Source organism: Rutidosis leptorrhynchoides, chromosome 11, assembly GCF_046630445.1.
Source record: "Rutidosis leptorrhynchoides isolate AG116_Rl617_1_P2 chromosome 11, CSIRO_AGI_Rlap_v1, whole genome shotgun sequence".
Classification (NCBI taxonomy): Eukaryota; Viridiplantae; Streptophyta; class Magnoliopsida; order Asterales; family Asteraceae; genus Rutidosis; species Rutidosis leptorrhynchoides.
Window position 1 is genome coordinate 348,947,674 of NC_092343.1, and position 72,089 is coordinate 349,019,762.

Genomic DNA, 72,089 nt, shown 5'->3' on the forward strand with positions numbered 1-72,089 from the left:
TTCTTTTATTTCATATTTAATTTCCTTTATTTTATATTTAATTGCACTTTTAATTATCGTACTTTTTAATTATTGTATTTTATTTCATCGCACTTTTATTTATCGCAATTTCATTATTGTTATTTACTTTACGCTTTAAATTAAGTCTTGTATTTATTTTTATTATTTAACATCAGGTTTTAACTGCGACTAAAGTTTTAAAAATCGGCAAACCGGTCATTAAACGGTAAAAACCCCCGCTTATAATAATAATATTACTTATATATATATTTGCATTTTTATAAAATAAAGCTAATATACCGTTAAGCTTTGTTTAAAGATTTTTTCCCTGTGGAACGAACCGGACTTACTAAAAACTACACTACTGTACGATTAGGTACACTGCCTATAAGTGTTGTAGCAAGGTTTAAGTATATCCATTCTCTAAATAAATAAATATCTTGTGAAAAATTGTATCGTATTTAATAGTATTTTCTTGTAAAATTTAATAGTATTTTATACCCCTTAGCTATACCATCAATAATGATTTACTAAAATAATAATAATAACTTTATTAATAATGATAATACTAATAATAAAGATGATATTGTTAATAATGATACTTATCTTAATAATAATAATAATAACAATAATATTAATACTAGTAATAATAACAATAATGAGAATAATAATAATAATAAAAATAAAAATAATAAAAAATACTACCTTAATGAAAGGAGCTTTAAAAAAAATAAACACCCTTGCCCAGACTCGAACCCACGACCTCTCGTAATCACCCAACACGCCTAACCGCTTGTCTGTCCCTTACATTTCTGATTATCCCCCCAAAAAAAATATAAATAATCCGTAATTAACCGTGTCTCCTTCTTCTTCATTAAGATCGGCCCAACAGATGATTATAGTTTCGGCCCAACTGATTAATACAACCTTGGCCCAAGATGTAACACCCTTGTAGTCCAATAATAAAAGAAATCTAGTTCCAGTATTTGGTTTTTGTCTGTCTCAATCGAAAAATACAATAAAGCAGCCTCCCATTGTGATGTTCTACTTGTCATCAGGTAATTAGGGAAATAAAAAAAACCAACAACGATGGGATTAGAATCCAATGATACGTGACCCCTCCATTAAACAAGCAAGTCCACATTAATCCTTATTATATTACTGCTCAGGAACCAAGTCTAATTTGTTTTAAGTTTATTATATGTCTCGTGATTACAGTTGGAAAGTTGGTGTTGACAGACAAAATACATGAATGAAAGAAATAGAGAAACTGTTTGGGTGATGTGTGATGCGAATTAGAAAAAAACAGAAATTAATCGTGGAGCCGTCTATTAATTTGTAGTGTTCTTTGTGTCGACAGAAAATAATAAGAAACGGGTATATACAGCAGCCATTCAGATACGAGGAAGGTGAGTTTGTCGATTGTTTTGAGTGGTGGTGGTGTTAACACAAAAACAGAAAGAAGGAGAGAATAACAAGGAAGAAGGTGATTGTTCTAGGGTATTTTACGGCTGCAAAATCAGAAAAAAGTAAACAGATGCAGTAGCATGTTCATTAATAAGTGGGTTTTGGTTCTATTGGATTTTTTTGAAAAACTGTAAACATGTAGCATTTGGTTTTCGATGGTGTTCTTTTGTGATTTCACAGTAGCAGAAAAGAAGAAGAAATAGCATACCAGAGGGTTTCATGATGGTTTGTTCCTTATTGAAGTGGATGGTGGCAAAATAGGAGTAATTAACCATTAGTATGACGGGTTTGTGATAATTGTTGGTGTGGTGCATGCAAAGAAAAGAAAGAATTAAGAAGAAACATAAAACACCAATGGTTAAATTCTTGGCCGTGAATTTGAGAGAGATAGATGGTTGTCAAGGTGATTTAGGGTGACGGTTGTATGGTTGTAGATGGAATGAAATCAGAAAATAGAAATGGTTTTTGAAGATAATATTGAAATGGGTTTGGTTGTGGAAGATGGTGGGTTTTGTTCGAACAGCAGAAAAACCCATATGGGTTTCGGGTCTAGGTTGCACAGAATACCAAAACGAAATAGAATTGTTCGAAGATAGTTAATTGGTGGTTTGAACAGAAGTAAAAAGTAAGCGGCAACAATCGTTTTCATGGTGGTGTGTATGTAACAAAAACAGTTCCAAAGGTGATGAGTGGCGGTGGAGGTATAAGGAAGAAGATTAGAAAACAATAAGTTGTTGGAGTAGGTGATCGAATCATGAGCAAATTGTATATCTATATGTCTATGCATAATATATACATAAATATGAGATAGAGATATTGGAGTAAAAGAACAAAAGTAGTTACATGATGTCAATTAGTTATAGTAGTATGAATCGATTGATTGTGTTAGTGGTTTGACATAATTTCACAGGTAAACAGGAAGACGAATAAAAAAATTAAAAGGTGATTTTAATTTATAACCGAATCCGTGAAATTAATTGTCTTTTTATTTATATTCAAATAATATCATTAATTAATAACTATATTAGTAATAATAATACTACTATTAATATTATTAATAATAATAATAAAAATACGAATATAGAAATAATAATAATATAACAATTAATACATATCAAATTTCATATTCATGTTATATGTAATATTTTTATTAATACTGATTTTACTATTAATATTTATTTCAATAACAACCTTATTACTCTAGGTATTATTTTATATGTTAATTCAATTGATTAAAATATTTTAAATGTACTTATTTTTATATTTGTATATATGTATTGATTTTCAGATAGTGGTTCGTGAATCGTCGGGAATAGTCAAAGTCAAACGCATTCATGAAAAATAGTTCAAACATTTTGAGACTTAACTTTACAAACTTTGCTTATCGTATTGAAATTATATAAAGATTAGGTTTAAATTTGGTCGAAAATTTCCGGGTCGTCACAACAGAGTTGTGCCTATTGTGTCCGGGAGTGTTCGAAGATGAAGAAGAGAAGATCGACGCGTTTGTAAAAGGGTTACCAGTAAGGATTCAAGAAGATGTGAGTTCACACGAGCTCGCTTCCATACAGAAGGCAAGTCGAATGGCTCATAAACTCATAAATCAGATTGAGGGGAGAATTAAAGAGCAGGCGGCCGAAGAAGCCAACACGAAACAACTCAAGAGGAAGTGGGAGGAAAACAGTGACAAGAGTCACCAGTACAACAACAATAACAATTACAACCACAACCGTAACAACAATCGCAAAAATAACCGCAATCCTAACAATAACTACAACAAACATCCCAACAACAGCAACAACTACAACAACCGTTTCAACAACAATAACAATCCCAATAACAACCTCAATAACAACAAACAACAGAAACAACCATGCTTCAGGTGTGCAGAGTACCATCCGAATGCGTTTTGCACAACATTTTGCACCAAGTGTAAGAGAAGTGGATATGGCGTGGCAAAATGTGAGGTTTACGGACCAAAGAACAACAAAAATAAAGAAACAAATAATGTCGGAACAAATAATGCCGACGTAGTTTGTTATAAATGTGGAAAACCGGGCCACATTATTAGAAATTGCCCAAACCAAGGGAATACTAATGGGCAAGGCCGCGGAAGAGTTTTCAATATTAATACGGCAGAAGTTCAGGAAGACCCGGAGCTTGTTACGGGTACGTTTCTTATTGACAATACATCTGCTTATGTTTTATTTGATTCGGGTGCGGATAGAAGCTATATGAGTAGAGATTTTTGTGCTAAATTAAGTTGTGCACTGACGCCTTTGGATAATAAATTTTTACTAGAATTAGCAAACGGTAAGTTAATTTCAGTAGATAATATATGTCGGGATAGAGAAATTAAACTGGAGGATGAAACGTTTAAAATTGATTTAATACCAGTCGAGTTAGGGAGTTTTGATGTAATAATTGGCATGGACTAGTTGAAAAAGGTGAGAGAAGAGGTCGTTTGTTACAAAAATGCGATTCGCATTATGCGTGAAAAAGGAAAACCTTTAATGGTGTACGGAGAAAAGAACAACGCGAAATTAAATCTTATTAGTTTGAAGGTGCAAAAACTAATAAGAAAAGGTTGTTACGTCATTCTAGCACACATCGAGGAAGTTAAACCTGAAGAAAAGAACATCAGTGATGTTCCCATCGCAAAAGAATTTCCCGATGTATTTCCGAAAGAATTACCGGGATTACCCCCACATCGATCTGTTGAATTTCAAATAGACCTTGTACCAGGAGCTACACCAATAGCTCCTGTTTTGTTTGTCAAGAAGAAGGATGGTACATTTAGGTTGTGTATCGACTACCGAGAGTTGAACAAACTTACCATCAAGAACCGCTACCAACTACCGAGAATCGGTGACTTATTTGATCAACTACAAGGCTCGTCGGTTTATTCAAAGATTGATTTACGTTCTGGGTATCATCAAATGCGGTTGAAGGGGGATGACATTCCGAAGAGTTCGAAAGAAGGCTTTTCGAGCCTCGGGGTAATGGTAAGAAGGAGTTTAGTTACAAGGAGTTTCGAGCGACTAAACCTCCTATGTATCATGGGGAACCGGATCCGTTAGTGAGTACTCGCTGGATCTCGGCGATCGAATGATGTTTTCGTACAAGTGAGTGTCCTCCGGACAAGAAGACGAGAATCACTACTAGTTTGTTGCGAGATGGTGCGAAGGATTGGTTGGATGGTAAGATTGATACGGTCGACGAAGAACCGTTCATGAGTTTGTCATGGGGCGATTTTAAGAAGGAATTCTTTGAAGAATTCCGAACGCAAGCCGACTTGACAAGAATGCGTGAGGAGATACGCGTGTTGAGACAAGGGTCTATGGACCTAAATACTCTACGGGCTATTTTTATGTCTAAGGAGGGATGTTTCCCCAAGTAAGTGAATAACGAAAGGTTGTTGATGCAAGACTTCCGTAAGGCTTTAAATGATGAGTTACGTGGGAAGATAAGCCTTGGGCAAGTGAACTCGTTTGCCGAGCTATTTGCTGTGGCTAATGGTTTTGAGCCATATCCTTGGGAGATAATTGATAATGCTCTGAGTAAGAGAAGGGTTAATTCGTACGGCACCCCAAGTAAGAAAAATAAGGGTGCAAGTGCGAGTACGGGTAATGTGGGTAAAGAACCGCTACCTAATGTATCATATATTCAACACTTTGTTACGTTTTCAAGTTATAGTATATGTATCTATTTATATATAATTATTCGTGCATCATCGTGAATAAACGAAGGGTAACTGAATAGTTCAAAAGTTTTGAGATTCAATTTTACAGACTTTGCTTATCGTGTCGTAAAACGTTAAAGATTAAGTTTAAATTTGGTCAGAATTTTCTGGGTCATCACATATCTACTTGCAATTTGTTATTTGAAGGTATAAAACCACTAACCCTAATCTTATTATATCTGATTTTAATCAATTACATAGTATACAAGAGTCTAGTGCTCAATTGATTACGTTTAGAGTTGTCGTTAATCGTTAATTTGCTCGATTGTTGACTTTGTTATGAAAACCGAATTTGATTGTTATGAATCTGATTATGTGAGTTTATGTACTGATCATATAATGTATCTAGATGTATACATCTCGAAAAATTAATAAATTTGGACTTTGGATTTGCATGATTTCGTTACCGGATACTTAAGTTATGATTAATCGAAGTTTCGTTAGGGTTTCACATGTAATCCGAACTTTTTGAGTTGTATGCTTTGTGTTTTAGTTTATATAAAGTGTACTACTATATTCCTTGTGAAAAGTTATGCAATTTAGACTTAAGATTTGCGTCAAAGGGTTATGTAATGCTCCCGTTATGTCAAAACGAAGATTTGGTTTTTAAAGTGAGCTGAATCGTTTTCAAAAGTTACATAAAAATTTCTAGAGTGAACTAGGAATTGATTTAGACTTTTATATTCTGGAATATGTTAGATTAAGTGTTCCTTGACATGTTTCATTTGTATACGAACTTGCTAGAATATGATTTTCCATGAGATATATGCTCGTCTATGTGATGTGTCCGGTTGATGACTGAAAACTGATGAGTCTGTAAAGATTTATGAAACTGTACAAATTGGCTAAAGCAATGTTTCTAATTATTTTATCACTAAAATTTTGTGATGTTTTGAGATGACTCCAATTTTCCGTTCATAAAAATCTATTTTCTATATTTTATGAAAAATGTTTAAAAACTGGTACGCGGGCAGAAATTTCTGTAATGAACTATGAATAGACCCTTTCTGATATTGGACTTTTATTTATCATATGAGGCTTTGTCTAGAATTTTTAGAATTGATTTTAAGTGTAGTTAAGATCTGGAGTTGTTCATGATTTAATGATTTATGTGCTATGAGCTATAGTTGGATGTTTCTACGACGTACGAATTTCTAAGACATGCTTTAAAGTGCAAAAGTGCAATATGCTTAATTATGACTTGTAAAGTGATACTGGACCTAGGTTTGACATGTTGACCATGTTTGCATGACCTACTAAGATGTTTGATTTTAGTTGACCACTTTGACCGAGTTGACTTCAGGGTTGACTTTGGTTGACTTTTGTTGACTTGCTTGGATTAGTTGACTTTTACTTGTTCGTTGAGTCAGTCTAAGCACTAGGACTTTGCGTACACTATGGGTTGACATAGTATGACCTATATGTGTATACTTAAGATGACTTACATGATTAGGTTGCGTTATTCGGTCGAGAGTGTTCGACTACAGTACGTTTTGCTAAGATATTTCAGGTGCTTTTGCTAAGGTGAGTCTACAGTCCCTTTTTCATCAACATTTTTGGGATGAGAGACATGCTGCTTTTGAAATTATTTCTTAACCTATTTTTACAACTATTACATATTAGGCACGAGTAACTTATCAAGAATATACATATGAGTTCAGATCAAAAATTCCTTAGCTTGATTATATTAGTTACTTTGTAAGCTCGACTTATAAGGACGGTACCGTTAGGTTTGACAAACCTCACCGCAACGTTAAACAGTTGCTTATATAGTTGTAACACGTACACTTGATCGGTGTATCGCCAGTATAGGGTAAACTAAAGACGTGTGCTCGGCTAACGCAAAGGCTAAAGCTTTATAATCAAGTGCTCATGATAAGTGTATATTATTACGAAGCTTTTCAGAAATCTCGTGGCCTAACTTACGATGAGTGTTACTTAAAGATGATGTTTACAAACTTGAAACTGGACATGGTAATGTCTACAAACAGATGAAACGAAAAAAACTTTTTGATATCACTCACAGTTGAAACTTGACATCTTACAAACAGTTAATTACTTAGCATTTGCTATATGCAAACTTTTGAGATTAAACCTTAGCGGTTTATTCAGATAAACGATTTTGAGAAATGATTTTCGATAAACGATTTATGGAAACTGTTTTATGAAACATACGAGAACTATTTACTCAAACCTGTAGATTCACTCAACTTTATGTTGATCCGTTTTGCATGTTTTATCTCAGGTATTAGTTGCTTCCGCTATAGAACATTGCTGTTATGTAGAAGTCAAGCCAAGCATTGGGACCAGAGTTAATACGTCGTTAGTAGATTCTGAAGGTGTATAACATTTGGTATCAGAGCTTTAGCTATAGGGAACTAGGCTACATTAGTGTGCTAACCGTAGGGTGCATTAGTGGGTCTAGTCTATAGCCGTGCACTTAGAATGACTGTTATACGCCATGCTTGCACTGTTTGCTCTACTATGCTACCCGTAGGGCTACATATTAGACATCACATGCATATACGCATCTATACCCATAATGATATGGACTTGGACTAGATATATGATGTCAAGAATCACATACGTACACACGATGCGACACTTAAGAGCATTAAGTTGACTACGCTATCTTGAACTTATGGAGTGATGTCGAATGGCTATGTGAGATAGCGTAATGTAATGACCGAGATTACATTATGGTAACTCATATAGAAGTTTCAACATCACAAAATAGGGAATTGGGAGCGATTCAATTAGGTTACTAGGATAAACACCGGTTAGAACATGAATCGTATAATCTCATATATGTGTAGAAATTTACACTGTGCGAATTAATTGCTATTATAACCTATGAGAAACATGTAATCACGTCACAACTCGTCACTACTTGACACTCTCCGTCACCGCCAAACACTACTTGGAACTACAAAGACACTACTAGAACATACTCATCATCTCATACCACTACTTATCGTTACTAACTACTACACAACGTCGCCTCTCACTGCTAGACACGACTGATCACTACTTTCTCACTGCTTGTCATTACTAGTTACTACTTGATGCCACCCATTGCTACTTACCATACTAAATACTACTCAACACTACTAGCACTTCCACGATTTTCTACTAGCTACTATGAATCACGACTCATTTCTGATATATCTTTAGAGGATGAATTCCTTGTAGCAGCTTGCGCAATCCGTAGAAGATACTATCTACTTGACTTTCGACTTTCCTATCATTCAGCTACCTACGACTTCACGATTATGCTTTCCAATACGAGAGTACCGGAAGAGGTATTCACACCTTTCTTCATAAAGGGTATTTCATTCTTCTCCCCTACTGATGTGGGACAAGTCTGATAATTCACCTTGCAATCAACATCAACTTCGGTGAAGTTCCTCACGAGTCTGTTCTTACTCAGCAATCATAATGTTTATATATACTATCAACATCGGTGCCGATAGAAACTTTATCGCTAGAGAATTCTGTCACAACATTTGGAATCTAATATCTGCCTTGGACAACGTGAACCCTATGGAACTATCAACTGGGAATGAAATGCGTCATGATTGATGTCATTTTAGTTTAAGGAGGTCCTGCTTTAAGAAGTTTGATCGTACACTTCCATCGTAAACATCTCTCACTCGAAACTCACCCTAAACTTTAATCGACGATTGCTCCCAATCCTTTGCAAATTATAAGCTAAGACCCATACCGTTAAGCTCATAACAACCTTCCGTACTGAACAGTACTTTTTCTGACGATTGACGAGCCATTACAATAGAAATCCACATGAGTGATGCTTGGAGTTAAATTATTATACTTGGACTACCATATCTCTTTATTTAACATTGTGGTTCGAATGTATTGGTTATTTAGACGACACAACCAAGGCTGTTGTGACCAGAAGGCCATTCGAATTCCTTTTACTGAAGACGAATCAATGATGGTGTACGGAGAGAAGATCAGTACACCGTTGCGTTACATTAATTGCTCGAAGGTTCAGAAGTACATGAGAAAGGATGTCTCGCAATTCTAGCACATGTGAGCAAAGTTGAATCAGCAGTTAAGAGACCCGAAGATGTCCCAACCGTTAGAAATTTTCCTTATGGTCCTTCCGAGAGAATTACCATGTCTTCCACCGCATAGAGACGTAGAATTTCAGATTGACTTAATGATGGGAGTGGTACTTGTAGCACATGCACCGAATAGATTTACACCCTCAGAATTTCAAGATTGTTGAGTCAGTTACGAGAGCCTTTAGATAAAGGATTCATTCGACTGAGTTCTTCACCATGAAGAGAACCCGTGCTCTTTGTTAGGAAGAAGAATGGATCTACGAAACCTTGTATTAAGAATAGATACCCGCTACCGAGAATCAATGATCTGTTAGATTAGTTGCAAGGATCTGGATGTTACTCTAAGATGATCTGAGGTCAGGTTACCGTCAGATGAGAGTAAAAGAGATAGATATACCGAAGATAGCGTTTATAACACGCTACAGACATCATGAATGTACCATAATGCCATTTGGATTGATGAACACACCAGCTGTGTTCATGGATTTCATGAACCGTGTGTGTAAGTCATATCCAGACAAGTTTGTTATTGTGTTTATCGATGATATTCTGGTATACTCTAAGAATGAGAAGGAACATGAGCAACATCTTCGTTTACTACTAGAGATGCTCAGGAAGGAGCATTGGTACGCTAAATTTTCAAAGTATGATTTTTGGCTGCAAGAAGTGCAACTTTTGGGTCATATCGTAGGAACCAATGGTATTAACGTGGATACTATGAAGATAGAAACGGTCAAGAAATGAGAGACTCCTAAGTCGCCAACGCAGGTTCAGAAATTCTTAGGTCTCGCCGGTGATTATAGGAGATTTCATGGAGGAATTTTTTTACTGTTGCCCGACCGTTAACAACAATGACTCACAAGGCTAAGAAGTATGAATGGACTGAGCTGCACGAGTCCACATTTCAGTTATTAAAAGGGAAATTAACTACTGCCCTGATTTTGTCTTTGCCCAAAGGAACCGAGGACTTCGTGATTTATTCTGATGCTTCACGACAGGATTTTGGTTGCGTGTTGTTGCAACGAAAGAAAATGATTGCTTACGGATCACGACAACTGAAGATACACGAACAGACTATACGACTCATGATTTAGAACTTGGTGTGCTGTGGTCTTTGCACTGAAGATGTGGAGACATTACTTGTATGGTACTAAGTTTACTGTTTTCACGGATCACAAGAGTTTGCAACATATCTTTGAGCAGAAACAACTTAATATGAGGTAGAGACGTTGGATAGAGCTATTGAATGACTACAACTACGACATTTGCTATCATCCTGGCAAGGCTAATGTAGTTGGAGATGCCTTAAGTAGGAAGGATAAGGTTAAACCTATCCGAGTTATAACATTGAACATGACTGTCCGAACGAATCTTACTTATCGGATACACGATGCACAACTAGAGGAATTGGAAGAAGGGAACGTTGCTACAGAATCACTTAGAGGAATGGACAAGAAGTTTGTCATTCGAGGAGATGGAACTCGGTACTTCACAGATAGAATTTGGGTACCGGAATTTGGCGGATTAAGGGAACTAGTGCTAGATGAAGCACACAAGACAAGGTATTCTATTCACCCTAGATCTGACAAAATGTATCAAGAACTTAAGGAACTGTACTTGTGGCCTAATAGGAAAGCAAATATAGCAACCTATGTTAGTAAGTGCTCAACGTATGCTTAGGTAGAAGCAGAGCATCAGAAGCCATCAGGACTGTTGACACAGTCAGAGATTCTCCAGTGGAAATGGGAACGTATTACCATGGATTTTATTACAAGTTGCCCAAGACTGTGTGTAACAACCCAGAATTTTCCAACGTTTACTTATTAATATTTATTATTAATACTTGTGATTTAATAAATGTATTTATATACGTTTACTTGTTACCGTACTTGACTTTACATGGCCCTACTCGTCTTTGTGACACGCGTACTTTTCACGAATAATATTTAAAATATTATTTACATTCAAGATTATTTATTAGTAATCATTTTTAATTAACTAAGATTAGTAGTTAATTACTTGGGCTTTATTTGATTAATTGTGCTTACTTGCTTAAGACTTGGGCTTTTGTTAATGGATACATGCTAATAGACTTGGAAGCCCACCCTACTCCTCTTAATGGATTACTAGGAGTCCATATTATGCTAATGGCTAATTAATAATAAACTTGGAATAATTAGTAAGTGGAAGACAAATTATTACAAGCATGCTAGTAATCCTTTCCCCCATACATTTAACTTTAACCATTTGGCACCTACACCTTCTCCCCATACATGGAAAAATGAATTTTGACCCTCCCATTGTGGCCTTAAAACCGTCCACTTAGGTGGTCTAGGAGGGTGGTTTTATTTTCAAATTTTGACTACTTATTTACTAGTATACTCTCACATTTACACACACTTCACTTTGCTACTTCTCTTTCTCTCATTTTTCTCTCAACTTGTAAGTAACATGTTCTAGTTTTCTCTCCTTTTTCTCTCTTAAGAACCACCACATTCATCATCATATTACTAGTTTCATTACTTGTTCTTGTTTAATGTTTACTTACTAGTTGTTTATTGATATTAAAGATAATGTTTTCTAACTTGTATCTTCATCTAATCTTGGTTACTTTCACCTTTTGTTGTAAAGAACCAAGAACAAAGAATCTAAACTTTCTAGTTTATGGTTCTACAATTAATGTTACAAAAGATTTGAAGTTCATGAGTGTTAAAGCCATACTTGTATTCATGTTGGTAAACTTAAAGTTTACTTTCCTAAAGATCAAAGCCTTGGCTTGAATCTTTGAAGTATGAATAACCATGAACTTATTACTTGTAAATTTAGTTTACTTCTTCATTTCATACACTTTTATTTTCGTGATTCTTGTTATAATGGTCAAAGTGTTACTAGTTAACCTTGATCTCATTTATCTTGAACTAAAGTTAACTTTACAAGTTCAAGAACATGCAAATGAAACTTTTAATTATAACTTTGTACACTTATGTTTGATCTATACTTTTGGGTCTAGGATCTTCAAGATCTAACTAAGAACTATGTTCTACAATATAAGATCTTGATTTTATAAGTTTACTCTCAAGTTTATAGCTTAGTATTACCTTTATAATTCATGCATGTGTTAAATCTATGATCTTGATGCAACTTTGGTTCATCAAACTTCATACAACTCTTAAGTGAGTTGTGCTTCATATCATAGACTTACACTAGTGTTATGATGGTCAAACCTTGGTTAAGATGATGTAAACACATCAACGAGTTGTACGCTATATGCATCAAGGATGAGAACCGTGATAAGCATCGAACACCAAGAACCAACCAGAACCCTACTGTTTTACTGTTTCTGGGTCTGATCAGTACCACCTGGGCTGCTTTAATGTTGATATTCAGTTAGCTCTGTTCGAGTAGATAACTTTTCATTTAGGACTCCTCTTAATCCGAGTTACGTTTTAGGATTTATGGCCCTCCGATCGTCACTATGTCCTTTTAACGTTGTGCTGAAAATTCTGACCTACTCGCACTTAGACCGTCGCCACAGTCAAACGAAGACAATTTTGCTTCTATAATTTTTACCACAACTAAAGGACTCATATACGGAGCCATGACCACTATTCTGACCTTATATCAGTAGGTATAGAGGCCGTAGTGACTGACCGAAGTCAGCCTTTGTTTTAAATTCTTTTCATGAACGAAACTTACTTTACCCTTTCGACTTAATGATGAATGATGATGATACTTAAGACCTAACTTACATAAATTTAAATTTTTGGGAACAACCTACTGACTTAGTACCTTTTGACTTTGGTTGAGGACTTTCGGACCAAAAACTTTGCTTACTATACCACGTAACGACTTTTACTACTTTATCATTGTGAGTTATATCATCCCTTTTTACTTTAACTATTTGGGACTGAGAATACATGCGCGTTTTATATTTTACATACCAGGCATGAGTACTTAAAACTTATATATGTGTGGGTTATACAACGGCATAAACATTCCCTTTAGCTCGGTAATGTTTAGTCATTGGTTTTTGAACCGGTGAACGCGAATCTTAGATATGGATCCATAAGGTTTGACATCCTCACTCGGGCTAGTCGCACTAGCATTTAACGAGTGATTAATAATTCGTAATCATACGCACTTGCCAAGTGTACTTTCAGGGGGTATAAACGTTAAGTTAGTTACCAAGTGCCCACGGTTAAGCATATACTTTATCATACTGTTTTGAAACGCTCTTTGTAGCACAGAAATCTCATGGCCTACCTTACATTACTGTTATACTTAAACTATAGCTCACCAACCGTTGTGTTGACATTTTAAGCATGTTTTTCTCAGGTGCCTAAGCTTGCTTCCGCCTTGTTACTAGACTTGCTGTAGACACCCGCTGTTCTAGAGATGTCAACTGCATGAAACACCTTATCTTGCATTCAATCTATATTACTTTTGAAACTATGATTTGTAGCGACCTAAGGGTCACATACATTTATTCATGTTTGCTATTCGTACAAGCATACTGTTAATGTAAAATGTTTGATGTCGGTTATGACATCGCCTTTTTATCGTGAATGCAACTTCTTTTGAAACAGCATATAGTACTTAACCTTGTAATGATCCTGTTGTTGATGATTCGTACACGACGGTTTTGTATGGGGCATCACACTGTGGGAGGTTATGATAAGATTTGGGTTATCATTGACCGTCTCACAAAGTCAGCTCATTTTCTACCGATTAAGGAAACGGATGAGATGGAGAAGTTGGCACATGTTTACCTAAAAGAAGTGGTTTCTCAACATGGAGTGCCGATATCCATTATTTCCAACAGAGACAGCAGATTTACATCTAGATTCTAGCAACCATTGCAAGAGGCAATGGGAACTCGTTTAGATATGAGTACAGCATATCACCCGCAAACAGATGGTCAAAAGCGAGAGAAGCATCCAATCATTAGAAGATATGTTGAGAGTATGTGTCATTGATTTTGGGAACGGATTGGGATAGACAACTACCGTTAGTAGAAATTTCATATAACAATAGTTATCACACAAGTATAAAGGCAGCGCCTTTTTGAAGCACTATATGGCAGAAAGTGCAGATCACCCGTATGTTGGACTGAGTTAGGAGATAGTCAATTGACTGGTCCTTAGATCATACACGAAACAACCGAGAAGATCGCGCAGATACAAGAGAAACTAAAAACTGCGTGAAGTATTCAAAAGTGATACGCCAACGTTAGAAGGCGGGATTTAGAATTTCAGGTTGGAGATAAGGTTACGCTCCAGATATCACCCTGGAAGGGTGTAGTGCATTTTGGTAAAAGAGGCAAGCTGAGTCCGAGATATTAGACCGTTTGGGATTACCGAGAGAATTGGACCGGTAGCGTACAAGCTGAAACTACCGCAAGAACTCAGCGAAGTTCACGACACTTTTCATGTTTCTAACTTGAAGAAAGGCTTAACAGACGAAAGTTTGGTAATTCCTTTGAAAAAGATACAAGTTGATAGTAGACTTCATTTCGTAGAGGAACCTATTGAAAATACGGACCATAAGGTCAAACGTGTAAAGCAGAGCAACATACCGATTCTTAGAGATCGGAGGAACGCCCGTAGAGGACCATAATTCACGTGAGAGCATGAAGATCAAATGAGACTGAAGCATCCGCAACTGTTTCCCAAGGAGACGACTGACGTACACTAAAATTTCGGGACGAAATTTTTCATAACAGGTGGGTAATGTAACAACCCGACTTTTTCCGTTTACTATCGTTACTTGTCCGTTAAATATTTAACGGTGATTACTTAGAACTTTATGTGTTTGATTGATTTAAATGCATACTTGATCCTAGTGGATTACTTGAATTAATATGTTATATTAATTTGTGAACTTATTTCGGATAGAGAAATAACTAGAAAACGTTACGATTAAGTTAATCGCCTAGAAAGCTTTTCAGTTTACGGAACACAGAAAAACGATAAAATAATTATTTCTAATAATTATTGACTTTATGAAAAACTTATTTAATTTATTATTTATTTAGTAAATTAAATCCGGTGAATTCGTTTCAACGACTAGTTAACGTTCCGGAGATCCGGTACGGTTAACGGCACTCGAAACGGACCGCGCGCATACAAGAAAATAACGAAACGAATTTTTATTTCACTTTTAATAATTATTTTATGTAATTATTATTTTTTTAAAGTACTTTCAATTTATTAGAATTTATATAGATTAAAAACGCGAGAAATTAACGTTTAACGTTCCAGTTTACGTTTTCCGCCAACGACACCTAACGGGCTGTACAAGGAATGATCTAACTAGTCAAAATAGGGCCAAATCCTTTTATTAGGGAGTCCATTACTTAGTTTTTCTAGCCCACTTGTGGAATTGGACCTATATAAGGAAACCTAGCCCTAATTGTGACAACCCGGAAATTTCCAACCAAATTTAAACTTTAATCTTTATATGTTTCCGACACGATAAGCAATATTTGTTAAGTTAAATTGCAAGAATTTTAAACTATGTTCATACATTCATTCAACCTCGACCAAGTTCCAACGATTCACGAACCATTAAATGAATATGATTATATATGTATATGTGTATATATATTATAACTTGAAACGTAAACAAAATATTAGATTAAATACTTTATATGATTGTATCTGTTTCAAATTTTTATCAATGGAATTAGAAGATAAGATCAAATGATTGAATTATCAGATATATTGAATTATGATTACAAGTCTCTGTTGAAAGGCCCACGTTGATTTGAGAAATCTTTCCATTTTAACAATATTCGGAAAATGGTAAAGTGATTTATAAATAAGAACAAATTGTCAATCATTGAGAACTAGACAAAGGATAGTGGAAGATTGAATCTCATAAAGACTCAATTGATCTATTTAGTTTCAAACGTACAAAAACGTTTTCAGTTTAAAAAGAACTTTATTATTAAAACGTATATAACTTTTATAAATATCTAGAACGACTTTTGACAACTCATTACTTAACTAGTATGATAAAGATAACGATATTTATATTTTATTTTATTAAATATATATAACGATTTAAATTAATATTATATATATTTATACGCGTATTATACGTACATAGTTTTATACTTTTACTATACTTAAACTTTACCTTTACTTTATTTTTACTTTACTTTAACTTTAACAATTCACTTTAATAATTCATACTTTAATAATTCACTTTAATAATTTATACTTTAATAATTCACTTTAATAATTCATACTTTAATAATTCACTTTAATAATTCAAAAATCTATTATAAATAGAATTCAATAGATTTCATTATTTCATAGAAACTTGAAAATATTTTTCTCTAAACTCTCTCAATCGATTTACATATATATATTTACTCTGTATTATTTCAAGATATTATTAGTATACATAAAATATTACGACGGAGTGCTGTCCGAGTGATTTTGAAATTGTTTTTCGAGTAGGATAGGATTAAGGAAATTATGGGTTATAGCTATGGAGGTGATTGAGTATGGTTCATGGGCATGCTCGTGAGGTCAATATAGTGTTTATCATTTCCGTTGCGTCTACGTACCTTTCCTGCAATATTGAATCTCAATATTGATACGTGAGTACTCATAATTTAACTTTTACATACTAATAGTGTATCCCTGACTAGTGCTCGAGTATTTAGGATTATGCATGCTTGTACTTTTGATATTGCCCTTAGACAGGTTAGGTTAAATATTGAATTAGTTATACTTGCGGTTGAGATAAGGTATAAGATATGCATGTCCTTGGAAAGCTAGCGAAAAATTAAGGACTTTTCCTTTAGATATCGAATGGTTTCGATGAACGGATTAGAAGTTATAATCAATTGAATTTTCGATATTTTTATTAAAAATGATTATTATTATCGTCGTTTTTATCGTCGTTCTAGTTTTATCTTATTATTATCATTATTATTATCTTTATCAATAAAAGGAATTTATCATTAAAAATTGTTATTTTTTTTATTATTACTATCGTTATTATCGTTAAAGTTAAAATTAGTATTATTATTATTATCCAATTATTATTATTATTATTATTATTATTATTATTATTATTATTATTATTATTATTATTATTATTATTATTATTATTATTATTATTATTATTATTATTAGTATTATTATTATTATTATCATTATTAATATATATATATATCATTTTTTAAAAATGGTTATTGTTATTGTTATTATTATTATTACTATATTATCATTAAGATAATTATTAGTATTATCGTTAATAATGTAACACCTAATTATTTTGATTACTATTATTATCATTATTATGAACACGATATAAAAGACGATTAAAAGCTATTAAACGAAACGATTAGGAAATAATGAGTAAGAGTATCATGATGAAATTAAAATATTATAAGATATTGATTTAGATAAAATTATCGTTCTTATTATTTTTATCATTACTATTATTATTAAAAGTATCGTTAGTATTAAAACTATCATTTTAACAAAAATTATCATTTTAATAGAAATGTCATTGTTACTATAAAATATCATTATTATTATTATTTTAAATAGAATTATTATTCTAAAGAAAATATTAAAAATTATCGTAAATATTAAAGTTATCATAATTAGAATTATCGTTTTATCATAATGTCATCTTAGTAATTATAAATATTGATATTTTTATAATAATAATTATTATTACAAAATAATACAACTTTTACTTACTATCATTACAGATATTATTTTAACAAATAAATATGTGATACAAACATATTTTACTACGTGTAATAACTTACTTTAATAATACCTATCATATTATCTTTATGATATTAAATGAAGCCTATAAATTTTATTACTTAATATATATAAAAGTATATTATATTATATAAATTTAATATAAAATTTTATTTATTAATAAATAAATTATATTATTTACTCTAATAAATCTTTTAAAAATATTTAAAAATATAAAACGATGATATTTAAACTATATATTAATCATGTATAGATTTTTGGAAATTATTTTGAGTCAAATTTACTTTTGTTGACTTTTGCATATTAGTCTCGAGCGTTAGGATTGTGGTACACTATGACTTGGCCTAATTTGTTAGACAAATATTGACCAACACATAATTATATATAATTAATTTAGGTTCGTGAATCCGAGGCCAACCTTGCACTTGTTCAATGACGTTATATGTATTTTTACTACGAAATACAGTATGGTGAGTTTCATTTACTTTTTTACCCTTTATATTTTTGGGACTGAGAATACATGCGCTTTTATAAATGTTTGATGAAATAGACACAAGTAATTGAAACTACATTCTATGGTTGAATTATCGAAATCGAATATGCCCCTTTTTATTAAAGTCTGGTAATCTAAGAATTAGGGAACAGACACCCTAATTGACGCGAATCCTAAAGATAGATCTACTGGGCCTAACAAACCCCATCCAAAGTACCGGATGCTTTAGTACTTCGAAATTTATATCATGTCCGAAGGAGGATCCCGGAATGATAGGGGATATTCTTATATGTATCTAGTTAATGTCGGTTACCAGGTGTTCACCATATGAATGATTATTTTTGTCTCTATGCATGGGACGTATATTTATGAGAACTGGAAATGAAATTCTTGTGGTCTATTAAAATGATGGAAATAAATGATTATGATAAACTAATGAACTCACAAACCTTTTGGTTGACACTTTAAAGCATGTTTATTCTCAGGTGTTAAAGAAATCTTCCGCTGTGCATTTGCTCATTTTAAAGATATTACTTGGAGTCTTTCATAGCATATTTCGAAGAACGTTGCATTCGAGTCATTGAGTTCATCAAAGATTATTATTAAATCAATTTATAGTTGGATAGTGGATATTTTGAAATGGTATGCATGCCTGTCACTTTTCGATGTAAAGAAAGTTTGTCTTTTAAAAACGAATGCAATGTTTGTAAAATGTATCATATAGAGGTCAAATACCTCGCAATGTAATCAACTATTGTGGATCGTTTATAAGTATATGAACGGGTCCTTTCACTAATTATTCATTAAACAAATAAGCTGCATATAATTTCCTTCCTCTTCCCTAAAGCCACGAATTTGGGCAGTCCCAAACACCTAAAAAAAGTTGACATCTTCATCCCCTTCAATCTCCATCAATTGCTTGCTCGTTTGCTTAATCATTTACGTATTCATGATCATCTCGTTCTCCTCTACACGTATCTACTTGCAATTTGTTATTTGAAGGTATAAAACCACTAACCCTAATCTTATTAGATCTGATTTTAATCAATTACAGAGTGTACAAGAGTCTAGTGCTCAATTGATTACGTTTAGAGTTGTCGTTAATCGTTAATTTGATCGATTGTTGACTTTGTTATGAAAAACGAATTTGATTGTTATGAATCTGATTATGTGAGTTTATGCACTGATCATATAATGTATCTAGATGTATATATCTCGAAAAATTAATAAATTTAGACTTTTGATTTGCATGATTTCGTTACCGGATGCTTAAGTTATGATTAATCGAAGTTCGTTAGGGTTTCACATGTAATCCGAATTTTCTGAGTTGCATGCTTTTTGTTTTAGTTTATATAAAGTGTACTACTGTATTCCTTGTGAAAATTTATGCAATTTGGACTTAAGATTTGCGTCAAAGGGTTATGTAATGCTCCCGTTATGTCAAAACGAAGATTTGGTTTTTAAAGTGAGCTGAATCGTTTTCCAAAGTTACATAAAAATTTCTAGAGTGAACTAGGAATTGATTTAGACTTTTATATTCTGGAATAAGTTATTTTATGTGTTCCTTGACATGTTTCATTTGTATGGGAACTTACGAGAATGTGATTTTCCATGAGATATATGCTTGTCTATGTGATGTGTCCGGTTGATGACTGAAAACTGATGAGTCTGTAAAGATTTGCGAAACTGTACAAATTCGCTAAAGAAATGTTTCTGATTATTTTATCACAAAAATTTGTGATGTTTTGAGATGACTCCAATTGGCCGTTAGTAAAAATCTATTTTCTATATTTTATGAAAAATATTTAAAAACTGGCGCGCCGGCAGAAAATTCTGTAATGAACTATGAATAGACACTTTCTGATATTGGACTTTTATTTATCGTATGAGGCTTTGGCCAGACTTTTTGGAAACTATTTTAAGTGTAGTTAAGATCTGGAGTTGTTGATGATTTAATAATTTATGTGCTATGGGCTATAGTTGGATGTTTCTACGACGTACGAATTTCAAAGACATTCTTTAAAGTGCAAAAGTGCAATATGCTTAATTATGACTTGTAAAGTGATACTGGACCTAGGTTTGACATGTTGACCATGTTTTCATGACCAACTGAGATGTTTGACTTTAGTTGACCACTTTGACCGAGTTGACTTCAGGGTTGACTTTGGTTGACTTTTGTTGACTTGCTTGGATTAGTTGACTTTTACTTGTTCGTTGAGTCAGTCTGAGCACTAGGACTTTGCGTACAATATGGGTTAACATAGTATGACCTATATGTGTATACTTAAGATGACTTACATGATTAGGTTTCGTTGTTCGGTCGAGAGTGTTCGACTACAGTACGTTTTGCTAAGATATTTCAGCTGCTTTTGCTAAGGTGAGTCTACAGTCCCTTTTTCATCAACATTTTTGGGATGAGATACATGCTGCTTTTGAAACTATTTCTTAACCTGTTTTTACAACTATTACATATTAGGCACGAGTAACTTACCAAGAATATACATATGAGTTCAGATCAAAAATCCCTTAGCATGATTATATTAGTTACTTTGTAAGCTCGACTTATAAGGACGGTACCGTTAGGTTTGACAAACCTCACCACAACGTTAAACAGGTGCTTATATAGTTGTAACACGTACACTTGATCGGTGTATCGCCAGTATAGGGTAAACTAAAGACGTGTGCTCGGCTCACGCAAAGGTTAAAGCTTTATAATCAAGTGCTCATGATAAGTGTATATTATTACGAAGCTTTTCAAAAATCTCAGGGCCTAACTTACGATGAGTGTTACTTAAAGATGATGTTTACAAACTTGAAACTGGACATGGTAATGTCTACAAATAGATTAAACGAAAAGAACTTTTTGATGACACTCACAGTTGAAACTTGACATCTTATAAACAGTTTATTACTTAGCATTTGCTATATGCAAACTTTTGAGATTAAACCTTAACGGTTTATTCAGATAAATGATTTTGAGAAATGATTTTCGATAAACGATTTATAGAAACTGTTTTATGAAACATACGAGAAATATTTACTCAAACCTGTAGATTCACTAAACTTTATGTTGATCCGTTTTGCTTGTTTTATCTCAGGTATTAGTTGCTTCCGCTATAGAACATTGCTGTTATGTAGAAGTGAAGCCAAGCATTGGGACCAGAGTTAATATGATGTTAGTGGATTCTGACGGGGTATTACATTTTGTGAGGATGACGACTGGTTGCAATTGTTTCTCGATTTCAAGACAGAATAGTTGTAGTAGCAAACAGTGATGGGTTTTGAGGTAGTGAGGATGGCGGTTAAAAGGTGATGCAAGGTGGTGGTGATCGGATGATGTTGGTGGTCCGAAGGTGATTCTACGGTTGTTGATGATGGTTGTATTAATCTGTAATAAAACTGAATAGTAGCACACAGTTCACAAGTGTTCGTGGGTGTAGCAGGATCGATGGTGGTGATCCTAAATTGAAGATGGTTACGGTGGTGATTGATTTCACTATGGTGGTCATCGATGATGGTGAAGATTCGGGTGATGATAACCGACGGTATTGTTTATAGTGATCGACAAAAAAAATGAAACAAAGTGGTGTCATGGTGATTTGTGATGGAGAGGTGGTGGGTTGTTCGAACTAGGACAGCGAGTAGCATAAACGGGTTGCAGAGAATCAAACAAGGATAGTGATGATGACTTAGGTGGTTATGGTTGCAGCTTGAAGTAGACCGAATAAAAGATAATAGGGTGGCGGTTGGGTGTGAGATCAAGGGTGGTGATCAAAGTGGGTTTTGATTTCATGTTTGAGTAACGAGAATCGTATGGGTTCGGTTGCGGTTGTAGTCAACTTGTCTATGGATTAGGAAGTCGACTGAATCAACCTCGGTCTGGGTTTACAGGAGATAGAAGAAAAAGAAAGGAAAATAATAAAAATATTTTGAAATTGGTGGTTTTTGTTTACTGAAACAAGTTGATGGTTGATCATGTAAAGTATGTGTCTGTATATATATCATAGATATTAGACAAAGTGGTAAGGAGTTTTATATTAATTATAAATTAATCACATGTTTAGAAATGAAGGACAATGTATAAATAGTATAGCAGCCATTACTTTGGCATATTATCAGTCGACATATATATATATATATATATATATATATATATATATATATATATATATATATATATATATATATATATATATATATATATATATATATATATATATATATATATATATATATATATATATATATTAGGGATAGTATTTTGTGGTCCGTTGTTAATCAGTGGCGGATAAAAGTCTTCAGAAAAATCCCAAATTTTAAGATTAATTATCTTTAATTATTTCAGTCTTTATGGTATAAAATTCGGTCATTAACTATTAAATAAAATTTACATTAATTATTCACTCCCAACCCTAGGTAAAAATATAAAAAGTCTTAAAATTCAATAAATGGTTCCTAAATACATTTTTAATAAGTCTATAATTTGTAAAACTCATTTTCGTATCACCGTTTATTTTAAAATTACATAAATTTGAATTTAACTTGCTTAATATCAATTGAAACATCAAACGAGTATTACAATCATTTAATATTTATTTTTAATATACTTTATTTATATATAGAGATATATTTTAAATAATTATTATTATAATATCCTATTTTTATTTTATTAATTATTAATAACAACAACATATAATACTTCAAATTATATTTCAAATTATTATTTATATATACATACACACATATCTATTTACAATTAATTGTTTGTGAATCGTCGAAAATAGTCAAAGGTCAAATGCATTCATATAAATTGTTCCAAAATTTTGAGACTCAGCTTTACAGACTTTGCTTATCGTGTCAGAATCATAATAAGATTAAGTTTAAATTTGGTCAAAAATTTCTGGGTCGTCACAGTACCTACCCGTTAAAGAAATTTCGTCCCCAAAATTTGATCGAGATTGTCATGGCTAACAATGAAAATGTTTTCATGACGAATATGAGTTGATAAATATAGTTTATCACCAATGAGTAATATAGATACAATAATTCGGTTACTCGAAGAGTACGAGTGAAGCTATCACAAACGAGTGAAATGAAAAATAGAGATTCGCCTTGAATTTTGACGTAGTCAAGGTTGAATTCCGGAATTCAAGGGATTTAAAGTAAATTTTCTAAATCTATAAGATTTGATTCTTCGGTAAATAAGGGAATTAGGATTCTCTTTGGTTAAATGTGATAATCTGATTTGATTGCCCTGTCGGATATTTCTCTATAAATCCACTCCCTTCGTTTCCTTTATATTTTGGTGTTCCATCCTTTTGTTTTCCTCTTCCCGACTTTATGTCAAGCGAATCATGGTCCAGAATTCGTAGGTATGGAGTTTCGAATGAACATGACTAATGTTCTAAGAAAGAGATTGTAATAGCACGATTTTGATTGGTTAAATTACCATAATCACGAAAGATAGAACTATCAATAATATATGTTATTGATAGTTTTAGAGATTAGATAAAATGTAAGAGTCGTGTAACATGGCACATGATGACGTTATAGTCTGTGAACCATCATGTTCCATTAGAAACTCAGTATGACTTATTGTAATATAATCACGTTGATCAAGTGTCATTATATTATACTAACTCATGCTTCAATTCCCAACACTACTTCAAAAACATTCATAATTTAAACTCGAAGGTTTACAGAATATAGAAACTAAACAGTTTCTTATATGATGCAATACATATAGCGTGAGGAGATAAATAATTTCAGATAAGAATAGTTATGAAAATATCTTCAGAAATATCGAGGACATTTATAATGCAAGATACGATGATATCTTAAAATTTCTAATATCGATGGATGATGAAGAAGATTTGTCCTTAAAGGTTTAGAGTCAGGAGTAAGGTATTCAATAATAATTTCAGCAGATACTGAATCATTTGGATTCTTTAAAGGCAGGTTTAGTCTTTGTGATATGTCCACAGCCTCCTTCATGTTCTGCTCAATCCGTTTTCTAGTTTCAAACCTTCTCTTTTTCTGAGCTTTGCCAACACATTATTCTTTATCATCAAACTTTTGACAGTTACGGTTGTCTATAGTTTTTGCTGCTTCATTCAGCTTTTTCAAAATTCAGTATGTTGATTCGTAGACTGGATGCTTTTCAGAATTTCAAAATTGAGGATTAAAATTCCCAGGAGTTATACGTTATATGTATATATTTAACTATTGAAATGAAAACGCTGCGAGATTCAAGATTAGTGATTGATGATTCCCGGTAGTTGGTATGGCAATTATTGCTATAGGATGTAGATGAATACATGATAGGGTTTCAATGAATACATAAAGTGATTTGTCGAAGAGACTTATGCCAAGGATACTGAAATTGCCGGTATGTTTACTGCTAATATGGTAGGACATAAAAGGTTCCCCGGTAACGATGATGAAAAAGGCAATCGTATATATCAAGGTTATAATAAGGCTAGTCTGACTGAAAAGTCGAAGTTGACTTGCTGGAGCTGTGACAAAATTGGCTAATTTGGAAAGAGATTGCAAAGTTATTTTCGGTAATACTAACGCTAAAGGAATTAGCATAGCTACGTGTTAAATGTTTACTCAGTTTCTGAGAATTTTTCAGGTTCATAACTATATTCATAAATCTTTCCTTCCGTAAATGAAGTGCGGTTGGTTCATCCTCTCGATTGAGGTGTTTTAAAGAATCATGAAAGGTTTAAACACAGATTGTAATCATCAAGATACAAATGAGGTTTAAGATGAAATCAAGTGGAAAAATTGAAGAAATGTTTAGTTTTATATGTTATAATCAATATTTTAATTCATTTTAATTGTCCAATGTTGGTAGTCCATAGTTAGTAATTCAACAATTCATATATAGTTTAATATATAATATTCGAATTAATTAATACTTGTCGTGACCCATTATATACATGACTCAGACTCGATCACAACTCAAAGTATATATATTATTTAGAATCAACCTCAACCCTGTATAGCTAACTCGAACATTACCGCATATAGAGTGTCTATGGTTATTCCAAATAATATATATAGATGACGTCAATATGATATGTCAAAAAATTGTATATATGTCCCGATTTATACGACGATATTTAAAGTGCGTAAAATAAATAACAGAAATTAAATGACGATAAAAAAAATTGGAAGAATTAAAATTGCGATAAATAAATTGCGATAAATAAAATGTAATACGAAATTAACAGTTAGCTAGGAATAGTTAGCGTGGATTCTTAACAGAATTTCTCACAGTTAATTTGTTTGTTTCTAATAAATTTTTATTTTGTCAAATGTTTTCTTCATTATGCCACTTGTTGGATTCTGATAGGTCAAAATCCAAATATGAAATTGAATGAAAATGGTTATTCTGCGATGAAAGGATACGTATCGGTGGATGTAATTAGGATAGTAAATGACTGTTGAATCAGATTTGAAAGAATGAACAGTGTAACTTATTAATGTGAAATCTAAATATTCCTCGGGTATTACCTACCCATTAAAATATTTTCACCATTAACAGTTTGTACAAAAGAATTTTTTATTACAATCTTTATGAAAACATATATACATATATATTTTCTTCAGATGTAACCATGGATTTAATGAGTCAATATGATATTAAACTCATTTGATTTACCATTAGAACAAGAATATATCATCTCTAAAACATTAGAGATTACATAATCGTTAAGTCGAACGAAGATAAATGATGTAGAACGTCATGTAGAACGAAAATAATTGATGTAGAATAGATGTGATTATGCTCGAGGTACATAATGAGATGTTGAGGTGGGTGAAGTTGAAACTTAGGTTGTTGGTGGTACTGGTACTGTTGGTGATGGTGATGTTGCCGAAGCTGGTAAATTTTGCACCATATTCTCCAAAGCTACTACTCGTGCGCGAAGCTTGTTGACTTCTTCTATTACACCGGGATGGTTGTCGGTTCGGACGAGCGGATGAATAAGATCTAGAATCTGAGATAGTATAGAATCGTGACGAGATACTCTGGAAATGAGAGAGAAAATGGTGTCTCGGATAGGTTTGCCGGTAAGTGCTTCAGGTTCATCGTCAAGAGGAAAATGTGGTGGATGGAAGGGATCACCTTCTTCGCGTCTCCATTGATTAAGTCGATTACGAACCCATCCCCAATTCATCCAGAATTGATGATGGCTGATTGGTTGATCCATTCCGGTTACATTGCTTTTGGAGCTCAAGTGAAACTCCATTTCGTAATAAGAGGGACTTGAACGAATGAATAAAGGATTTTTCGATATGAAATGATTTCGGCTATCGGATGGTATTCTAATTATATATATATATATATATATATATATATATATATATATATATATATATATATATATATATATATATATATATATATATATATATATATATATATATATATATATATATATAGAGAGAGAGAGAGAGAGAGAGAACAAAAGATTTCATAGCTTACGGAGGAATTTTTGGAATATGTCAGGCAAAGTTTACAGTAACAGATACGATAAGATATGAATTTTTGTCTATACACTATTTATGCAATCAATGTAGTAAGATGTGTCTAGACTAAGAATGATAAGATGGTAATTTCCTAAAATGATAAGCATGTAATTTCTGACAAGAAATGATAAGCAAGACTTTTTGACATGCAGACACGGTCGAAGTCCAGACTTACTAATACATCCTAACAACTATCAGTTAGACACATTAATGCAAGACCTGGTTCGCTAAGACCACCGCTCTGATACCACCTGTAGAGACCCGTCCTAATCCATCTGGACAAATACATTACATTTGGTTACATCTTCGACAACTTGTTTTGGATGAGGCTCATAAGTCTAGATACTCTATTCATCCTGGTTCAGGAAAGATGTATCAGGATCTTAAGGAGTTGTATTGGTGGCATAATTTGAAAGGTGATTGATGTTTGCAGCGGGGTATACGAAATAGCTATTAATTTTAGCAGGAAATACTATTAAATATGATACAATTTTACACAAGATATTTATTTATTTAGAGAATGGATATACTTAAACCTTGCTACAACACTTATAGGTAGTGTACCTAATCGTACAGTAGTGTAGTTTTTAGTAAGTCCGGTTCGTTCCACAGGGAATCTTTTTAAACAAAGCTTAACGCTATATTAGTTTACTTTTATAAAAATACAAATATATATATATAAGTAATATTATTATTATAAAAGGGGGGTTTTTACAGTTTAATGACCGGTTTGTCGATTTTAAAACTTTAGTCATAGTTAAAACCAAATGTAAAATATTAAAAATAAATACAAGACTTAAATTAAAGCGTAAAGTAAATAACGATAATGAAATTGCGAATAATAAAAGTTCGATAAAATAAACTTGAAAAAGTACGATAATTAAAAGTGCAATTAAATAAAATAACAATAAAAAATGCGATAATTAGAAGTGCAATTAAATATAAAATAAAGAAAATTAAATATGAAATAAAAGAATTATGCTTATTTAAACTTCCGTAATCATGATGTTTGACTTGTTGATTTTAGTTTTATGCCCATGGGTTAATTGTCCTTTGTCCTGGATTATTTAATATGTCCGTCTGGTTTTTGTCCATAACAGTCCATCAGTCATAAATATAAAGTGCGAGTATCCTCGTCAAATTATTCTTATACCTGAAGTTAAATATTCCAACTAATTGGGACTTAAACTGTAACAAGATTTTAATACTTTGTTTAATAATTACACCAGGATGTCGACTGAGTGTAACCCAAGGTTTTAATATTTTGTTATCAATTATACCAAGTGTCCTTGTACATAATTTCACCCCTGTTTTAATTATTCTAGTGGCTATTAATCCATTCCCGTGTCCGGTTAAATGAACGATTATTCGTACATATAAATACCCCGCCCATCGTGTCCGATCGAGTGTATATGGTAATTTATAGGGACGCCCAATTGTAAATCTTTATATTAACATTAACAAACTATCATTTAGTTAAACAAATATAAAGCCCATTAATAGCCCATAGTCTAATTTCCACAAGTGTCGTTCTTTTGTCCAAACCCCAATTATGGTACAAAGCCCAATTACCCAAATTTTAGTAATTAGCCCAACATCATGATTACTTCGGATTAAATAAGCATAATAATAACTTAGCTATGAGACATTAAATTAAAAAGGTTGAACATAACTTACAATGATTAAAAAATAGCGTAGCGTTACACGGACAGAATTTCGACTTACACCCTTACAACATTCGCTAACATACCCGTATTATTAGAATTAAAATTAAAATTAAAATTAAAATTAAAATTATAATATATATATATATATATATATATATAATACGTTTATGAGAGAAGAAGAAAAAAGATGATAAAAATGATCAGAATTTGGTTGGCTTTATAGGGAGTTTCAAAACTTGGGGCTCCGCGACTCGCGGCCCTTTTGGCCTTCAAACTCCGCGAGTCGCGGAGTTTGTAAATACAGCTCACCAGCTTTTGGCTCTTTGTTTGTCGACGATTTTTATTTATTTATATAATATATAAATAATTATAAGAATTATTTAAATATTATATTATATTTATGTGCATAGTTGACTTGTAATTTTTAGTCCGTTGCGTCGAGCGTTGAGAGTTGACTCATGTCCCGGTTTCGGATTTTCGAACGTCCTTGCGTACAATTTTATATTTTGTACTTTTCGTTTTGAATCTTGTACTCTTGTAATTTCGAGACGTTTCTTATCAATAATTGGAACCACTTTGATTGTCTTTTGTACTTTTGAGCTTTTTGGTCATTTGCGTCTTCAATTCGTCGAATCTGTCTTTTGTCTTCACCTTTTATTATTTAAACGAATATCACTTGTAAATAGAACAATTGCAACTAAAAGTTTGTCTTTCTTGAGGAATAATGCTATGAAATATATGTTCGTTTTTAGCATTGTCAAATATTCCCACACTTGAGCGTTGCTTGTCCTCAAGCAATATCGTCTTGAAATACTAGAATCACTTCTTTATTCTTCACACTTTGTACATCAGTGATTTCTATACGGTGGTATAAACAATGGTAGTAACGATATGGTTTACAGTCCCATATGACTATAAAAATTTAGATCCATTAAGGAAATTGGATCTTTATGAAAACATTTGATCTTTTGAAAATTAAATCTAGTTTTTACCCTAGATAAGTTTTCTGGAATAACCCTTCACCGGTGTTTGCAAAATATTTTTGTGGGTTTGGTGGGTTTCAGATTTGAAAATTTTAGCTCATAATTTATTACCCTAGATAAGTTTTCCGGAATAACCCTTCACCGGTGTTTGCAAAATATTTTTGTGGGTTTGGTGGGTTTCATATTTGAAAATTTTAGCTCAAAACTTGTGGTTTTGTGTCACCCACTTGCTAACCTTGTATTTGGAAAGCAACACATCCAGTTTACTTGTCCCGTATATTACCTTTCGGTAAACTACCGTCCGGTTGTAAAGGAAAGCGTTGAACAAGCAACTGTTAAGGCAATGTCCCCTGACATGCTTTTAATTATGGTCTATAACGTGTCGGACGCAATTACTATCCTTGGTAGGAGCAATAGTAAAGCTCACCCTTATGATTTTTTGGTCTGGCACAAGGTCCTGTCTTTGACCATGCTATGCAACCACCGTTCTTACGGTTGACACCCGATTTAGTTCAGGTGACCTAATGAATTCCAGGTGAATTCCTAGGATTTCACGTTCAATGGTAATGAACGCATTGAAAATAGGGTTTTCAGAAAACAAATCGGTTTGTAATTTTGATCAAAATATTTTCTCGTTCAAGCTCGAGTTTAGATATCATTGAATTCCATGAGTTTGAATTCTCAATCTTTAAGGTCAATCTCAAGGATTGAGTAATATCAGGCTTAAAAGCTGATTTTTGATCTTTTAAGGAGATTATCCTTTCTGGGGATCTGATTCATTAGTCTTATCCAGCTAATTTGCATGGTGCCCCCCATTGTACGAGATAAATCCTTCTCATGGTTAGGATAAATCTGACCACTTGGCGACCCTGTTTAATGCTGAGGTCCGTGGATTTCCTGCTGATTTTAGTGATGACTTTTTGTAGATTTTTCGTCAACCTACAGCTGGTCTAGACGACAACTTCTTGACCTAAATCAAGAAGCGCGTTTCTTTTTTGGAAGACTTTACTTCCTTTTAATGATGGAATTGATTCATCGTGTAGATCCATCTTTTCTTTTCTTTCATCGGGTAAAACAGTTTAGTTTAGTCCAAAGCAAAAGTATTTTCAGTTATTTGTTACAGATATATGTGACATATGTTTAAGATAACTTGGTAAATTTTCCCACACTTGGCTTTTATTTTCCTTTTTATCGTCCTCTATTCCATTTTAAATGAATTTTAACATTTTGGTTTGTTTCTCAATTTATGTCCTTTCTGAGGTAACAATAATTTCGGTGTTAAAACCTAGTTTTATTGTTCATAAATATGTATAAACATGATTTTGAGTTCATTTAATTGAAAATTTTTAAAAATTTTACTAGAATTGGGTAGTCAGTATATAAGACTAGGGCTGTTCTTTATTATCAGAGAGCACTAGATTCTAATACAACTACTGCTTTACTAGTATTTTTAATGGTAACCAAGTGTATAAAGTAAAAAATTTTAAAATTCGAAAGAATTTAACCCCTTCCCACACTTAAGATCTTGCAATGCCCTCATTTGCAAGAAATCAGTAACAATTTAAATTATTGAGGGTGATTTGTGTGAAAATGATTAAATTTTACCAAAGTTTCCAAACATATTGGCGTTTGTTTGCTGAATGATAAATGGTGCATATCATTTGTTCATTCCGTCTTGTTGTTATTTCACATATATTTTGCATCTTGTCGTCAAAATTAGTTGCTTTTGCTGAACTTAATGCCAGTCTTTGAAAATGCGTTATTTTACCCTGTTGTGTACATAAGATAAACTGCAAACATATATACATATTTTTGAAGTTTGGTATATTACCCCACATTCAAAAATTATTAAAATCTAAGAATAAAAGTTAGAAAATTATAAAAACTATTACAATATTAACATAAGTATTAAACGTATCAATATTACAAATTACAAAATAAATAAAACTAAGTAGACTAGGGATGATATTGATACCAATAGGGGTTCCAAGCATAACCATAGGAGCTATAGAATGCTTCGGCAGGGTTATACGTAGGATACGGTGGTTGCATCTCTATAGACCAGGGAGGGGATATGGGTTTTGGTGTAGGAATATAGTTTCTACCTATACGTTGGCAATGAGCTATGATTTGGTTTTGATGAACTTGCCAATCTTCAAATGCTCTCTGTCTAGCATTTTCGTACTCCTGTGAAGCTATAAACCTTTGCATTTCTTGCATCTCATTTCCCCCTCCTACATTACCTTGCTGTTGGTTTCTCTCAACCTGTGGATGTCTACCATGGTATTGTACTGCGGCGTTATTTCGCCTCTTCAAAACTTTCGCACCATGGTATACATTTAAACCTATTGTATCGCGGGGTTCTGGTTCTTCTACTAATAATCCCCCCCGACTTATATCCACACCGAAATATTCAGCAATCAAAGTAATAAAAATACCACCTCCTATTATGCTATGCGGTCTCATCCCCCTAACCATAGCTGATAAATAATAACCCACACAATAAGGTATACTTACAGCGCTTTATGGGTCTCGAATACACATATGGTAAAACAAATCCTGTTCATTTACCTTTTCCTTGTTCTTACCTCTTTGTGTAATCGAATTAGCAAAAAACCTATGAATCACTCTTAATTCAGCTCTATCTATATCCAAATAAGAGTAATTTCCCCCTTTGAATCGGTGATGGCTTGTCATTTGACTCCATACACCGTGTGTATCAAAATTTTCATCTATCTTTCTACCATTTAGTATCAACCCTCTACAATCGGCAGATGCTAACTCCTCAGGCGTATATATACGTAAAGCCTGAGCCATGTCTAGTAAAGACATGTGGCGCATCGAACCTCCTAATAAAAATCTAATAAAAGATCGATCGGTTAAACTAGCTACCCGATCATTTAATTCTATACTACACAACAATTCTTCACACCATACTTTATATACAGGTCTACGCATGGTGAATAAACGTACCCAGTCGTTAAAAGTGGAATTACCATACCTCTGTACAAGTAATTCCCTAATTGGCCCAGCCAATTCTACAGCTTCTAAGGGTCCCCATTCTATGACCCTAAGTACCTCAACAACCTTAGAATGAAGAGTATGCAAACCCCTTTGGTATTTTGGATAATCTATCCAAAGTCTGTCAAATCTCAGGTTCGGGTGCAACTCTTCCAAGTGCATATCAGAAAATGTCATGACTGGATGAGGTATATCTTGCTTGTAGTAGTTATCCACCTCCTGTTGTTCCGCATTCTCAGCAGGAGCATTGCGAGTTTGGGATGAAGATTCACCCCTTTCAGTCTGCAAAACACATCAAACACAATTTTTGTGCATCCAAATATGCATTAGTGTCAGCAAAATCATCAATCAAAATAATTACAATGACATGATCAATTTATATCAAACTTAAGCTCATTTTCACATTTTTATCAAATCTACACTTTTTCAAATAAGCATATACGAAAATGTTCGCCAAGTTCATAAGCATTCAACTCAAATAACATGTCAAAATAATCATTACTAGCAATTAAACAAGTTTCAAATGGCATTATCTCTCAAAAATCAAGTTCATGAATTTTAGACTTGAAAAAGTCCACTTTAATTCTCAAAATCATGTTTAGGCTCAAAGTTTGGATCATTTAACTACCTAAACATGTTACACTACTTAATTTAGCAACAATTCATGACAAAAATCGGCCATAACCTGTTTATATCAAAAAGCCCCAAATTTGCTCAAGAACACAAACCCTAGATTACTATAAATTTGAAGTTTAAGGTTTCTAATCATGTAAAATAGCATCAATCTAGGTTATACAAGCATAATACATAAACAATTTAAGCATAATTACACTAAAAAGCATCAAAATCAAATTGGGAAAAAAAATTGCTCAAGAACACTAATTTCGGATTAAATGGTGTTTAGGTGTAGAAATTTACCGTTTTTCTTGAGTAATTCCTTGATAGCATCCTTCTCAACATGATTTTAGTAAAAGATTTGATGATTAACGGTTAAAAATTGTGATTTTGGGGGTTTTTTTCGTGTATTTTCGGTAGTTTTTTCGGCTGTTCTTTGCAGTATGTTTTTGTGGTGTGTGGTTTGAGCTGTTCGTTCAGCTTTATTTTTTTTCTATAAATTGGTCCCTCCGCGAGTCGCGGGGTTTAAAGCTTCAAACTTCGCGAGTCGCAGAGTTTGGTATTTTTTTTTTTTTTATAACTTATACTAATTAAAACAATTAAGTAATTAATTTTAAAATTTTGTTTCCCTTGTTATTTAGGACGAGGTCGTTTAGGATCGATGTCCTAGTCCGTCCTTCGACAAAATTTTAAAATTAATTACTTTTTGTAGCGATTGTTTTAAAAGCTAAGATTTTTGGTTTTTTTTTTTTTTTTTGTCATACTTTAATTCAATAAGATTAAAAAAATAATGATAATAAAAGTTCTCGTCCCTCCCTCGGGTAAAGCAATTTCGGTTCAAAGACCTAGTCTTCAACTTACGACGAATTTTAAAAATCATATTTTTAACTTAATGAGATAAAGTAAATTTTTGTTTTTAAATTCACACAATTTAAATATAAAATTCAAAATTAATATTAAAAATTCACACCAAACTTAAAAATTGAAATGCATAAAATTAAAAATTCATATTTTAAAAATTAAAAATTCACACCAAACTTATATTAATTTTTCAAATATTTACAATTTTAAATATATTGTTTTTACAAAGTTTACAATATTAATTTAAGATTTATATATTAATTTTAAAAACATGGTAAAAATAAAATTAAAAATCTTTTTGGCTTTTCATCCCACTTTTATCAATCAAATATTATCAAAAATATGCGCCCCTCTTTTCGGTAAAGTAATTTCGGTTCCAAGACCTAATTTAACTCATGACGAATTTTTGAAATATTTTGGGTTGATTGATTAAAGATATTTATACCTTAAGAATAAACGTTAAATTTCGCAGTGATGTAATAAATTTTTGAATGATATCAATAATTTCGGTCGCCAAACCTAATTTTATTCAATACCAATTTAATACTTTATAGCGAACAAATTAGCGTTTATTATCAAAAGGTTAAAAATAAAAATAAAAACAAAAACTGTACAGACTTACCTGTGAAATAGATTTCTTAGTTATATGATCTATCCCATTCATAAGATAGTCGGTTTAATTGGTTTTCCATAGCTACATAGGCGTAACCTCGAGCATTCAGTGTCTTTTCTTCTAAACATATGAACGGTCCGTCTCTGCATAAAGTAACAAATTCGGTATTTGAATAGGTTTGTTTATTTGAACATTTACCTCCATGTGACCATTTTCCGCATTTGTGACATCTTTCTAGGTGTCGTGCTCTTCTTTTTGCTGCGGATTTTGATTTTCCTTTACCAAATTGTAACGTATTATCTTCGCATCTGGATTCTTTTCTTACTCTGTCCATTCTTTCTCTGATTACTGATACTATTTCACTCGAAAGTGTGTCATTATTACGTTTAGTGATCAAAGCGTGTAGCATTAGACCATGGTTTAGTTCACAGGCAGTCTTCATTTTGTAAAAACCTAAAAAAAATAAAAATTCAGAATGGGGGGAGAAGACTAGTTCTTTAGGGTCTGCTAGGGAAAGACCATTCGGGTTCCATTTTCGAGAACTACACGAAAACAGACAATCTAACTCTATCAGAAATACATATTATCCTTTAAAGACTTGATTCTCCCCACACTTAGTTAGCTGTGGTGTCAAAATTGTGATTAACTTCGTTGTCGACTTCCATCGGACCATGTATGTAATGTTTAACTCTGTGACCATTAACTTTAAATTCAATCCCATTTGAATTTATCAATTCTAATGTTCCGTATGGGAAAACTCTTTTGACTATGAATGGTCCAGACCATCTTGATTTCAATTTTCCAGGAAATAGCTTGAATCGTGAATTGAAAAGAAGAACTCTGTCTCCTTCTTTAAATTCTTTTGAACTTCTGATTCTTTTATCATGCCATTTCTTCATTCTTTCCTTATAGATTAACGAATTATCGTATGCTTCATGTCTTAATTCTTCTAATTCGTTTAGTTGACTTAATCGTAGACTTCCAGCTTCATGTAAATCAAGATTACATGTCTTCAAAGCCCAAAATGCTTTGTGTTCAATTTCTACTGGAAGATGACATGCTTTTCCATAAACAAGTCTAAAAGGTGTGGTTCCAATTGGAGTTTTGTAGGCTGTTCTAAAAGCCCAGAGTGCATCCTCCAATTTAATGGACCATTCCTTTGGATTTGATCCTACGGTTTTCTCTAGAATACGTTTTAAAGCTCGGTTGGTATTTTCAACTTGTCCACTTGTTTGTGGATGATATGCGGTGGAGATTTTATGAGTTACTCCATATCTTTTAAGAACTTTCTCAAGTTGATTATTACAGAAATGAGTACCCCGATCACTTATTAAAGCTTTCGGTGTTCCAAACCTTGCAAAAAGACGTTTTAAAAAGTTGACTACAACTCGTGCATCGTTAGTTGGGAGAGCTTGTGCTTCCGCCCATTTAGATACATAATCAATGGCTACGAGTATATATAGATTATTATGAGATTTTGGAAATGGACCCATAAAGTCAATGCCCCAAATGTCAAATACTTCACATACTTGGATGACATTTTGTGGCATTTCATCACGTTGACTTATTTTTCCGGCCCTTTGACAAGCATCACAGGATTTGCAAAGAAGGTGTACGTCTTTGTAAATTGTAGGCCAATAGAATCCATCATCATAAACTTTTCTTGCTGTTAGTTGAGGCCCTTAATGCCCTCCAGTTGGTCCTGTGTGACAATGGTTTAAAATTTTACTAGCTTCATCTCCAAATACACATCGGCGTATTATTCCATCGGGACAACTTTTAAACAGATGTGGATCTTCCCAAAAATAGTGTTTTATATCACTGAAGAATTTCTTTTGTCTTTGGTACGATAATCCTTTTTCAAGGAATCCACAAACTAAGTAGTTTGCATAGTCTGCAAACCATGGAATTTCATTATAATCTATCTTCAATAGATATTCATCAGGAAAGTTGTCTTGTATGGCCGATTCATTTAGAACTTCTAATTCGGGATTTTCAAGACGAGAAAGATGATCAGCGGCGAGATTTTCTGCTCCTCTTTTATCTCAGATTTCAATATCAAACTCTTGTAAGAGTAAGATCCAACGGATTAATCTTGGTTTAGCATCTTGTTTCGAAAATAGGTATCTAAGAGCAGAATGGTCGGTATAGACCACCGTTTTTGCTAGAACGAGATATGATCGAAATTTGTCAAAAGCAAAGACAATAGCAAGGAGTTCTTTTTCAGTAGTTGTATAGTTCGTTTGTGCTCCTTGTAACGTCTTACTAGCATAATATATAGGTTGAAATCGTTTTTCAATCCTTTGTCCTAAAACGGCTCCCATTGCAAAATCACTTGCATCGCACATTAGTTCAAATGGTAGATTCCAATTTGGTGTTATCATGATCGTCGCATTAGTGAGTTTTTCTTTAAGAATATTAAAAGATTTGATACACTCATCTGAAAAGATGAATGGAGCATCCTTTTCTAGGAGTTTATTCATAGGAGTGGCAATTTTAGAAAAATCTTTTATGAAACGTCGGTAAAAACTGGCATGCCCTAGAAAACTCCTAACTCCTCTAACATTGGTGGGATGTGGAAGTTTAGCAATTACATCTACTTTAGCTCTATCCACTTCAATTCCTTCTTTTGAAATTTTATGACCAAGAACGATGCCTTCTTTAACCATGAAATGGCATTTTTCCCAATTAAGTACTAGATTTGATTGTTCGCATCTAATAAGCATTCATTCAAGATTAACTAGACATGATTCAAATGTATCACCGAAGACTGAAAAGTCATCCATGAAAACTTCCATGCATTCTTCTATCATGTCGTGAAAAATCGCCATCATACACCTTTGAAAGGTTGCAGGGGCGTTACAAAGTCCAAATGGCATGCGTTTGTAAGCAAAAGTACCATAAGGGCACGTGAATGTGGTTTTCTCTTGATCTTCGGGTGCTATTAGAATTTGAAAATATCCGGAAAATCCATCTAGAAAACAATAGTAACTATTTTCGGCTAATCTTTCCAACATTTGATCAATAAAAGGTAAGGGAAAGTGATCTTTTCTGGTGGCGTCATTTAATTTTCTATAATCAATACATACACGCCATCCTGTTACAGTCCTAGTAGGAATAAGCTCATTTTTTTTCATTTGTAATGACAGTCATGCCACCCTTCTTAGGCACGCATTGTACTGGGCTTACACATGGACTATCAGAAATTAGATAAATTAGACCTGCATCTAGCAGTTTAATAATCTCTTTTTTAACTACATCTTGCATATTAGGATTTAGTCTTCGTTGGCGTTGCACATATGTTTTATGACTTTCTTCCATAAGGATTTTATGTGTGCAACACGAAGGAATTATTCCTTTAATATCATGAATCTTCCATGCAATGGCTGGTTTATGAGCTTTCAACACAGAAATGAGTTGTGATTTCTCATTTTCATTAAGAGAAGACGATATTATTACAGGTAATTCAGATTCACCATGTAAATAAGCGTATTCCAAATGGTTTGGAAGTGGCTTTAACTCTAATTTCGGAGGTTCTTCTATCGATGATTTGTATCGATATCTGTCTTCTTCTTTTAGCATTTGAATTTCTTCTGTTGTTGGTTCATATCCATTAGCTATAAGTGTAGCTAACATTTCAGCTTCATCAATTGGTTCATTACCTTCTCCTAAAGAACATTCTCCTGTTCCTTGTAATTCTGGAAATTCTTCTAACAATTCTGCATGTGCATTTATAGTTTGAATATAATAACATGTATCATCTGCAGATTGTGGTTGTTGCATTGCTCTATCAACTGAAAAGGTAACACTCTCATCCTCTATACTTAGGGTCAATTTCTTACCGAACACGTCTATCATTGCTTTAGCCGTGTTTAAGAATGGTCTTCCTAATATGAGAGGAACTTGAGAATCTTCTTCCATGTCCAGAACAACAAAATCTACTGGAAATACTAAAGTACCAACTTTAACTAGCATGTTCTCCATTATCCCTCTAGGATATTTTATTGATCTATCGGCTAGTTGTATGCTTATTCTGGTTGGTTTCAATTCTCCAAGGTCTAGTTTAGCATATAGTGAATACGGCATTAGATTTATACTAGCACCTAAGTCTGCCAATGCTTCTATTGAACTAAGACTACCCAGAAAACATGGAATTGTGAAACTTCCTGGATCAGATAGTTTTTCTGGTATCTTATTCAACAGCACTGCTAAACAATTAGCATTCATGGTAACAACCGAGAGTTCTTCCATTTTCTTTCTATTTGAGATTAGATCTTTCAAGAATTTAGTATATCTAGGCATTCCTGAAATCACATCAATGAAAGGAAGATTTACATTTATCTGTTTAAACATATCCAAGAATTTGGATTGCTCGGCTTCAAGTTTCTCTTTCTTCATTTTACTCGGGTAAGGAAGTGGTGGTTGGTATGGTTTAACATAAGGTTTAGCCTTAGCTGTGTTATCTTCATTAACCTTTTCAACTACTGGTTCTTTTTCCTTATGTTGATTAGGTTGTGGTTCTTGTGGAGCAGGAATATCTTTATCAGAAGTTACAGGTATTTCAGGTGGTTTAAGTGTTGTACCACTTCTTGTGGTAATGGCTTTAGCTGTTTCATTCCGGGGGTAAGCATTTGTATCACTAGGTAAACTTCCCGATTTTCTTTCACCTATTAACCTTGCTAGGTTACTTACTTCTTGTTCCAGATTTTGAATAGAAGCTTGTTGATTTCTAAATGCTTGAGCATTTTGTTCATTGGTTTGTTTTTGAGGTGTGAAAAACCGCGTTTGAGTTTCAACTAGCTTCGTCATCATATCTTCTAAATTCGGCTTTTTATCATCTGTTTGTTGTGGTGGTTTGTTTTGAAAATTAGGTCTTTGCTGATTGTAAGTATTATTGGATACTTGTTGATTGCTAGGACCTTGTTGGTTGTTGTATGGAATATTTCGGTTATAATTCTGGTTTTGATTGTAAATTGGTCTTGGCGGTTGATAATTATTCTGATAATTATTTCCAGGCCTTTGGTTTATGTATGAAATATTCTCTCTTTGTTCCATTGTTAATTCAATACTGAGACAATCTTTTGTCAAATGTGGTCCTCCACACTGCTCACAACTAATTCGTATTGAGTGAAAATCTTTAGTCATCTTTTCCATTCGTCTCTCCACAGCATCTATCTTTGCGGAAATGGAATCTAAGTCATTGCTAGAATTGGCTCTAGCTGCTTTAGATGATCTAATGATATCTTTTTCTTGGTGCCACTCATGTGAGTGGGAAGCAGTGTTATCAATAATTTTGTAAGCATCAGTTTCGGTTTTCTTCATAATAGAACCACCAGCTGCTATATCTATATCTTTCCTTGTAGTGATGTCGCATCCTTGGTAGAATATTGGTACTATTTGACAGGTGTCTAAACCATGTTGCGGACATCCTCTTAATAACTTTCCATATCTTGTCCACGCCTCATATAGAGTTTCATTCGGCTTCTGTGTGAACGTAACAATTTCTGCTTGAAGTCTTACGGCTTTAGATGCAGGAAAGAATTGTTTAAGAAATTTGTCAACTAAAACATCCCATGTATCGATCGCCCCTTCAGGTAACGATTCCAACCAATCTTTGGCTTCTCCCTTTAAAGTTCAGGGAAATAACATGAGATATATCTGTTCATCCTCCACTTCTCGGATTTTAAATAGTGTGCAGATCCTATTAAAGGTACGTAGATGTTCATTTGGATCTTCCTTCGGCGCACCACTAAATTGGCATTGATTAGTCACCATGTGTAGAATTTGTCCTTTGATTTCATAATCTGGCGCATTAATGTCTGGATGAGTAATTGCGTGACCTTGACCAGTGCGTTTAGCTCTCATTCGGTCTTCCATACTTAAAGGTTCCAGATTCTCCATAATTGAATTTGTTGAATCGGAATCACTAGAGGATTCTGATTTAATGGTTCATTCCTCAACAATCTCTGTTTGAATGATTGGTGGTTCCGGAGGAAAGTTTAGTGGTTCAGGATCTACGAATCGTTCCTCAATATTCTTCGGATTCTTAATTGTGAGGTCGGGTTCAAAAAATGGATTATCGGAAATTTGAACTGAAGTACTTGGTCGACTAGATGACGATTCTAAAGAAAAATCAACGGCGGTAATATTTGCTAAATGTCTTGATCTAGTTACAGGTGGTGAACGTACAAAAGGTGGTGAACGTCTTGCTCGGTGCATTCACTGAATATCCTATTAGTTTTTAAAAGGAAAGAAAAATTATAATAAGTTATCTAATCAATAGACTTTTCTGATTTTGCCCACGTTTCGAATAGCCAAAAGATGCAGCAGAGGGGCAGGATTCGTTTGGTCTCAATATAATTGAGGACTGTTTGGCTCCAATAACCCGGTCCACGTACAAATCCAACTATTACTACGAACCAGAAAATTTTGATGTCTATTAATTTAACCACTTAAAATAAATTTTCGTAATTTTAAGAAATTTAGATAAGAAGTAGAATAAAAATCTATGTCCTAAAACTAGAATAGCGAGAAATAAGAAAGAAAAAGAGTTCGTCGGAAAAAGGTCGAAAAAGAAAAATGGTTGAAAAATAAAAGGTGACGGAAAAATAAAAGAAACTTATAAAACTTAAAAATACTTGACTAACCTAACCTTATTACTACAACTAACTTAAAATTATAATCGCAAATTGAGATTACTAATTGGATTGATAATTGATACATATGTAAAAGTCGTCTAAAAATATTAAAGCTTATAGGAAAAACTAAATCCCAAATGGAAATAACTTAAAAAGAAACTAAAACTTAAAAAGGCGTCGCAAAATTCTAAAGCACCTAAACCTTAGTCTAAAGAAAAAGCACTTAAGGAATTCTACGGCAAAGCTTAAAAATCTAGAAGTAAAAATAACTATGGCAAAAACTAAGTTTAAAATTAAATATGAGCTAAAAATACAAATATTACGCTAAAACGATTAAAAAGGGATAAAATATAAAAATATACAAAAAGTTGTAAAAAGTACAATTTTTATAAAAATATTATTTTTATATTAATTATTTATTAAAACTATTAATTTTACAAATTAATTAAACTTAATAAACTAAATATACAAATTAATTAAAACTTAAATTAAATACTAAATTAATTAAATATTTAACCCTAATACAAATTAATTAATAATAATTAATAATACTCCGTAATTAATGCAGATTAGGGTTCTGTGTACCCGTGTCAGAGTGTCTCTACGAGTTGCGGTATTTAAAGCAGCAAACCCCGCGAGTCGCGGGGTTTCAAAATTCAACTGACAGGTTAAAAATTCGACGCGTTTTTCATTTTTTTTTTATTTTCTGTTTTAAAATCTAATTAAAATATTTATATAATTTAAATAAAACTTATCTTTAATAACTAAGATAAAAATAAAATAATTTATAACAATCTAAAAAAAAATAGATTTATATATATTTATATTTTTTTCGGTCTTTTTTTTATATTTATAAAATATATTTAATAAATAAATTAAATAAAACTTATATTTTTACAAACTAAAGAAACTTTATAAAACTTAAATATTTATCAAACTCCTAAAAATATTTATATTTTTGTTTTTCTTTTTATATTTTCGAATATTTAAAACGTATTTTTATAAAAACGAATTTTAATAAAAGTAAACTAAAAATCTGTTTTTTTTTTATATTAGCGTTGCGCTTCCGGCGTTTAAGAGAGTCCCCGGCAGCGGCGCCAAAAATAACTTGATGTTTGCAGCGGGGTATACGAAATAGCTATTAATTTTAGCAGGAAATACTATTAAATATGATACAATTTTACACAAGATATTTATTTATTTAGAGAATGGATATACTTAAACCTTGCTACAACACTTATAGGCAGTGTAATTAATCGTACAGTAGTGTAGTTTTTAGTAAGTCCGGTTCGTTCCACATGGAATCTTTTTAAACAAAGCTTAACGCTATATTAGTTTACTTTTATAAAAATACAAATATATATATAAGTAATATTATTATTATAAAAGGGGGGTTTTTACCGTTTAATGACCGGTTTGTCGATTTTAAAACTTTAGTCACAGTTAAAACCAAATGTAAAATATTAAAAATAAATACAAGACTTAAATTAAAGCGTAAAGTAAATAACGATAATGAAATTGCGAATAATAAAAGTGCGATAAAATAAACTTGCGATAATTAAAAAGTACGATAATTAAAAGTGCAATTAAATAAAATAACAATAAAAAATGCGATAATTAGAAGTGCAATTAAATATAAAATAAAGGAAATTAAATATGAAATAAAAGAATTATGCTTATTTAAACTTCCGTAATCATGATGTTTGACTTGTTGATTTTAGTTTTATGCCCATGGGTTAATTGTCCTTTGTCCTGGATTATTTAATATGTCCGTCTGGTTTTTATCCATAACAGTCCATCAGTCATAAATATAAAGTGCGAGTATCCTCATCAAATTATTCTTATACCCGAAGTTAAATATTCCAACTAATTGGGGACTTAAACTGTAACAAGATTTTAATACTTTGTTTAATAATTACACCAGGATGTCGACTGAGTATAACCCAAGGTTTTAATATTTTGTTATCAATTATACCAAGTGTCCTTGTACATAATTTCACCCCTGTTTTAATTATTCTAGTGGCTATTAATCCATTCCCGTGTCCGGTTAAATGAACGATTATTCGTACATATAAATACCCCGCCCATCGTGTCCGATCGAGTGTATATGGTAATTTATAGGGACGCCCAATTGTAAATCTTTATATTAACATTAACAAACTATCATTTAGTTAAACAAAATAAAGCCCATTAATAGCTCATAGTCTAATTTCCACAAGTGTCGTTCTTTTGTCCAAACCCCAATTATGGTACAAAGCCCAATTACCCAAATTTTAGTAATTAGCCCAACATCATGATTACTTCGGATTAAATAAGCATAATAATAACTTAGCTACGAGACATTAAATTAAAAAGGTTGAACATAACTTACAATGATTAAAAAATAGCGTAGCGTTACACGGACAGAATTTCGACTTACACCCTTACAACATTCGCTAACATACCCTTATTATTAGAATTAAAATTAAAATTAAAATTAAAATTATAATATATATATATATATATATATATATATATATATATATATATATATATATATATATATATATATATATATATATATATATATAATACGTTTATGAGAGAAGAAGAAAAAAGATGATAAAAATGATCAGAATTCGGTTGGCTTTATAGGGAGTTTCAAAACTTGGAGCTCCGCGACTCGCGGCCCTTTTGGCCTTCAAACTCCGTTAGTCGCGGAGTTTGTAAATACAGCTCACCAGCTTTTGGCTCTTTATTTGTCGACGATTTTTATTTATTTATATAATATATAAATAATTATAAGAATTATTTAAATATTATATTATATTTATGTGCATAGTTGACTTGTAATTTTTAGCCCGTTGCGTCGAGCGTTGAGAGTTGACTCATGTGTGACGACCCCGTCAAAACACTTAACGGATCCGTCAGTTGGTCCCATAGCTTGATCGGACTTAAATGAATTAAATAAACAAAGTTGCATTCTTTTATTTCAAAATGTTACCCAAAAAGGAAACAAACCAAATTAAGTAGTTTGAAAACCAACCAACCATAATATGAAACCAAAAGTTGACACAAAACATTGCCAACAATCCCACAATTTAAATTATCCAAAATAGAATGCAAACTTAAGTTTCATAAATAGTTTCATAAAATCTGCCCAAATGCATGCAGACTCTTCTAACGACAGCGGAAGCATCAAATAACTCAAGTACCTGTGAAAACATGCAAGTAAACTGTCAACACAAAGGTTGAGTGAATTATAGGTTTAAATAAATAAGTAAACTTTAGACCACAAGATTTAAAAATGTTAGAAAACATTAAACATTATTCCATTATCAATGAGCCACCTGGTAACCACTTAACCCTTTATTTACCCTTGCCAAACACAATAAAAAAAAAATATACACTTGGACAGTGTATCTACAACAAATTACGAAGTACTAAACATTCCGATTATAAATTGCTAGCGCGACTAGCTCGAAATGGGGTTGTCAAACCCGATAGATCTATCCGTAGGATTCGCGTTCACCGGTAGAAACCAATGATTACAGTTACCAGACTAGGGAATATTTTTGTCCAACTCACAATGAATAATTAAATTTAACTGTTACTTGTGTCTAAACGTGAATAAAAATCTGCATGTAATCACATCCCAAAAATATACTTTGAAAAGTATGTAAAAACGGGACTATAACTCACCTTAAATAGCAACTGAAGAAATCTCACAAACACGCGAACAGCAAGTAAAGTAAAGTGATCAAGAAAGATCACAACGCCGACCTATAAATAAAGCAGGTCGAAATAAATAACTAACTTAGGCCAAGTCTTAGTATGATAGCTATTGTACATGTTGCAAGTAGGCATAGAACATTACTCAGCAAGCATCGGTTTGATTGGAGCAGCATAAGGACACACACTTTCTATTTTTAGAAAGTTTCTATTTTTAGCAGGTTTCCATTTTTGGAAAGTTTTCTATTTTAGGAAAGTTTCTATTTTTGGAAAGTTTCTATTTTTGGAAAGTTTCTATTTTTGGAAAGTTTCCAAATTTAGAAAGTTCTATTTTTAGAAAGTTTTGAAGTTAGGAAAGTTTCCTGATTTAGAAAGTCAACTGAAGTCAACTGGAAGTCAAAGTCAACCGAAAGTCAACTCAAAAGTCAACCTTGGTCAAACATAGTCAACATTAATTTTAAAAGTGTAAGTTATAATAATAACATAGGTTATAATGTTATTTAAAGTCAAAAGTGTATAATAATGTCTTAACATAAGTTTAATTAAATAAAATGAATTATTAAAGTTAATATAAGTTGAAATGTTATAATTAGTATAACATAAGTATTTAATTAATTAATTAAATATCAATCATAATATAAATATTGTTAATTTATAATAAATTTTAAATCATATCATAAGTATTATTAATTAATAAAGAATTATTAATCATATCATGAGTTTCTAATTAAAATTATTAAATCATAAGTATTTAATAATTAAGTCATAATTAAATAATAATTAAGTCTTATAATAATTAAATAATTATTTAATCTTTATTATAAGTCTTATAATAATTTCTCATAATTACATTTAATACTTATCATAAGTATTTTCCTTTAATAATAAAAGTATTACTAATCATAAGTTTAATTAAAATGTTAATTAAATTATAATTAATAATTAAATAATATAATAAATAATTATATTAAAAGTCTTAAAATAAAATAATTACTTCTTTAACATAAGTAATTTATTTAATAATGAAATCCATAAATTTTTATCATAAGTTAAATCATTAACCATAAGTATAAATTTAAAATTCGCCGGGTCGTATCTTGAGCCCCGGGCGTCGGTTTCGGGCAAGCCACATATGTAACTTCACCTACTCAAACCACCCGACACATTTATGAACTCAAGAACACTCCAAGAACAGTCCCTAAGTCGTGCATATCAGCCATGACTTCAATTGGGAAAACATTTTACTCAAAACAGTAATTCGGGCAAAACGGGTGAACCGTGGCTCGGATTTAGGTGACCCGAACATGAATATTCGTCCCACCATCAGTCCTAACCAAATGAGGCACCCTAAAGACACCAAGGATGGTCACAAAGTCGGACCCAACCTTGTTCATGCCAAAAACACCTTTCAATCTTTAACAAAAACCAAATTAAGCGTATCTAGGGCTCCGGGAATCGAAACGACATGAATCCGGAGTCTAAAGTTAATGTCTTGATGAGAGGAACTCATTTATGTACTTTATTTTAACATTCATATCAGTTATATAGTCAGAATATACGATTCAAACTGCTGTCCAAAATTTACAAACCGAAAACATGAACAAACGAGTAATTCTACGCATCCAAACAACATTACAACAACTTATACATATCATACTAATCATATAACATCAAAATACAGAGATATAAATAAAAATGAAAAGATCTAGGGTTAGGGTTTATACCCTAATCAAGAATCAAAGTATATGATCGCGTAGAGAACGAAGAGAGGAACACGATTGTATAAACGATTTAATGATCCAAGCTACAATTTTAGATGATGATGGTGATTTATGGTGGTGATGGTGACGGCACAAGGAGGGAGGAGAGGAGAGGGTTTGAGAGAAAAAAAATAGAATTTTAGGTTTAGGCTTCCAAATTGTGAAATAAAAATGAAATAAGAAAAATGGAAAAGCAAGGGAGTGCTCCCCCTCCCTAATTCAGCCGAATTCTTTAGTGGGGTGGGCCCCACTTGGTCCATCTCACTTAAATGTAATTTCCTGATGGCCGGAAAACCCGAACGAAGCCCGAAACGCGAAAACGCACTTACGCGATTTAAAATCCGGAAAGATAACAAACGCGCGACGAAAAATAAATATAAATACACCTATTAATAATATGACCTTAAAATATCATATTTAAATTATTTAGGATTTAAAAATCCCGAAAACTCGACCGTTGGTTTAAAAACCGAAAAGGTTCGCCGGATGGAAATCCGCGGAACGTAGAAACGTATAATTTAAAATATGAATACATATATTCACATAACACATAATAATTATTATATATATATTATTACAAAAATAATAATATAGGTCATGGAAATGACGTGGCACACTAACAGTTAACGGTCGTTAAATAATTAACGGAAAAAGATAACGGAAAAAGTAGGGTCGTGACAGTACCTCCCCGTTATGGAAATTTCGTCCCGAAATTTAAGCAGGCGCAGGGGTTGACTCGGCATCTGAGAACAAATGCGGATACTTCTGCTTCATTTGGTCTTCACGCTCCCAAGTGAACTCGGGACCGCGTCTAGCGTTCCATCGGACCCGAACAATAGGAATTCTGCTCTGTTTAAGAGTCTTAACCTCTCGGTCCATGATCTCAACTGGCTCCTCAATAAAATGCAATTGCTTGTCAACCTGAAGTTCCTCCAAAGGAATAGTCTGATCAAATTCAGCCAAACACTTCTTTAAGTTCGAAATATGGAAAACATCGTGAACAGCACTGAGTTCTTGTGGCAACTTCAAACGATAAGCCACCGGTCCAACTCTTTCAATGATCTCAAACGGTCCCACAAAACGAGGACTTAACTTCCCTCTTTTACCAAAACGAATAACACCCTTCCAAGGCGAAACTTTTAACATAACACGATCACCAACTTGAAATTCAACATCTTTCCTTCCTTTGTCGGCATAACTCTTTTGCCGGCTTCTAGCAGTTCTCAACCTTTCTTTAATTTGAACAATCTTCTCAGTAGTCTCGTGAATAATCTCTGGACCTGTAAGTTGAGCATCCCCAACCTCATTCCAACAAATAGGAGATCTACACTTCCTACCGTACAAAGCTTCAAACGGTGCGGCTTTAATACTTGCGTGGTAGCTGTTGTTATAAGAAAACTCAGCTAACGGCAAATACCTATCCCACCCATTTCCAAAATCAATCACACAAGCTCGCAACATATCTTCTAATGTCTGAATGGTCCTCTCACTTTGACCATCCGTTTGAGGATGATAAGCGGTGCTCATATCCAATCTAGTGCCCAAGGCTTCTTGCAACGATTGCCAAAATCTCGATACAAATCGACTATCTCTGTCGGAAATTATAGAAACGGGAACACCATGCCTCGAAACAATCTCTTTCAAATACAAACGGGTGAGTTTCTCCATGGAATCGGTTTCCCTAATCGGCAAAAAGTGAGCCGACTTAGTGAGTCGATCTACAATCACCCAAATCGCATCGTAGCCACCCGAAACTCTTGGTAACTTAGTGATAAAATCCATAGTGATACCTTCCCACTTCCACTCGGGAATTTCTGGTTGTACCAACAATCCGGACGGTTTTTGATGTTCAGCTTTGACCTTAGAACAGGTCAAACACTTAGCCACATACGTAGCCACATCACCTTTCAAATTTGGCCACCAATACAGCTCCTTAAGATCATGGTACATCTTCCCTGAACCAGGATGAATAGAGTACCTAGACTTATGAGCCTCATCCAAAACAAGTTGTCGCAGTTCACCAAACTTCGGAACCCAAAGACGTCCTACAAAGTACCTAGTACCATCTGCTCGAATCTCGAATTTCTTAGCCATACCTCTTACGTTTTCTTTAACAAAATTCTCTTCCTTTAAGGCTTCTTGTTGTGCCTCAAGAATCTGCCTTGCGAGGTTTGATCTAACTGTCATATTCAAGGCCCTAACCCTGCGAGGTTCAGTCCTTTCTTTACGACTCAATGCATCAGCCACAACATTGGCCTTACCCGGGTGATACAAAAGGTCACAATCGTAATCATTCAACGTCTCAATCCATCTTCGTTGTCTCATGTTCAACTGTTTCTGATCGAGGATATGTTGAAGACTTTTGTGATCTGTGTACCCAGTACTCTTGACCCCATACAAATAATGTCTCCAAATTTTAAGTGCAAAAACAACGGCCCCCAACTCTAAATCATGAGTTGTATAGTTCTGCTCGTGAATCTTCAACTGACGTGATGCGTACGCAATAACCTTCTTTCGTTGCATCAAAACGCAACCATAGCCTTGTCGTGATGCGTCACAATAAACAACAAAATCATCATTACCCTCCGGTAGAGACAATATCGGAGCGGTAGTCAGTTTCTTCTTCAAAATCTGAAAAGCATTCTCATGTTCATCCTTCCACTCATACTTTTTCCCTTTATGCGTTAAAGCAGTCAGAGGTTTCGCTATACGAGAGAAATCCTGGATGAACCTTCGATAGTAACCTGCCAATCCTAAGAACTGACGAATTTGAGTAGGAGTTTTCGGGGTTTCCCACTTTTCAATCGCCTCAATTTTAGCAGGATCAACCTGTATTCCTTGTTTGCTAACAATGTGACCAAGGAACTGAACTTCTCTTAACCAAAAAGCACACTTAGAGAACTTAGCGTACAACTCTTCTTTCTTTAACAAATCAAGCACTAACCTCAAGTGTTCTTCGTGCTCTTCATCATTCCTAGAATAGATAAGGATGTCGTCGATGAAAACAATAACGAACTTGTCCAGATAGGGTCTACACACACGGTTCATGAGGTCCATGAACACAGCAGGTGCATTTGTCAATCCGAACGGCATAACAAGAAATTCAAAGTGACCGTAACGGGTGCGAAAAGCAGTTTTTGAAACATCAGATTCTTTAACACGCAACTGATGATAGCCAGAACGAAGATCAATTTTTGAATAAACAGAAGAACCCTGAAGCTGATCGAACAGATCATCAATTCTCGGAAGAGGATAACGATTTTTAACAGTGAGCTTATTCAGTTCACGATAATCAATGCATAAACGAAAAGAACCATCCTTCTTCTTAACAAACAGAACAGGAGCTCCCCAAGGGGACGAACTAGGACGAATAAAACCCTTGTCTATCAACTCACGGAGTTGACTTGACAATTCTTGAAGTTCAGAAGGCGCAAGATGATAAGGAGCACGTGCTACAGGAGCAGCACCAGGAACAAGATCAATTTGAAATTCTACCGCGCGTTGCGGCGGAAGGCCAGGTAAGTCATCGGGAAACACCTCGGGAAAATCCCTAACAATATGAACGTCATCAACGTTCTTTACTTCCTTACTAGGATCAACAACATGAGCAAGAATAGCATGACAGCCTTTGCGAAGATGTTTTCGAACTTTCATACAGCTAATAAGGTTTAACTGTGTGCATTTCTTATCTCCAAAGACCATCAGTGGCTCTCCAATCACATCAGTAATACGAATAGCCTTATCATAACAGACGATCTCGGCACGGTTCGCGGACAACCAATCCATACCAATAACAATATCAAAACTACCAAGTTCAATCGGTATCAAATCTATCTCGAAATCCCTACCACCCAGATTAATGTTACACTTACGATGTACAGTCTTAGCAGTAAGTTCCTTACCATTAGCTACTTCAACAACATAAGTATTGTCTAAGAGAGCTAACGGCGTTTTGATTCTCGGACTTAATTTACTCGACACGAAACTTAAATCAGCCCCTGAATCAAATAACACATAAACTGATAAATCATTGACTGAGAACGTACCAGTAACAAGCTTAGGATCTTCCTCCGCATCCTTAGCATTAATGTTGAACGCTCGGCCGCGTGCAGTCTCTGCAGTCTTCTTGTTGGGACAAGCATCTCGGAAATGCCCCGGCTTCCCACACTCATAACAAACCCTCGGATTACCTCCATTATTCGATTTCCCATTACCGTTACCGTTACCACCTCTATTACCAACATTATTATTATTACCACCAGTCGCGGGAGTAGCAGACCCCGGCAAAAGCACTGTACAATCTTTAGCAATGTGCCCTTGCTTAGAGCACCTCTTACAAGTAACTGTGCAGTAACCATCATGAACTTTATAGCAACGAGGACACACACGCTGATTTCTGTTGTTAGCACCTGAGGTATCCTGTTTCTTCTGCTGATTTTGGTTTTGATTGCGGTTGTTATCCCACTTTCGTTTCCCATTATCAGCTTTCTTGACAACCTCCTCACTACTTTCAACAACTGTAGTCTTGCTTCTTCTCAACACCTTGTCATTAAGTTTGTGGGCCATAGTCATAGCTGCCTCAATAGTCTGGGGTTCACTGGACTCAACCCCGTGTTCAATCTTCTCGGACAAACCATCAATGTAAGCCTCAATTTTGCGGTCCTCATCCGCATAAACCCTAGGACACAGCAAAGTTAACTCGAAAAACCTTCGTTCATAGGCATCTAACTCGGTGCCATGCATTTTAAAATTCTTGAGCTCAACCTCTAGCTTCTTAAGCTCACCCCGAGGTCTATAGCGGGTGATCAATCTTTCCTTAAAATCATTCCAGGCCAAACCATAAGCTACATCGCTTCCCAAACTACTAACCAGATTGTTCCACCATGTCAAGGCACTATCCTTGAGAGTGCAACTAGCAAAACTAACTTTGTCCTCTTCACGGACCCGACTGACCCTGAAAATAGATTCGATTTTCTCGAACCAACGAGTAAGCCCTATTGGTCCTTCCGTACCACTGAATTCTTGAGGTCGACCAGCCATAAAAGTTTTGTGGGAGCATCCCACGTTGTTGTTCACATTGGCGTTAACATCAGCATTTGCTGCCATAGCAGCAGCAATTCCTTCATTGATCAGGCGTTGCATACGCGCTTCATTGGACTCTCTTGGAGGCATGATCTTCAAAATAGAATAACACATCCGTTAGTACCAAGAATAATACTAGTGTCATAAAGGAATAGATCAAAACACGAAAAGACTAACCATTAAGATATTAGTCAACTAACACTATGAGTAATAACATGACAGTTATGATTGTTATAGAAATAACCATCACATGCATACATATTTTATGATAACATCATACAACATACATAGCACCTAACATACATGAATATATATTACGCATAATATAACATGCCAAGAGCCACAACATCAGAAATAAAACATGATAATGATAATAGATGTCATAAAAATAACCATCCATACATAATGAAAAATATCCCATAACAAAATCTTAATAAAATCCTCGGCAAAACGCCGTACATAACCCAAAATGTATGTATAAAAAGGACATTAAGTCTGATGAAATAGATAATCAATATGAATAATCACATCACATTCGCTTAGAGCGGGTGTGATAAGCTGGTCCAGCATGAGTCTCAGCAGGATCCTCATACTTACGCAACTTCCCTTTCATAACATCCAACTCTTCCCTCAACACACGAACAGTGCTCTCGAGAGCCTCGAACTTAGCATTAACTTCTCGATCACGCTTGCGGTTCGCATCCTCAACCCTATGCTTGAAAGTGATAAAGTTACCCATGTCGGCACGGATCTCGTCCATAACTTCATTATGTGGCAAGGTGCGCAAACAATCACTAAGGGCGTTAATACGTGTCACCTCATTATAAGCCCGGTTCATATGAGTAATGGTAGAAAAATAGTAATGAACAGGATCATCGATCTCCGGTTGATTAGCACGACGTCTAGCAGGAGACGGAGGAGCAGGAGCAGCAACAGAGTTATCGCTCGAAGTCGACATCTGCAAACAGCAAAACCGCAAACCATATACCAAAAGATATGAAAGCTAATAATATAACTTATACGAAATGAAATGCATAATAATGCTATAGCAAAATGGTCGGGCTGTAGACTAGACTCTAATGCACCCTAATAACCACGGGTTGACCACATTAAGACCGCCTAGTTCCCTACAACCAGAGCTCTGATACCACATGTGACGACCCCGTCAAAACACTTAACGGATCCATCAGTTGGTCCCATAGCTTGATCGGACTTAAATGAATTAAATAAACAAAGTTGCATTCTTTTATTTCAAAATGTTACCCAAAAAGGAAACAAACCAAATTAAGTAGTTTGAAAACCAACCAACCATAATATGAAACCAAAAGTTGACACAAAACATTGCCAACAATCCCACAATTTAAATTATCCAAAATAGAATGCAAACTTAAGTTTCATAAATAGTTTCATAAAATCTGCCCAAATGCATGCAGACTCTTCTAACGACAGCGGAAGCATCAAATAACTCAAGTACCTGTGAAAACATGCAAGTAAACTGTCAACACAAAGGTTGAGTGAATTATAGGTTTAAATAAATAAGTAAACTTTAGACCACAAGATTTAAAAATGTTAGAAAACATTAAACATTATTCCATTATCAATGAGCCACCTGGTAACCACTTAACCCTTTATTTACCCTTGCCAAACACAATAAAAAAAAATATACACTTGGACAGTGTATCTACAACAAATTACGAAGTACTAAACATTCCGATTATAAATTGCTAGCGCGACTAGCTCGAAATGGGGTTGTCAAACCCGATAGATCTATCCGTAGGATTCGCGTTCACCGGTAGAAACCAATGATTACAGTTACCAGACTAGGGAATATTTTTGTCCAACTCACAATGAATAATTAAATTTAACTGTTACTTGTGTCTAAACGTGAATAAAAATCTGCATGTAATCACATCCCAAAAATATACTTTGAAAAGTATGTAAAAACGGGACTATAACTCACCTTAAATAGCAACTGAAGAAATCTCACAAACACGCGAACAGCAAGTAAAGTAAAGTGATCAAGAAAGATCACAACGCCGACCTATAAATAAAGCAGGTCGAAATAAATAACTAACTTAGGCCAAGTCTTAGTATGATAGCTATTGTACATGTTGCAAGTAGGCATAGAACATTACTCAGCAAGCATCGGTTTGATTGGAGCAGCATAAGGACACACACTTTCTATTTTTAGAAAGTTTCTATTTTTAGCAGGTTTCCATTTTTGGAAAGTTTTCTATTTTAGGAAAGTTTCTATTTTTGGAAAGTTTCTATTTTTGGAAAGTTTCTATTTTTGGAAAGTTTCCAAATTTAGAAAGTTCTATTTTTAGAAAGTTTTGAAGTTAGGAAAGTTTCCTGATTTAGAAAGTCAACTGAAGTCAACTGGAAGTCAAAGTCAACCGAAAGTCAACTCAAAAGTCAACCTTGGTCAAACATAGTCAACATTAATTTTAAAAGTGTAAGTTATAATAATAACATAGGTTATAATGTTATTTAAAGTCAAAAGTGTATAATAATGTCTTAACATAAGTTTAATTAAATAAAATGAATTATTAAAGTTAATATAAGTTGAAATGTTATAATTAGTATAACATAAGTATTTAATTAATTAATTAAATATCAATCATAATATAAATATTGTTAATTTATAATAAATTTTAAATCATATCATAAGTATTATTAATTAATAAAGAATTATTAATCATATCATGAGTTTCTAATTAAAATTATTAAATCATAAGTATTTAATAATTAAGTCATAATTAAATAATAATTAAGTCTTATAATAATTAAATAATTATTTAATCTTTATTATAAGTCTTATAATAATTTCTCATAATTACATTTAATACTTATCATAAGTATTTTCCTTTAATAATAAAAGTATTACTAATCATAAGTTTAATTAAAATGTTAATTAAATTATAATTAATAATTAAATAATATAATAAATAATTATATTAAAAGTCTTAAAATAAAATAATTACTTCTTTAACATAAGTAATTTATTTAATAATGAAATCCATAAATTTTTATCATAAGTTAAATCATTAACCATAAGTATAAATTTAAAATTCGCCGGGTCGTATCTTGAGCCCCGGGCGTCTGTTTCGGGCAAGCCACATATGTAACTTCACCTACTCAAACCACCCGACACATTTATGAACTCAAGAACACTCCAAGAACAGTCCCTAAGTCGTGCATATCAGCCATGACTTCAATTGGGAAAACATTTTACTCAAAACAGTAATTCGGGCAAAACGGGTGAACCGTGGCTCGGATTTAGGTGACCCGAACATGAATATTCGTCCCACCATCAGTCCTAACCAAATGAGGCACCCTAAAGACACCAAGGATGGTCACAAAGTCGGACCCAACCTTGTTCATGCCAAAAACACCTTTCAATCTTTAACAAAAACCAAATTAAGCGTATCTAGGGCTCCGGGAATCGAAACGACATGAATCCGGAGTCTAAAGTTAATGTCTTGATGAGAGGAACTCATTTATGTACTTTATTTTAACATTCATATCAGTTATATAGTCAGAATATACGATTCAAACTGCTGTCCAAAATTTACAAACCGAAAACATGAACAAACGAGTAATTCTACGCATCCAAACAACATTACAACAACTTATACATATCATACTAATCATATAACATCAAAATACAGAGATATAAATAAAAATGAAAAGATCTAGGGTTAGGGTTTATACCCTAATCAAGAATCAAAGTATATGATCGCGTAGAGAACGAAGAGAGGAACACGATTGTATAAACGATTTAATGATCCAAGCTACAATTTTAGATGATGATGGTGATTTATGGTGGTGATGGTGACGGCACAAGGAGGGAGGAGAGGAGAGGGTTTGAGAGAAAAAAAATAGAATTTTAGGTTTAGGCTTCCAAATTGTGAAATAAAAATGAAATAAGAAAAATGGAAAAGCAAGGGAGTGCTCCCCCTCCCTAATTCAGCCGAATTCTTTAGTGGGGTGGGCCCCACTTGGTCCATCTCACTTAAATGTAATTTCCTGATGGCCCGAAAACCCGAACGAAGCCCGAAACGCGAAAACGCACTTACGCGATTTAAAATCCGGAAAGATAACAAACGCGCGACGAAAAATAAATATAAATACACCTATTAATAATATGACCTTAAAATATCATATTTAAATTATTTAGGATTTAAAAATCCCGAAAACTCGACCGTTGGTTTAAAAACCGAAAAGGTTCGCCGGATGGAAATCCGCGGAACGTAGAAACGTATAATTTAAAATATGAATACATATATTCACATAACACATAATAATTATTATATATATATTATTACAAAAATAATAATATAGGTCATGGAAATGACGTGGCACACTAACAGTTAACGGTCGTTAAATAATTAACGGAAAAAGATAACGGAAAAAGTAGGGTCGTGACATCATGTCCCGGTTCCGGATTTTCGAACGTCCTTGCGTACAATTTTATATTTTGTACTTTGCGTTTTGAATCTTGTACTCTTGTAATTTCGAGACGTTTCTTATCAATAATTGGAACCTCTTTGATTGTCTTTTGTACTTTTGAGCTTTTTGGTCGTTTGCGTCTTCAATTCGTCGAATCTGTCTTTTGTCTTCACCTTTTATTATTTAAACGAATATCACTTGTAAATAGAACAATTGCAACTAAAAGCTTGTCTTTCTTGAGGAATAATGCTATGAAATATATGTTCGTTTTTAGCATTATCAGTAATGTGGCTAAGTATGTGACTATGTGTTTGACCTGTGCTAAGGTCAAAGCTGAACATCAAAAACCGTCTGGACTTTTGGTGCAACCAGAAATTCACGAGTGGAAGTGGGAAGGTATCATTATGGATTTTATTACTAAGTTACCAAGAGTTTCGGGTGGCTATGATACAATTTGGGCGATTGTAGATCGACTCACTAAGTCGGCTCACTTTTGTTGATTAGGGAAACGGATTCTATGGAGAAACTCACTCGTTTGTATTTGAAAGAGATTGTTTCTAGGCATGGTGTTCATGTTTCCATTATTTCCGACCGAGACAGTCGATTTGTGTCGAGGTTTTGGCGATCTTTACAGGAAGCCTTGGGTACTATGTTGGATATGAGCACCGCTTATCACCCTCAAACGGATGGTCAAAGTGAAAGGACCATTCAGACATTAGAAGATATGTTGCGAGCGTGCGTCATTGATTTTGGAAATGGGTGGGATAAATATTTGCCGCTAGGTGAGTTTTCTTATAACAACAGTTACCACGCAAGTATTAAAGCCGCACCGTTTGAAGCTTTGTACGGTAGGAAATGTAGGTCTCCTATTTGTTGGAATGAGGTTGGGGATGCTCAACTTACAGGTCCAGAGATTATTCACGAGACTACTGAGAAGATTGTACAAATTAAAGAAAGGTTGAGAACTGCTAGAAGTCGGCAAAAGAGTTATGCCGATAAGGGAAGGAAAGATGTTGAATTTCAAGTTGGTGATCGTGTTATGTTAAAGGTTTCGCCTTGGAAGGGCGTAATCCGTTTTGGTAAAAGAGGGAAGTTAAGTCCTCGTTTCGTGGGACCTTTTGAGATTATTGAAAGAGTTGGACCGGTGGCTTATCGTTTGAAATTGCCACAAGAACTCAGTGCTGTTCATGATGTTTTCCATATTTCGAATTTAAAGAAGTGCTTGGCTGAATTTGATCAGACTATTCCTTTGGAGGAACTTCAAGTTGATAAGCAATTGCATTTTATTGAGGAGCCTGTTGAAATCATGGACCGAGAGGTTAAGACTCTTAAACAGAGCAGAATTCCTATTGTTCGGGTCAGATGGAACGCTAGACGCGGTCCCGAGTTTACTTGGCAGCGTGAAGACCAGATGAAGCAGAAATACCCGCATTTGTTCTCAGATGCCGAGTCAACCCCTGCGCCTGCTTAAATTTCGGGACGAAATTTCCGTAACGGGAAGGTACTGTCACGACCCTACTTTTTCCGTTATCTTTTCAGTTAATTATTTAACGACCGTTAACTGTTAGTGTGCCACGTCATTTCTATGACCTATATTATTATTTGTAATAATATATATATATTAATTATTATGTGTTATGTGAATATTTGTATTCATATTTTAATTTATACGTTTCTACGTCTCGCGGATTTCCATCCGGCGAATCTTTTTGGTTTTCAAACCAACGGACGCGTTTTTGGGATATTTAAATCCTAAATATTTTAAAAATGATATTTTAAGATCATATTATTATATAGTGTATTTATATTTATTTTTCGTCGCGCGTTTGTTATTTTTCCGGATTTTAAATCGCGTAAGTGCGTTTTCGCGTTTCGGGACTCGTTCGGGCTTTCGGGCCACAAGGAATATACATTTAAGTGAGATGGACCAAGTGGGGCCCACCCCACTAATTTTTTCAGCCGAAGCCTCATGGAAGGGGGGAGTATATCCCTTGTTTTCTTTTTTTGTCATTCCATTTTAATTATTCCACAATTAATCTAAACCTAAACTTATTAATTTTGCTCTCCTCCTTCTCCTCTTCCCCTTGTGCCGTCGCCATCACCACCATAAACCACCATCTTCATCAATTTTCAAGCTTGGATCAAAAGATAACTAGTATAATCGGATTCCTCTCGTCTTTCTCTACGCGACTACGTTGTTCGTTTCTCGATTAGGGTATAGACCCTAACCCTAGAATTTTCTATTATTCATTTATTTACTGTATTTTGATGTTTAATTGATAGTATGATGTTTGTGGATTATTGTAATGGTGTTTGTATGCATAGAGGTACTCAAAATTGCATGTTTTCGGTTTGTAAATTTCTGAACAGCAGCTATTTCGTGATTTCTGGGTTTGTGAATGATATAAAAGTTAAAATAAACTATCTAGATGAGTTCCTCTCATCAAGACATTAATTTTAGACTCCGGATTCATGTCGTTTCGATTCCCGGAGCCCTAGTTATGATCAAATTACTTTTTGTTAAAATTGAATTGTGTTATGGACAAGAACCAGGTTGGGTCCGACTTTGTGACCATCCTTGGTGTCTTTGGGTTTAGCCGGTTATTATAGAAGGTTTATTCAAGATTTTTCCCGAATAGCTAAGCCGTTGACAGCGTTAACGCAAAAAGGGAAGAAATATGAATGGACCTCTGAGCAGGAGAGTGCATTTCAATTACTAAAGAAGAAGTTAACTACGGCGCCTATTTTATCGTTACCAGAAGGGAACGATGATTTTGAAATATATTGTGACGCTTCGCGACAAGGTTTTGGTTGCGTTCTTATGCAACGGAAGAAAGTTATTGCATACGCATCCCGACAATTGAAGATTCACGAGCGAAATTATACGACGCATGATCTAGAATTGGGAGCAGTCGTGTTTGCATTGAAGATGTGGAGACACTACTTGTATGGAGTTAAATGCACTGTGTTTACTGATCATAAAAGCCTTCAACATATTTTTGATCAGAAACAGCTGAACATGAGGCAACGTAGGTGGGTCGAGTTAATAAACGACTATGATTGTGAAATTCGTTATCATCCCGGGAAAGCGAATGTGGTGGCTGACGCATTAAGCAGAAAGGAACGAGAACCAATTCGAGTACGAGCGATGAACATAAAAATTCGCATGAATCTCAACTCACAAATCAAAGAAGTTCAACGAGAAGCACTTACTAAAGAAAACATAAGAAATGAAATAATGAAGAAGTATGAGAAGCAACTCGTTATACGGGAAGATGGAATTCGATATTTTGCAAATCGTATTTGGGTACCGAAGTTGGGTGGATTAAGGAAGTTGATATTGAACGAGGCACATAAGACAAGATACTCGATACATCCTGGAGTTGGAAAGATGTACCAAGATCTTAAGACACGTTATTGGTGGCCTAATTTAAAGACAGACGTTGCAACATATGTTGGGGAGTGTTTAACTTGTTCTAAGGTCAAAGCAGAACACCAGAAGCCGTCAGGGTTACTTCAACAACCAGAAATCCCAGAATGGAAATGGGATGGTATTACCATGGATTTCATCACGAAGTTACCAAAGACTGCCTGGGGATACGACACCATTTGGGTGATTGTTGATCGTCTCACCAAGTCTGCACATTTCTTGCCTATAAAGGAAACGGATAGGATGGAGAAACTATTATGATTGTATATAAAGGAAATTGTTTCAAGGCATGGAATACCTATTTCCATTATATCTGATCGTGATAGTAGATTTACCTCAAAGTTCTGGCAATCACTACAGGAGGCACTAGGAACTCGTTTGGATATGAGTACCGCATATCATCCGCAAACGGACGGGCAGAGTGAAAGAACAATTCAGACTCTTGAAGACATGCTCAGGGCATGTGTGATCGATTTTGGAAACGGATGGGATAAGTATCTACCATTAGCAGAATTCTCGTATAATAATAGTTATCATGCGAGCATTAAAGCTGCACCATTCGAAGCATTGTACGGAAGGAAGTGTAGATCTCCTATCTGTTGGAATGAAGTAGGAGATCGACAATTAACTGGTCCCGAGATCATACATGAAACTACTGAAAAGATAGTACAAATCAAGGAGAGATTGAAAACAGCCCGTAGTCGCCAAAAGAGCTACGCCGATGTCCGAAGGAAACCATTAGAGTTTCAGATCGGTGACATGGTTATGTTAAAGGTGTCACCATGGAAAGGTGTAATACGTTTTGGAAAAAGGGGTAAACTGAACCCAAGATATGTAGGCCCGTTCAAGATCATCGAACATATTGGACCGGTAGCTTATCGACTCGAGTTACCGCAACAAATCGCCGGAGTACATAATACCTTTCACGTCTCAAACCTTAAGAAGTGTCTTGCAAAGGAAGATTTCACCATTCCTCTTGAAGAAATCCATGTCGACGAGAAACTACAATTCGTCGAAGAACCAATCGAAATCATGGACCGTGAAGTTAAACAGCTCAAGCAGAGCAACATACCGATCGTTAAGGTTCGTTGGAATGCTCGAAGGGGTCCCGAGTTTACTTGGGAACGAGAGGATCAGATGAAACAAAAGTATCCACACTTGTTTCTCGATGTCGCAAAATAGGTACAATTTTAAAATTTCGGGACGAAATTTATTTAACGGGTAGGTACTGTAATGACCCGCACTTTTTCGATCGTTCTATACTTATAAGATTAATATTTACATAAATTAAACCTTACCAACATGATAAGCAATCCAAATTGTTGAGACTTATGTTTTTGAAATGAGTTTTACATAACGTTTGACCGTCTAGTTTGACCGATGATATCACGAACTATATAACATATGATAATTATACGTTTGTATATATATATGTATATATACATATTTAACATGATCTAAGGATGTTTTAATATCTCATTTTGTATTAATAACAATAAGTTATAAGTATATTTTGAAACTACTAACTTAAGTTTTCAAAACGATAACCATACGTAACGTTATTTGACATAAATACTTATAACATATAATGTTTATACATATATCGTATATGTAATGTATTTAATCACTTTTAAAGACTTAAATACATAAAACAATATAAGTATATTCACAAAAGATAGCTATATTTGAATTCTCATTCCATTTTTCACAAGATTTTCTATACGTATATCTAGAGTATATGTACTCGTATCATACCTAGCTTCTATACGTATTTACTATTGGTATATACACATCAAATCACCACCAACCAGCCCTTGTTCATGCCTTATGTATAAGGTAACTCTCTTGTTCATGCCTTATGTATAAGGTAACTACTTTTGATGTTTAGTATGACTAATTACATAAAAATACAACATGAAATTTTGTCCATGTTTTTCCATTAATCATGTTTTTATGGCCTTAAATACATCTTCCATTTTCAAATTTTATTACCTCATTTCTTTAACCAAAAACACACTCTTAAGAAACTCCATAACCATTCAGCTAATATCCATAAAGATCTAGCCATAAAAACATCACTTAAACACCATAAGAAAAACCTTACAAAAACACTTCAAGAATCCTTTCAAGAACACAAGTTTACTTCCAATCTTTCATCCAACTCCATCACTCTTTTGGTTCTAGATTTTTACTTCTCTTTTACAGCAATCTTGTCCAAGTAACTTGAGGTAGTAACTTTGTTCATAACCTTATTCGATTCATATATATATAGCTATCTTATTTTGTGGTATAAAATTTTAACAACAAGAACATAGTTTGAATGTTTTCAAACTTGTTTGCAAACTAAATAGATCCTTCTCACTTAACTTTTAAAATACTTCAAGACCTGTAATATATCATAAATATATGCTAATTTAACAAGGTATAACTTGGTTTTTCAAAGAACACCTTAAAAACTGAATTTACGACGTCGGAGTGCAACCGGGGGCTGTTTTGGGTTGGATAATTAAAAACCATCTTAAACTTTGAATTGGAGGTTTATTTTCTGGAAAAATGATTTTTACTATGAATATGATAACACATAAAAATTTCATGATTTAACTCAAAGTATAAGTATTTTTAGAAAAATAATCATTTAAGGTTGTTTACATGATGGAAAATGATTAACTTCATAAGTTTCACTAAAGTTTGACCTATGACCTGTGATTTCGAATACAAACTAAGGTATTTACAGATCATAGTCTTAAAGAGGGACTCGATCCAAGGAAGTGGCAAGTTGAATCAACGAAAACGGAGTTGTAACGAAGAAACTATGACCAAAACGAGATCGGATATCTAAGACTAGTTTAGCTACGAAAATAATTGGAGAAAATTAAATAAATCACATCTTTTTAAAATAACATGATATTTTATATATATGTACTCATAATTTAATTTTATATGGTTCAGGATCACCCGTAAACAATACGAGAAGATTAATCATAAGATCCCATGATTGTACGCAACACGTCATTTGACAACACCGGTACTTTATGTACGCAACACGTCATTTGACAACACCGGTACCGTGGGTCAAGATTAATCTCGACCAATACATATACGATGGGGGTTTTTATTTATTTCATTGGGGGTTTATTAAACACCTAAAAATGAACCATTAAAATTGAATTACTAACATCGGACTGCTAACTACGGACTAAGGAATTATTAAAAGTATTAAAAGTATTATAAGTATATATATGTGACGTTTGTTTAAAAAGAAAAGTTATTGATATATTATATATGGATAGGTTCGTGATATCAATCGGAGACCAAGTCAAAATTACATATCTTCAAGACGAAAGTGAGTATATAGTCCCACTTTTAAACTCTAAGTATTTCGGGATGAGAATACATGTATTTTATGTTTTACGTTATGGACACAAGTAACTGAAAAATATATTCTACGTTGAGTTGTACCACTGGCATACTTTCCTGTAGCTTGGTAACTACTATTTTACAGCGGTATTGTAAACGCGAATCCTGTTGATAGATCTATCGGGCCTGACAACCCCAACCGGACTGGACGACCAGTATTCAACGGTTGCACAGTACTTCGTTTCGTGACTACACTTGGTACGGTGTAGTAAGATTTCATAATAAAGGAAATATGCGACGTGATTAAATGTTAAGTATGGTTATCAAGTGCTCAACCACTTAGAATATTTTTATTAAAATGTTTATATATGAAATCTTGTGGTCTATATATTTATATCGCTGCCGGCATTAAACCTATATCTCACCAACTTTATGTTGACGTTTTAAACATGTCTATTCTCAGGTGATAACTAAAAGCTTCCGCTGCAACATGTTGAATTTAAACAAGATCTTGAGTATGCATATTTGTGTCAAAAATAAAACTGCATATCGGAGGATTTGTAATGTAAAATATGCTAGAAATCGTATTGTTATCATCACATGTAAAGTTTGTAAGTCTAAGATTATCGCTAAACGATAATCATCTTTTTATTGTCTAAAGCTTGTATTAAAATAAGAGTTATGGTTTGTAATGTAAAATAAATGCATTTGTTCTTTTAAAAAGTCGCATATAGAGGTCAATACCTCGCAATGAAATCATACGTTATCTAACTCGTTCTTATGGTTAAGGACGGGTTATGACAATAAAGGAAACTGTTTTAGTTTCTATATTCTGTAAAGTTCAAGTTTAAATTATGAATGATTTGAAGTAGTGTTGGGAATTGAAGCATGAGTTAGTATAATATAATGACGTCAGGCCAACGTGATTATATTACAGTAAGTCATGCTAAATTTTTAATGGAAGATGATGATTCATAGACTTTATAATCATCATTTGCCATGTTACACGACTCTTATCTATTTAAACTCTAAACATATCAAGAAAATATTTTTCTTGATAATTTGGTCTTTTCTGGATATTCTGGTAATATGACAAATCAAATCGTGCTATTACCTTTCCTTCTGCTTTGAATATCATGAACATTCGAAACTTTATACCTACGAATTCTGGACCGTTACTTGCTTTACAAAAGCATGAAGCTTCGACATATAAGGGAAAATATAAATCCCGATAACAACACTGAAATTACAAACCGTGTATATCAATGCGTATAGCAATATAAAGACACGGGAGAACTAAAAACACAATAAATTCTAGAGCATAGTAGAAGTAAACAGACTCCTCTGGTGGGAGTTGAAAAAGAAGGATGATTGTGGCGATAACCAATATAATGTCAAAGACAAGAACTGGATTGAGCATATTAACAAAACTTTTGGAAGTATGAATTGAGAAAGAAAGTATATAAGTGGTGAAGATAATGAAACGGAAGAAGCTAATTTATAGAAAAAATTCCAGACACAGCAATCGAGGCAATTCACCACCTTTAATTAAAGAAAATCCTAATTTCTGTAATTACCGGAAAATCAAATCTTATAAAGATTTCGAAGATTTCTTTAATTCCTTGAAATTCGGAAATCAATCGTAACTACGTCAAAAGTTAAGGCAAACATTTAATTTTCTCATTTACTCTTTTACGATAGCTTCGTTTATACTCTTTCTATAATCGAATTACTTTATCCATATTATTTAATGTCGATAAAACTCTAATTCATCATTCTTGTTATAAAGAATGACGATCTCTATCAAATTTCATGACTATGATTTTCATGAACTCCTCTCTGTTTTGTCTGCCTAATATTGCAGCATAAACGCTCAAGGTTTTAAATGAGCTCAATATTATTCATAACACATTTCATGTATCCAATTTACTGAAATGACTTGCATAACATCATCATTTTGAATGATCTCTGCATTAATGATAAAATGCACTTCGTAGAAGAACCTATAGAGATTATGGTTTGTATGACTTAAACACTTGAAACAAAACAATATTCTATTCTTTGGAAAACACGCAAGGCCCCGAACATACCTGGGAACGTGAAGACCAAATGAAACAGAAATATCCCCATCTCTTCTCAACCGCTGATGCATCCGAGAAGTCTACCTAAAACTTCGGGACGAAGTTTTTATTAACGGGGAGGTACTGTAACAACCCTCACTTTTCGACTTCTAAATTACTGAATTAACCCTAGGGTTATATGTCTGACTATATGTATTAAGGGTTGTTATATACAATTAAATATTGACCGAATAGTAATTTTTAGTCAACAATGTACGCTTAAATAAATAATATATTATTAATTTATATAATTTGACATAATTTAACTAAGTATATAAACTTTGTATCACTTTTATTATTATTTAGTTAATGTATTATATATTTAACTATATAATAAATCCAATTATATATAAATGTAATAATATTTACAAACTTACTAAAACTATAGTTTAATAATTTAAAATCATAATTATTATTAAAAATACAAAATACCGAATTATTTATTATTTTTATGCAAAATTTATATTTATTAATTAAATAAAACAAAAATAAAAAAAATAAAAATAAAATATTATTGACAAATATTCTTGAAAAAACATTAAATAAATTTGTTTATTTACATAAAAAAATCCTTAAAATAAATAATAAATAAATAAATAAATAAATAAATTACTTTTTAATTAAAAATTTTAATGGAAAAACTACTTTTATTATTTTATTTTGTGCATTATCCCATGACCTAATATTTAATACTTTTTAATTTTAAAATCCCATTAAGAATTAAATATTTCTTTTTCTTTTAATTATTTTATTCTTTTTACCTAATTTTTTCAAGTATAAATACCCCTCATTTCTCATTCAAACTCACACCAAAATTTCTCTCATTCTCTCTTTGAAGAATTACTACTAGTAAGTATTCTTTTCTTACTTTTTATTTTTTTTACTTTTCACTTTTTACTTTTTACTTTTTACTTTTTACTTCGGTTATTATTTTTACCGAAATATGTAAATAATGTTATAAATTATATGCAATTAAAAATAAAATAAATAACATGTATACACTATTACTATTACTAGCACCTATAACCTACTACTTATATTGTAACATAAAAACATTTTGGGATATGTATTAGAGATGTATAGATCTTCGAACTTTCTTGACGAATGGTTTCTATGAGATTCTAGGCAGAGGGTTTGGATTTCCGATTTAAAGGGTCCTATGGCTCAAGCCCCTAGATCTAAATTAGCCATTCGAAGGGAAATGGGTGATTGGAAGCTTATCTAATACGACAAGTATCCTAAAATGGAAAACACTAATAAAAGTAGAAACTCTCTAGTCATAGAAACTTAGTAAAATAAGAAACTTTCTAAAAATGGAAACTTTATAAAAATAGTAACTTACTAGGAATAGAAACTTAGTAAAACAAACTATACTTAAACACATACTTAAACTTAAACATGGACAAAACACTTAACTACTCTTAAATGTCAATAGGTTGACTTTCCTGCTCACTCGTTCAACTCTTTATTCCGAGGAATAACACTCTCTCTACTTACTAAGGTGAATTCATAGCCCCTCTTTATTGCTAGTAAATTTACTTACTTTTACTTGGGGTGAGACACATGCTGTTTTTACTTTTTACACTTTAGACACAAGTACCAAACTGTTAAACTATGCTATACCCGGCTATGTCTGACTAAGTCCTTACAGTGATATTTTTAATTGCTGCGGCATGCTTAATTATTGGGGGTAGGCCTATCGGGAGTAACGTCTCCGATACATTTGACCAAGTCATTGCATTACTTAATAATGAAATTAAACCGACAAGGACAGACACAACTTGTCATGGGGCCAAACTTGAACGTTTAGTCTAAATATCACGCATTGGCATAACTTTTTGATCCTGCGGGAGATCAACTTTACAAACTAAATCTTGTGGTCTAAAACAACGACAAACTTTTTGTTAAACCTATGAGCTTCACTCAACCTTTTTGGTTGACACTTTAGCATGTTTTGTCTCAGGTACTGTTTGATTCAAGCTCTTATACTTACTGCTTATGTGATGCTACTTAGACATAGGATCAAGAGATATCGCATTTATTACTTCTGTATGTGAACATTTACGATATTGTTATTCCTGTCATTGTAACGATATTTCATTTTCCGCTGCGTACTCATTAAAGTTAAATTCATCATTTAGTATTGTTCTCGTTTATTTATGTTGGTATGTTTTGATATTAGTGACGCTCCTTCCAGACCCTATTGGGAGGACGTTACAACTAGGTTGGATATGAGCACCGCTTATCACCCTCAAACGGATGGTCAAAGTGAAAGGACCATTCAGACATTAGAAGATATGTTCCGAGCGTGCGTCATTGATTTTGGAAATGGGTGGGATAAATATTTGCCGCTAGCTGAGTTTTCTTATAACAACAGTTACCACGCAAGTATTAAAGCCGCACCGTTTGAAGCTTTGTACGGTAGGAAATGTAGGTCTCCTATTTGTTGGAATGAGGTTGGGGATGCTCAACTTACAGGTCCAGAGATTATTCACGAGACTACTGAGAAGATTGTACAAATTAAAGAAAGGTTGAGAACTGCTAGAAGTCGGCAAAAGAGTTATACCGATAAGGGAAGGAAAGATGTTGAATTTCAAGTTGGTGATCGTGTTATGTTAAAGGTTTCGCCTTGGAAGGGCGTAATCCGTTTTGGTAAAAGAGGGAAGTTAAGTCCTCGTTTCGTGGGACCTTTTGAGATTATTGAAAGAGTTGGACCGGTGACTTATCGTTTGAAATTGCCACAAGAACTCAGTGCTATTCACGATGCTTTCCATATTTCGAATTTAAAGAAGTGCTTGGCTGAATTTGATGAGACTATTCCTTTGGAGGAACTTCAAGTTGATAAGCAATTGCATTTTATTGAGGAGCCTGTTGAAATCATGGACCGAGAGGTTAAGACTCTTAATCAGAGCAGAATTCCTATTGTTCGGGTCAGATGGAACGCTAGACGTGGTCCCGAGTTCACTTGGCAGCGTGAAGACCAGATGAAGCAGAAATACCCGCATTTGTTCTCAGATGCCGAGTCAACCCCTGCGCCTGCTTAAATTTCGGGACGAAATTTTCGTAACGGGAAGGTACTGTCACGACCCTACTTTTTCCGTTATCTTTTCAGTTAATTATTTAACGACCGTTAACTGTTAGTGTGCCACGTCATTTCTATGACCTATATTATTATTTGTAATAATATATATATATATATATATATATATATATATATATATATATATATATATATATATATATATATATATATTAATTATTATGTGTTATGTGAATATTTGTATTCATATTTTAATTTATACGTTTCTACGTCTCGCGGATTTCCATCCGGCGAATCTTTTTGGTTTTCAAACCAACGGACGCGTTTTTGGGATATTTAAATCCTAAATATTTTAAATATGATATTTTAAGATCATATTATTATATAGTGTATTTATATTTATTTTTCGTCGCGCGTTTGTTATCTTTCCGGATTTTAAATCGCGTAAGTGCGTTTTCGCGTTTCGGGACTCGTTCGGTCTTTCGGGCCACAAGGAATATACATTTAAGTGAGATGGACCAAGTGGGGCCCACCCCACTAATTTTTTCGGCCGAAGCCTCTTAGGAGGGGGGAGTATATCCCTTGTTTTCTTTTTTTGACATTCCATTTTAATTATTCCACAATTAATCTAAACCTAAACTTATTAATTTTGCTCTCCTCCTTCTCCTCTTCCCCTTGTGCCGTCGCCATCACCACCATAAACCACCATCTTCATCAATTTTCAAGCTTGGATCAAGAGATAACTAGTATAATCGGATTCCTCTCGTCTTTCTCTACGCGACTACGTTGTTCGTTTCTCGATTAGGGTATAGACCCTAACCCTATAATTTTCTATTTTTCATTTATTTACTGTATTTTGATGTTTAATTGATAGTATGATGTTTGTGGATTATTGTAATGGTGTTTGTATGCATAGATGTACTCAAAATTGCATGTTTTCGGTTTGTAAATTTCTGGACAGCAGCTATTTCGTGATTTCTGGGTTTGTGACTGATATAAAAGTTAAAATAAACTATCTAGATGAATTCCTCTCATTAAGACATTAATTTTAGACTCCGGATTCATGTCGTTTCGATTCCCGGAGCCCTAGTTATGATCAAATTACTTTTTGTTAAAATTGAATTGTGTTATGGACAAGAACCAGGTTGGGTCCGACTTTGTGACCATCCTTGGTGTCTTTGGGGTGTGTCATTTGGTTAGGACTGATGGTGGGACGAATTTTCATGTCCGGGTCACCTAAATCCGAGCCACGGTTCACCCGTTGTGCCTAAATCACTGTTTTGAGTAAATTGAAGTCCCAAGTGGTGTCATTGCTGATTACCACGACCTAGGGACTGTTCTTGGAGTGTTCTTGAGTACACCATTGTGTCGGGTGGTTTGGATAGGCGGAGATGCATATAAGGCTCGCCAGAAATCGACACACGGGGCTCAAAATACGACCCGATGAACTTTTGAATTAAAAACTTATGGTTAATGATTAAACTTATGATAAAATTTATGGCTTTCATTATTAATTAATTACTTATGATAAAAGAGGTAATTATTATTATTTAAGACTTATGATATAAATATTTATTATATCATTTAATTATTATTTATGATTTAATTAACATTTTAATTTAACTTATGATTAATGACACTTTTATTATTAATGGAAAATACTTATGATAAGTATTAAATTTATTTTATAAGAATATTATTGTAAGACTTATAATGAAGATTAAATAATTATTTAATTATTATAAGACTTAATTATTATTTAATTATGATTTAATTATTAAATACTTATGATTTAATAATTATATTCAGAAACTTATGATATGATTAATAATTCATTATTAATTAATAATACTTATGATATGATTTAAAATTTATTATTAATTAATAATATTTATATTATGACTAATATTTAATTAATTAATTAAATACTTATGTTATATTAATTATATCATTTCAACTTATATTAACTTTAATAATTCATTTTATTTAATTAAACTTATGTTATGACATAATTATACACTTTTAACTTTAATAAACATTATAACTTATGTTATTATTATAAATTACACTTTTCAAATTAACGTTTACTATGTTTGACCAAGTTTGACTTTTGAGTTGACTTTCGGTTGACTTTGACTTTCAGTTGACTTTTGTTGACTTTCTAAATAAGGAAACTTTCCTAACTTAAAAACTTTCTAAAAATAGAATTTTCTAAATTTGGAAACTTTCTAAAAATAGAAACTTTCCAAAAATAGAAAGTTTCCTAAAATAGAAACTTTCTATAAATAGAAAGTATGTGTCCGTACGTTGTTCCAGTCAAACCGATGCTTGCCGAGTATTGTTCTATGTCTACTTGCAACATGTACAATAGCTATCATACTAAGACTTGACCTAAGTTAGTTATTTATATCGACCTGCTTTATTTATAGGTCGGCGTTGTGATCTTTCTTGATCACTTTACTTTACTTGCTGTTCGCTTGTTTGTGAGATTTCTTCAGTTGCTTTTAAGGTGAGTTATAGTCCCGTTTTTACATACTTTTCAAAGTATACTTTTTGGGATGTGATTACATGCATTTTTATTTACGTTTAGACACAAGTAACAGTTAAATTTAATTATTCATTGTGAGTTGGACAAAAATATTCCCTAGTTTGGTAACTGTAATCATTGGTTTCTACTGGTGAACGCGAATCCTACAGATAGATCTATCGGGTTTGACAACCCCATTTCGAGCTAGTCGCGCTAGCAATTTATAATCGGAATGTTTAGTACTTCGTAATTTGTTGTAGATACACTGTCCAAGTGTATATTTTTATTGTGTTTGGCAAGGGTAAATAAAGGGTTAAGTGGTTACCAGGTAGCTCATTGATAATGGAATAATGTTTAATGTTTTCTAACATTTTTAAATCTTGTGGTCTAAAGTTTACTTATTTATTTAAACCTATAATTCACTCAACCTTTGTGTTGACAGTTTACTTGCATGTTTTCACAGGTACTTGAGTTTTGTGATGCTTCCGCTGTGTTTAGAAGAGTCTGCATGCATTTGGGCAGATTTTATGAAACATTTTATGAAACTTAAGCTTGCATTCTATTTTTGGATAATTTAAATTGTGGGTTTGTTGGCAAGGTTTTGTGTCAACTTTTGGTTTATTACTATGGTTGGTTGTTTAAAACTACATATTTGGGTTTGTTTCCTTTTTGGGAAACTTTTGAAATAAAAGAATGCAACTTTGTTTATTTAATTCATTTAAGTCCGATCAAGCTGTGGGATCAACTGACGGATCCGTTAAGTGTTTTGACGGGGTCGTCACATATTTCGTCAAACATTTATAAAAATAGCGCATGTATTCTCAGTCCCAAAAATATATATTGCAAAAGCATTTAAAAAGGGAGCAAATGAAACTCACTATATGATATTTTGTAGTAAAAATATGCACACGACGGAACTGAACAATGCAGGGTTGGCCTCGGATTCACGAACCTCAAAAATGCCTTAAAAGAAATAAATTGCCATAGCATGGTCTCGAACCCGCGACCTCTCGTATACCCGACAACACCCTTAACCATTGAGCTACACACTATTTCTCGAAATTTATTACTATCCATTTATATTTAACCCGTTACTATCTCGGCCCAACAAAATGCAATAGTTACACG